The sequence below is a fragment of the Lissotriton vulgaris genome, chromosome 4_1 (assembly GCF_964263255.1).
Source record: "Lissotriton vulgaris chromosome 4_1, aLisVul1.2, whole genome shotgun sequence".
Classification (NCBI taxonomy): domain Eukaryota; kingdom Metazoa; phylum Chordata; class Amphibia; order Caudata; family Salamandridae; genus Lissotriton; species Lissotriton vulgaris.
The window spans coordinates 887,972,098-888,044,186 of NC_141691.1; positions in this window are offsets into that span (position 1 = coordinate 887,972,098).

Below are 72,089 nucleotides of genomic sequence, written 5' to 3' on the forward strand. Positions count from 1 at the left end.
ACTTTCAGTACGGAGTTGTGGTACAGACTACACGCGGTTAAAATGCCGATGTTTAGCCTTCCCGATACGCTTGGAAATTATACCGGTGGTGAACATGCTTGTATCAGAAATTTGCTTTACAAAGCGATAGTTTTCAAAATCAGGGTTGTTTGACTCTTCTTATAACTAACTTACAGAGAAAAATTAGCATGTTTTACGTGGTGGCTAGTCAGTTATAGTCACACCAAAAAAGACGGACCATTAAAGGGTGCGGGGAAGAATGCCTTACCAGTGGCTTTTGCTCCCATTCACATCTGCAACCATCTGGAACAGCTCTGCCAGAGATGGTGCCATTGCCTGCAAGACTTTTTTTATGGCCGACTATCGCAAGAGTTTAAAAGATATGACCGCGTTAGTTTGCCTTGCGAGCAAAGACCTCCTTGCCTAAGTGGGCGCCATCTTGGATAGAGTGCTCACTATTTTATGATGTACAATGATATATCTATACACATTAAAAAACTGCCCTAATGGTGCGTCAATGGTAGAATTAGAAAAACGAGTCCTTATCAGACACAACTAGTTTCGAAAAAGTGTAGGATATTCCCAAATAAAGTTTATTTTCATCTTTTGGATTATACGAACAATATAGTCCAAAGAGCATCCAATATCGAGAGAGTTTAGGGGTAGGACCGCAATATTTTGCCTAATAGACAAAATCTCCTTACTTCGATAGACGCCATCTTTGAGAAGGAGCGCCTTGATACACTGACATCATATATCGATACACATTAGAGAAGCTACCTTATGAAGTAGCAAAGATAGATTTGAGAAAAAAAACAGATTCTTAGGCAACAATGTTGGTTTCAAACAAAATATAATTTATAATTGGATAGAGATTATTTTATCTCATTCGTGAATACAGATAGAATAGTCCAAAAAGCATCCACTATTAGTTCCTCTATCCTAACTTATTAAGGAGTACAGACGAATAAAATAAAAATAAGATGTTTTCGCTAATAAGAATTGTAATGCTTCATATGCGTCTGTTATTATGCACCTAAGGTGTCTGGGAATCATATGTGAGGGCCTCTAAATGTAGTTCTTTGGTTCCGAAATTACCCCACATTAGTTGCCTGCAGGCTATGTGGAGATATACAAATGTGATACAATTACCCTATAGCATAGTCTCAGATCAAAACCAAGTTCGATAAGTGACGCAAAGTGGAACTCACAGTGCTTTAAGATATCTGTGACTTATCACTGGGTCCTTCATAGTTTAATAGTCTGTACAGAAAGATATGAGTGGAGGAAAAGATACGTTTTATAAAACAAAATTGCAATGTGGAAGTGATCTGGGTATTAAGCAGTTATTGTAGCCAGATCAATGATGTTTATACTGACTGATAGTATATCTAGGCTTGGTGCTGGCCATCCAGATACACGATAGGACTTGAAGTTTTCAACTTAAACTTCCTGTATGAATCAGGACTACAATTCAGGTAGACTCAGGAATATTTTGCTGTGCCTTTTCATAATCTGTGTTGTAAGGCAAGAGTGACATTGACAGGGACATGGGTAGAGACATGGTTACTTGTTCTCCAAAACAAAAGAGTAACAAATGTTGCATAAAAATCTGGTTGTAACCACCCAGACTATTTCCTCATTCAGAACCGCGTCTGAGGAAAAAATCCAGTAGGTTTCTCTTTGTTTTCATGTTTTGACTGGATCTTTGCCTGAGGGTATTTTCACACGTTCTACGATAAGCCACTTCATATAATTTTCTGTGTGTTGTTGACAGCGAAAGTGGCTAACTAGTGGTGCCTGCTGTTTGTTGGTTTTAATTGCAGACTTATGTTCCGAGAATCTAATACGGAACTCTCTTGAGGTTTCCCTGATATAACCTAGTCCGCATGGACATAATATCATGTAAACAACATTCAAGCTTCTGCAATTTGCCATGTGTTTGATAGTGCCTGATTTGTCTCCATATGGCCATGTCTGAATGATAATGGATGAGTCACAGGCGTGGCTATTTCCACATCTGTGATTGCCCGACGGAGGTGGTAAGCCATCTATGGTGGTTTGTCTAGAGTTTTCCTGGGGCTTAAATCTGCTATGCACCAGTTTATCCCGAAGGTTGGGATTTCTTCTATATGCTACAATAGGTTTCTGCATTGTGTCTTCTCCTTCATTTACACTAAGTATCTTCCAGTTTTTATCCAGTACCTGCTTGATTTTATAGTTAATAATGGAATGATCCACTACGCTTACCACTTTTTCTGAGGTTTCCTTAGGATTGTTGTTAATAAGAGCATCCCTGTTATAGTACTTTGCTCGTTTTAGAGACTGGCGAACCAGTCTTCTAGGATATCATCGCAATAGGAGACGTTTTTTGGCAACTGTTCTGCATGAAACATAAAATCCTTCATTTTGGTGCAATTTCTTCTGATTCTTAAGAATTCTCCAAAGGGGATAGAATCTTTTTGGCATGATGGATGGAAGCTACTATGTTCCAAAATCGTACTTTTGGCAGTAGGTTTTCTAAAAAGACTAACTTTCAATTGTCCTTCTCTGCCCTTGATCCATATATCTAGAAATTCCACTTGAGCTGCTGAAAAGTTACAAGTGAATTTCAAATTGTTGTCAGCCATGTTTAGCCAGGATATATAATCCAAGAGATGTAATTCTGGGCCTGTCCAAATGAAGAAAATATCATCTATGAATCTGTGCCATTGTGCTACATTTCCATAGAAAGGAGCTACCTCATTATAAGTATGTTTTCGTTCAAACTCACCCATAGGGATGTTCGCTACACTGGGGGCACAAGATGCCCCCATGCTGGAACCCTTGATATGGTGGTAAAGGCTCTGCTTGAACTCAAAATAATTGTGTTGTAACACAATCTTGAGACACTCAAAAATAAAAGTGTCAGGCCTATACCCAGGGACGCTGGCAGAGAGCGCTGCCACCGACTCAATGGTCTAACTTGGTGTAGGTACCTTCTATCACATCTTATTTTCTATTCTCTTCACCAGTGGGTTGTGTTTGTATGGTTGTTATTCGCCCAGCATTGGGGTGTTCTTTTAACACCCTCTATACTAAACCCCATCACATTCTTTCTAGTTTCTCAACATGGGACACTGGTGGTTTTGGAGTGATGAGTGTTTGTGTAATTTTACCACACACCTTGGGAGGCATAATAGTGAATGTTTTATAATAAAATTACTGTGTTTCTAACTGTATAGCATAGAACCTTGCCCTTATACAAAATATTGTATTATTACAGATAAACCCCCAGACACCCCAAAGATGGAATATGTATTTATTTTGTCCTGAAGAAGGTGATATTAATGTGGTTTCACCGAAACGTACGTAGGCCAGTGACACACATCTGAGAGCCCCACCCAAGAATCAAGTCAAAAGAAGAATTATCTAAAATCCAATTGATGAGTTTTTTGTTTGAACTGAGGAATGTACTGACAAACGACAAACAAAACTAGCAAGTAGGGCTCTTGCTCAGATGTGTTTTTATTGTAAATTTGTTTGTGTGGTATGATAGTTGGTATTTATTAGTGCTTAATTTATGCCGGTGCTTTACGGTGCTTAGCACTAGCACTTAATTACCAGGGCCGGGTCTACAAGCATTGCTGCACATCACTGATTTTTATTTTTTATTTTAGTTATTTACCTCACAAGTGGATGTGGAGAGTGTTGTGCAACTTCCGCAACTTCTCGTCCGCAGTAGTACTGTCTGTCTGCTCGTCCCATCTGTCTCACTCCCAGCGAAGCTGAGATGGCATCATGAGCCTGGCCTGCAATCTTCTTGATGGCAAGGTGGTGGCTGCTGCGGCCCTTAGTTTACCTTCTTTCCAGCAGGGGCCCGGAGGGTCGCACTCCACCACCGAGTCCCCAACGGCTGTTAAGGTCTGAGTGTGTGTGTGCCAGCCAGCGCAACCTCACCCGACCGTCTGACGATGGTGTGAGGACTGGGCCTGGCCCTGGCACAGTAGCAGTAGCCACCAGCCCCCGCCAGTACTGGCAACAGCACTAGGTGAGCTAATCAGTCAATAGTTAAACCAGCAAGTTGCTCTTAGTCTTAACAAAATTAAGCAAGCAAGCAGAGCAGAGCTGCAGTACTGAAGAAGATGTTTAGTTAAGTAACTAGTAGTAGCGTAGCCCGCCCCATGATGCCAATAATATGCAGTGGGTGGGTGGCAGAGGCTGTTGTGAAGTTGTTGTGTACCTCACCTCTTTATTCTGTGCTTGCAATTAAGTGCGTACCTGGGCCATGCATTCTGCACATGTGACGTCACAGCCACCGCAGGGACTGATAATGTATGATAGTGAAGCGAGGAATGCGCTTCGCCGGCTCTGCTTTGTGGTGGTTTATATTGGCGTGGTGGGTCAGGTCTGGGGTGCAGTCGTGGCCCGGCTCTGAACTCGCAGCTTCAGGCTGTGTATGAGAAGACCAAGCTGTCTGTGCTTCGAGGGACTGCCGGGGGAGGCAACCACCCAGGTGGGGGCCTCGCCCTCACGCTGCAGCCATCAATCCGCGGTGCCGTCTTTCACACACTGACTGGGCAAGCTGCATAATGGCGGGGGCAGACATTCATCTCTCATCTGTCTCACTAAATTACGAGATGGCAAGAGTAGCTGCCCACCGCCATTCACCATCCAATACTTGAACGCTTTTGCCACTCTCTGTGGTGGTGGAAGGGTATTTCCGTGAGTGCCCTCAGTTTGTGTCTGAAGCCCACACCCTGTGATAAAGTTAACGGACAGCGGCACTCATTAAAGCCTATAAAAATGCCACTGAGCTGGCATCGACTCTCCTGGCGCCCGGAGCCAGCCACGCCTCGACCGGGTCTGGCGCTGGCACTGCTGCCGATCGGGCAACGACACCCCAGGTACCCAGGAGGCCATAGCAAGAAGGTGCAGTAGCCAGTAGCACAGACCCATTCCTGACTGGCAGGCTACTAATGTTTCCCTATGCATTTGCAGCCAGGCATAGCCCCCAACTGATATTTTGTGCCCAGGGCTAGTTGCCAGAGAAGATAAGGAGCTGTCACTGATAATGAACCATGTGGTGCACTCCTCCTGATAGGCCTTCAGCACTAGTGTAAATATTCTTTCTTACCTCAGCGTGTGCTTCTTTATTAACCAGGATGCAGTTTGTGCACAATCTCAAACAATTTATAGATCCACCCCCAAACGAAGACCTGAGGCTCTGCTGGCACTCCAAACCATTCACAACTGGACAGTCACCCATTGTTCTAGTTTGTGATGCTTCGTGTGAGGCCTGTAGTCCGCTTTCTCTGTATAATTACTTAACTTTCATGTTAACTTGCAATGACTAGGCCTCCGTGAAGCCCCCGGGAATCGGAGGGGGTGGAAGCTGCTGATTTTATGAACAAATGAACAGCAGTGGTAATATACTCCCTCTGTGACCGAGTGGGCAGCAGGCTCTTCTCACAAGGTACTTAAAGGACAAAACCATGACAGAAAGTACATAAAAATGTAAATACATTTAAAACATATGTAAATTTATGGTGGTTTGGTTTATTAGGTTGAAGAAAACAATCTTGTTTTTCACCTCTAGTCTTAAACGCCACACTTTGGGAATTTCTAAGTGCTATAAAAATATCAGATCTTACTGTCTCTCAATTTGCCCCATTCAATGTACCCACTTTGGAAGGATGAACAGGCAATGAACAAAATTAATTATGCATTCTGAGATTAAGTCAGAACATTCTAGGGATCATTCTGCTTGAATCACATGATCTCTGTGTTTGAGGATGGGTTGTAGGCCAGGGTGAGTGCTGTGTGTCTGTATGAGTGAAGGGTGAGTGCTGTGTCCTGTATGGTGTGAGTGCTGTGTCCTGTTTGGTGTGAGTGCTGTGTCCTGTATGGGTGAGAGTGCTGTGTCCTGTATGGGTGTAGGGTGAGGGCTGTGTGCTTGTATGAGTGTAGGGTGAATAGTGTGCCTGTATGAGTGTAGGCTGAGTAGTGTGCCTGTATGAGTGCAGGGTGGGTGGTGTGGGTCTATATGCTTGCAGAATGAGGGATCTGACTGTATGAGTGCTGGTTGAGTGGTGTGCCTGTATGGTGGAGGCAGAGTGGTGTGCCTATGTGAGTGCAGGGTGAGTGGTCCAAACAGAAACCTGCACAGGTGGACATTTCTGACCATTTCTGTCCAGTTTGCAGACCTCCATTCCATGCGCTGTAATGCTTAAGTCATCTGCACATCTGAAAAGTGTAATTTTCAGATACCACAGCATTACATACTGTGCATATATGAAGGGTCTGTATTGCATACAATAGACATATCTGTGACACAACATTTTTATGAGCCTTTGATATGTGCACATTTTGGAGATCAGATATATGTGTATAATCAGATGTTTTAGCTGTCCATATTGGCATAATACAGGGCTGAGTGATATGCATAAATCAGTTACAGGTTCTGCATAGCCATAGAGGTGCATATTGTGCATCTAGCAGAGAACAAAATAATCTTCATCTAATAGATGCCTTCATAGTGGGCTAGTGCCTCTGCGCTCTATAATGTCCTATATCCTTTGGGAACAAAATAAACATATATCAGTGGCTAATTTCCCAAATTTTAAGAGTAAAATAATTGCAAAGTGTGTAAGATGTGGCATTCTCTTTTACTAAAGGACAGGTCCAGAGAAGTGTGTACGGTGTTATTTGAAAACCAATTGTGGGAAGACACAAAATACAACAGAAGTAGATAGTCTTTGCAGCATTACTTTAGAGTCTTTATCTTCATTTCCAGAAGTCATGACATCCAGTTTCTTTTGCGGTTTTGCCTTGATTTGATTAAAATATCCTTCCCAAGAAGCTTGAAAACCAAAACGTGTTTCAAGTCAACCATCATATTTCCAAGGTAGGAATTCAGATTCGGTATTACATCTAGCTTTCGGCAGTGCCAGTTGAGGATGTGGGTGAAGCCAATAGACTGGGGGTGGAGCCAATGAAGGAAGTGGTTGGTGTCAGGGAAGTGGGTGTGGACTCCAACAAAAATTTGAGCACCTGGACTTAACATTTTACAAATTAAGCACTGCCGTGGATCATGAGATCTTTATCTGCTAACTGTGAACATGCAAGAGAAAGTACACAACTCTTTCATCTAGTTTACAATAAGCAGAAATTGACAGGTAACTGGCATAATTTCTCTCCACTTCTGCTCAGTGCTTTTTGGCTTTACTCGAGGAAGAGCATGGATGTCAAAAAGGATGCCTCCATTCAGATGAACATTCAGGGTTCTGTAAGGCTCTAGCAATTTGAGAAATCGCAATTCATTGCGATTTCTTTAATTGCGATTACATTTAAGGAATCACAAATTGCGATTTCTTAAATGCAATGCATGATGAAATCGCATATAGTGATTTTGCTAATAGTGGTCGTAAATTACCATCATTTTGAACTTGATGGTAATTTGCAAAATGTTTGAAAAATGCACTAAACTGAATTTTTCAAAGTTGTAGGTTACACAGGCACATGCCCTTGTGGCATGTGTCTGCGCAACATGTATGCACAAAGCAATATCAGGGGCGCGACAGAGTGTCCTTTTGACACCCTTGCACCCTTGAAATTGCATGCGCAATTTGCGAGTACCTATTGGGTACTCGCAAATTGCGCGTGCAATTTCCCATTCACTCCCATGGTTCTGCAGGCCCGTTGGAATGAATCGGAAGGCATTCCTTAATTGTGACTCGCAAATTGCATGTCACAATTAACGAATGTTTGTGGACTGGATAATTTTATAGCAATTCCCACATGCATTTGCATTCCTTAATTGGGATTCCTTAATAATCGCAATTAAAGAATCGCAAAAGCCTACATTGATGTGTGTGCCCGTATGTGCATTATTCAAAGAAAGCGGTAGATCGGCAGAACCTTTCCCATTAAACCCCCTCATATCAGGAATCAGTTTCTTCATAAATTGCAAACTATACATACGTATTGCAAAACGTTATTAGAATCGTTTTAATGGAAGTCAGGTTAAATAATGCTGTGGCTAGATTGTGTAGAAACTCAAGATTGTATCATTTTTGTTCAGTTTTTTCAATCTAATACAGTAAATCAAACAGCATAGAGAGAATTCGTCAGAGTACAAAAGATGCACAGAGACACAACCACTCCCACACTAGTCGCTCCAAAGGTCACGTATTATTACCTGAAATCATTACCCACCAGTGAACAACATCTCACCCTGAGAAATCATCAGCGCGGCATATCTAGCATCCAAATTATCATCACTATAGGTATTCGCACTAAAAGAATCAATTACTTTCAGTATGAGTGTGGGTGGCAATAGATTTACACTAGCAATCTTTCTTCAATAACTACAGGGTGTTCCTCATCTTACTGTTGTAGAATGTATGGTCTATACGGGCTCCAAATCTTTTTAAGCGTAGCTTTGATTGTCATCTGTCCACAGAAGAGATCTAGTTATTCCTGAGAGCGTGCCAGAAAATGATAGCTAATTAATTCAAATTTACAAAGGCCCCTAGATCTTGATTGCTTCCTTAGATGCTTCCTGACATTCATTTCAAAGTATGTATTAATACCTAGACTAGAAAATCAAAGCTAATTAATTAAAATTTACAGAGACCCCTAGGACCTGCTTGTTAGATTATATTACATTAGTCTTGAGCTCATGCTTTAGATCCCTGTTGCATTTAACACCCTGGCTGATATTGATGCTTGTGCACTGACCTGTGTTGCCTCTGCACCTCTGTGTTTTAATTTTGGTATTGGCACTAAACTGTACAACAATGGTCACTCCTTCTAGCCCTCAATGTAGAGGTAAATACATGTTTCCATGTCACTCTTATGTGCATACGTTATTGATTTGGTCATCAGAACTTACATCTTTACACAACATATACTGATACCTCTACCAAGATCATCGAGATCCAGCAAGCAATATAAATCGACTAGTCCTCTTTCCCTTACTAAGAAGTTATGTTCAAAGCCGGCTTGATTCTATGCCCTGCTCTTCATTCATGAAATAGACACAGACATGGCTCATACCATCTACAATGAAAGCTGATTCAGACTGTATGTAGTACTGCTGCTCTCTGGAAGGCAATGCCAATATATAAAAGTACTTATCTCAGTCATTTGGGTAAACATATAGCTAAGTAATACTCATTCTTGTACTTGTGGCTGTCCCATAGACTGCTGTATCTTATCAAACTCATTTAATCTTTCTCACTTCAGGACTGGATTGGACTCTGCTCTTCGAAGCATTACCTCAGGAGTAACTCCCATCTTCCTTGGTGGTTGGTAGCAATAAGTTCCTGAGCCCAGAATGATGTACTAAAAGTTGCCAAGTGTCCCGAGAGACCCTGGGCGAGAAGTCTAACACTAGTACCTAGATGAGGGCCACTTCCTGGACAGTTAACTGAGATCCAACTGGTGCTCTAGCTCACACATTGGATTTTGCAACCTTAACCTGCGACAACCCATAGAGCATCTCCCCACTTAACATTGCCGGAAGTGGTTTAATCCAGGCTCTCTCTAACTTCTCTTTGCCTTCCCATAACTGTGTGCCTGGTAGAGACAGCTGCAGGACTATTGTGGCTTTGGTGATTCAGCCCACTAGTATCTAACTGTGTGTTGGGCCTTACTTCCTTTGCGTGCTTCAGAATCCTGTCCGTTATTCATGAGCAACCTCTCCACTATGTGTGGAGGAGGTCAGTATAATAGCCCTATGGTAACCTATATATACACCTATATATACTTGCTGTCAGGATAATCTGGTAGTTAGTATTTCCTTTGATATTTTTGCATGTTAGCACAGCATGTCAGAATATTGAGTACCATAATACAATGAGATAAATTGAACTTATGACTGAAGTTAACTTTGGAGCAATCGGTTTCTTCTGTCTGGTTGATTAGATGATATACACATTCCTCTGTATAACGTAACTTGAATGCAACCTTCGGATATTGTGAATGTTAATCGCGCTCTAACTCTTGTAAACTGTTTTGAAGTAAGTTCATGCCATATATAGTATGAAGGTGGAGAGATGAAAGCCTTATTGGAGAATGTAACCTGGCGTCGATCTACTTTGAGAACGCGAAGCAAACTGTCACCTCTTAGAATATCGCATGCCTAACAAGCTAGAATGCTTGACCTCAGACATAACACTTCCCCTTCTCTTTCCAAATTACCCAAAATTCAACTCAAATTATAATAAAAATCTACAAACCCCACAACAAACATTAATAGAACAAAACAGTAAACCCACTACCCACCAAAACAATTACGAATGGTAATACACATTGCAAAAGTAAGGCAACCCCCAAATAGTGTACTAAAAGAACTTAAAAGTAAAACATAACCCCTTCACTGGCGGCGGCGGCCAACAGCCGTCGAGCGCACTACCTTCGTAGTTCTACGCACGTCCGCTGGCCGACACTGCTCTGCCCACTGCGCTAAATCACCTCACCACGGCAGAATTGCCGCTGCGGTTAAGCGGATAAACTGAGCCTACACATGTCTTGACTGGATTTATGATATCACATATTCCTGAAATTACTTAGGCAATTTATGAACTCTTGCCTCTCTGATATACCTTGGATCTCTGACAAGCCCTTACCAAAAGAGACATCATTGCCACTCTCCCTACATGTCCTTTCTCCAACCCTACTCTCTTCACCACACATGAACATCATACCTGAACATCCCTCTTCCTCCTTTCGCACCCATTCACCACCTCTCTGGTAGAATGCTAACCTTCTGAAATTTCATCTATCTTCTCTTTTCACCACCACAAAAAATCTACCTACTTTCACCACCCGAAAAGGCCCTCTGACTTTAGAGAGACCACCTTTCACTCTTCTTGACTTTGGGCCTCAACCCGCCACCGTAACGGTATGCGGGACCAGCCGCCAGGGGAGCGACAGTCCAGCACCTGCAATTAAGATGCTTGGCATGCACAAGGTGACAGGCACCACGGGGTGCCTGCCACCTTGTCCATGCCAATGTAGGGGGGTCCATAGGTACCCCTCAAGTGCACCTCCCACCCCTTCCCCACTCTGGGGGCCCGCAATGGGCCCCCGCAAGCAGAAACCACATGCCTTTCCATGGCGGCAACGCCGCCATGGAAAGGCACATCTCAGCAAACATCAGAATATGGATGGCGGTGTCTTGCAGACACTGCCACCATAGTAGTCACGTTTTCCGCCTGGTCGATCAGCAGAAAAGCTACAGACCTTTCTGTCCACAGCAGACCGCCCAGCCATCCTAATATGGCGGGGGTCTTTTCGGTATGGATGGCAGGCGGATCGCCCCATCGGGCCGGCGGCAGGGGCGATCCGCCCACCATCCTAATGGGCCCCTATATCTTGACCCAATCGCCAACTTTAATTTTGGTCATACTATTTTCCACAGGTCTTATCACACTCTTCCCTCATGAAACAATCCATTCTTTCAACCAGGACGCAACTAATTTGGCCCATGGTAAGTGCTCCTGCATCTGTTGAAAGGGAGAACTCTGTGAACCCTTATGTGTGGTGATACGATATGCCCATATCATATCCCTCACCAACTGTTGTACATTAAAATGACTAGCCACCACTAACTGAATAGTCCCTTTCAAAAGTCTATTAGTTCTTCCTGCCATTGACTTGGGGATTATATAATGATGTACGAGAATATTTTATCCCACATTGCTCCACATTGTAATAAGAATAGAAGGTATCCCCTCATACTCAAAAATCTCCTTCAACACAACAATAGTTCTCCTGCTATTTGGACGCCACATCCACCAACACAGCTGCAGATCTCAGCTCATTCGACAACTTAGAAAAAGGACTAATAAAATCTAAGCACACCGTGTGCCAAGGATTACAAGGATCCTCAATGTGATCCCCTCACTCCTGCGTCCCATTAATAACCTCTTCTCACACTCCTTGCAAATACTATAATCTTCCACCCGTAACTTGACCTGATCATCAAGACCAGGCCCCCAAAATTCACTCTTAATCTGTTTTATAGTCATGCCTTGGCCTATGTGACTTTGGTGCGCCAAATTGAAAAATTTAAATCTCAAACCACATGGAGGAACATAACGATTATCGCTTATGACAAAACTTGTGCAATACACCGACAACACACCTAACACTTTAACACATGGCCATACTGAGATTGATACAGCACTCGCATCAGATCTGATTTATTCCTCCCATTCCACCCTAGTAAACACCCACATTACACTGTGAATACCTCTTACACAGATGCAACCGCTCTGTCTGCATCAAAATTCTCCACTGCTGAACCATCCACAACCTCCCAATCCAAAGATGTCCTCAACAAACAACCAGATTGCACATTCTCCCTCCCCTGTACAAACTCCACAGTATACAGGTATTTTTGTAATCTGGCAGCTAATCTATCCAATCCCGCAGACCCTTTCCCCACACCTCCTGAGGACAAGATTTTTATTAGCGGTTTATGATCAGTTTGCATAACAAATCACATACCGCATGAATACTCATGAAAATACTATGGACCCCAAGCAGCTACCGATGCTTCATGTTAGAATGCGGAATAGTTCCTTTCTGCAGGCTTGAGCATGCATGAAGCAAATTCCATGGTCCTTTTCTTCTTCTCATGTATTTGAGATACCACAGCTTCTAATCCAGTTGCACTGGCATACACAGTTACCCCATAGCAGGGTGGACACCTGGGCAGCATTTTTTTTTTAATTTCCAGGAGGTGCGGGAATGGCGTGTTCTCCAGTGCATATAGAAACCGGGTCAGCGCCATCATTTTAAACAGCAGCGCTTTTCCCAACAACGTCACTGGCAGTGATTCCCAGTGTACAACATCTCTCTTCAGACGCTCCAGTGGGGGCGCCAGATTTCTGGAGAAAAAATCATCTGGATTAGCTATAACGTAAATGCCTAAATACCTAAAAGAGTTGTTCGTGATCTGAAGCGGGCATCCATCAGGGAGTTGCGGTGGGAGGCCGTGTAATATGTACATAACAGATTTGGCAAAACAAAAGGGGATGATGGACGGAGCGCTTGAGCAAATCAAACACTCACCCCCAGTCAACTGATCTGGGTTTAATCCATCACCATTCTTTAGCTCACTCAGCCACCCCAGTTCAGACATGGCCATATGCAAATCAGTCTGACCCTGTGCCTCATGGGAACAGTCCAGCCCGAACTGCCAAGCCATGTCTTCCCTGGACCGGAAACAAGCATCCTGGGACCGGTTTCGGATTCATAATCCTCATCAGCCAGGCTATCTTGAATCCAGTGGCCAAGTGAGCAAGGGACTCACGTCTGAGCATAGCCTGCCAACTTAGGGCGAACAAAGCGAAACAAAAGGGGATGATGGACGGAGCGCTTGAGCAAATCAAGCACTCACCCCAGTCAACTGATCTGGGTTTAATCTATCACCATTCTTTAGCTCACTCAGACACCCCAGTTCAGACATGACCATATGCAAATCAGTCTGACCCTGTGCCTCATGGGAACAGTCCAGCCCGAACTGCCAAACCATGTCTTCCCTGATCCGGAAACAAGCATCCTGGGACCGGTTTCGGATTCATAATCCTCATCAGCCAGGCTATCTTGAATCCAGTGGCCAAGTGAGCAAGGGACTCACGTCTGAGCATACCCTGCCAATTTACGGCGAACAAAGCGAAACAAAAGGGGATGATGGACGGAGCGTTTGAGCAAATCAAACACCCCCCCCCCCTATTCAACTGATCTGGGTTTAATCCATCACCATTCTTTTGCTCACTCAGCCACCCCAGTTCAGAAATGGCCATAGGCAAATCAGTTTGACCCTGTGCCTCATGGGAACAGTCCAGCCCGAACTGCCAAGCCATATCTTCCCTGGACCGGAAACAAGCATCTTGGGACCGGTTTCGGATTCATAATCCTCATCAGCCAGGCTATCTTGAATCCAGTGGCCAAGTGAGCAAGGGACTCACGTCTGAGTGTACCCTGCCAACATAGGGTGAACTAAGCGAAACAAAAGGGGATGATGGACGGAGCGCTTGAGCAAATCAAACACTCACCCCCAGTCAACTGATCTGGGTTTAATCCATCACCATTCTTTAGCTCACTCAGCCACCCCAGTTCAGACATGGCCATATGCAAATCAGTCTGACCCTGTGCCTCATGGGAACAGTCCAGCCCGAACTGCCAAGCCATGTCTTCCCTGGACCGGAAACAAGCATACTGGGGCCGGTTTCGGATTCATAATCCTCATCAGCCAGGCTATCTTAAATCCAGTGGCCAAGTGAGCAAGGGACTCACGTCTGAGCATACCCTGCCAAATTAGCGCAAACAAAGCGAAACAAAAGGGGATGATGGACCGAGAGCTTGAGCAAATCAAACACTCACCCCCAGTCAACTGATCTGGGTTTAATCCATCACCATTCTTTAGCTCACTCAGCCACCCCAGCTCAGACATTGGCATATGCAAATCAGTCTGACCCTGTGCCTCATGGGAACAGTCTAGCCCTAACTGCCAAGCCATGTCTTCCCTGGACTGAAAACAAGCATCCTGGGACCAGTTTCGGATTCATAATCCTCATCAGCCAGGCTTTCTTGAATCCAGTGGCCAAGTGAGCAAGGGACTCACGTCTGACCATTCCCTGCCAACTTAGGGCGAACAAAGCGAAACAAAAGGGGATGATAGACGGAGCGCTTGAGCAAATCAAACACTCACCCCCAGTCAACTGATCTGGGTTTAATCCATCACCATTATTTTGCTCACTCACCCACACCAGTTCAGACATGGCCATATGCAAATCAGTCTGACCCTGTGCCTCATGGGAACAGTCCATCCCGAACTGCCAAGCCATGTCTTCCCTGGACCGGAAACAAGTATCTTGGGACCGGTTTCGGATTCATAATCCTCATCAGCCAGGCTATCTTGAATCCAGTGGCCAAGTGAGCAAGGGACTCACGTCTGAGCATACCCTGCCAACTTAGGGCGAACAAAGCTAAACAAAAGTTGATGATGGACGGAGCGCTTGAGCAAATCAAACACTCACCCCAGTCAACTGATCTGGGTTTAATCCATCAACATTCTTTAGCTCACTCAGCCACCCCAGTTCAGACATGGCCATATGCAAATCAGTCTGACCCTGTGCCTCATGGGAACAGTCCAGCCCGAACTGCCAAGCCATGTCTTCCCTGGACCGGAAACAAGCATCCTGGGACCGGTTTCGGATTCATAATCCTCATCAGCCAGGCTATCTTGAATCCAGTGGCCAAGTGAGCAAGGGACTCACGTCTGAGCATATCCTGCCAACTTAGAGCGAACAAAGCGAAACAAAAGGGGATGATGGACGGAGCGCTTGAGCAAATCAAACACTCACCCCCAGTCATAACAGATTTGGACCAGTTGATGGTGTACCCCGATGCCCTTCTAAAATTCTCACAGATAATAAGGAGAACCAGTATTGAGCGCCTAGGGGAGGCCAAGTACACTAATACATCATCCGCATACAGGGAGATGCAGTCCTCACACCGTTCTGTCCACCTGAGGCCCCTCATCATTGGCTCCCATCTAATCCATGCCCCCAATGGCTCCAGTGCCAGAGCGAAGAGCAGTGGAGACAGGGGACAACCCTGGCATGTCCCCCTTGCAAGTGGAAAGTCGTCAGAAATGTGTCCGTTGGCTGTAACGTGTGCCAAAGGTTTAGTGTAAAGGAGGCGATTCAATGCACAAAACTTGGGGCCGAAGCCCAGATGGTGAAGCACTGCGAACAAGAAGGTCCACTCCACCATATCGAAAGCCATCCGCACATCTAAGGATAGCACAACAGCTGGCTCTTGTAGGTAGGGAGCTTGAGCCATTACCCCATGTAAGCGCCTAAGATTCAGTGCAGTATTTCTACCTGGCATAAACCCGGGCTGATCCGGATGTATTAGATTCGTAAGATGCAGTGCTAGTCTAGTCACCAATACTTTCGTGAGGATTTTAGCTTCCGCGTTTATCATCGATATCGGGTGGTATGAGGTACATTCTACCGTAGGTTTCCCTGGTTTAGGAATTGCCACTATAGTAGGTAATCTTTGATCGAGCGGTAATTCACCCTTCTCCAGGCTTTCAGTGTACATACAAAGTAAGTGTGAGGCAATAGTTCCCGTTGTTTTCTTGTACAGTTCCTATTCAGTCCTACCGCTTTGCCGGACTGTAATGACCGGATCGTGATTTGTAGTTTTTCCACTGTGAGGTCCGCCTTTAACTCTAGGGCCTCCTCTGAGGTAACCCTGGGTTTTGCTAAGTCTTTAATGGAGGCCAATGCCTCTTCCATTGTCATAGTGGATGATGAGGTATATATATACCTTCTGGAAGTGTTGTGCTAGTGCTTGCTCCATTAGATACTTGCTAATTAGTCACCTGGGTCCTGAAGAATTGCTAGTCAAACTTCACAGTAGCGAGAAACATGTTGACCGGACTACAATAAATTCTAGATGATAGCTAGAAACATTACATTCCATCCCGCTCCTCTAGAAAAATCGTTTTTAACTAAAGCAGTGGCCCTCCTGAATAAAGTATTCCCGGTACCACTAGCTTTATTTTAACTCACTACATCAGTCTACCCTTTAGTTCTGGCCCCATACCCGCACTTCATCCATACGGCTGTTGGAAAAAGATCTCCGCTAAAGAGCCCCTCTAAGCGGTGTTGCACGTTGGGTATTGCACCGCCGACCCAACGAGGAGCAGGCCCAAATGATGAAGCATGACACCTGAAAGGGTGTGTGAGGGCATTAAATCCAACAAAATGGATTCCCAGGGTTACCTTCTGGTTACCCTGCTTTAAATCATCTGCATCACAGACTGTATCATTTCCTTTCCACCTTTAGGAACAGCACAACAATTTTTTGTATAGAAAACTTCAATGAAGACGGCAACGGTGTGCCGTTGGTTCAGAGGCACGATGGCAGGAACTGTTTAGTCCTGATGATAATTAGCTTGCTTTATTGAATGACTAGTACAAACTACCATAGCTCCAGTTTTGCCTGTAACTTGTTCTGTTTGTTTGTTATTGTTTGTTCTTTTTGTTCTTTGTCCTCTGTATCGGGTGCAGGATTGCGTCCCGCTGTATTGGCCTTTGATATAAGCCTGTGGCCCAGACAGAGCACAATATGCAAAATGCAGTCTGAATCCTACACAAAAGATAAGCCAAAGCAGTGTAGGCCCTACTGTTGCACAAGTGTATTGTACTAAATATCATCAGTTATCCCACGCTCAACTTTTCATGGCCCCACTGCCTAGAAGCCACAACTATTCAATTTACACCACAACAATTGGAAAAGGAGCGCCCACTACATTGTTTTGTTTCCTTCCCAAATTCAGGCAATCCAATATTAACAAATATAACAATGATGAATAAGAAGTAAGAGTCAATTGCCAAGTGTCTCATGAATGCCTCCAGTATCTAACTTTTATTGATTTTTAAAAACAAGAAATCTTCCAGTCAGTCCACTCAACGTGTTTCATTCTCTATGGACTTCATCAGGGTTGTAAATCAAATTAAAAGATATATACGTCACTCATATATAATGCCTATTTGACATTATTAAAAAAACATTTATACATATAAAATCACCCATAGTGCCTTCCGCACCCCAAGACTCCACACATATTAATGGCATTTATCTTTTTAACAGAAAAACATATTTTCATTTTCCGCTGTTGTCATCATTAATCGAATATGTACATAGCCCTACACACCACAGTTCCTTGCCTATTTATAAACTTTTTTTTAAATGGTATTAAACCTTCCAAGGATTTTCTTTGCCTTTTTTCACATTTTAATTTATATTACAGAAATACCCTACCTAAATTTGTCAAATCTAAATATCAGAGTGTTATCAAAAGCTTCCCATTAAAACCTTTTCCCCAAGAAAAAACTATTGTACATAAGTATTATTGAGTTTTATCTCCCTTGTGCTTTCCTCCTGTTTCAGTGTTTTCATAGGCAATAAATCCCTTTTTGGGTCTTGTAGTACCTCCTAAATCATCTTTAATTAAAACATGGCAATAATCGCATAATATAAATTACTTTCCTCCCAAAATCACATTTAAACGTTGGTATCTCAGTGAAAAGTAGGTTTTAGTCCCCCTAAGTTTTCGCTATCCAGGCCTTTAATCAACTAATTGCTCATGTGCCATTCCAGTCCTCAAATTCCATGGGAATATGTATATTTAAACACTATCAATCAAGGTGTAGAATCGACATTCAATTGTTACCCACTTCACCACTGAGATTAACTATTCTGTAAATCACCTAATAGTCTGCCTCAATCCAGTGTATCTATGTGCTTGACCTCCCATTTCCCCTCTCACCTTCCTCCTTCGTGCATTAGGGCTCAAGGGTAACGGAAAAATGCCTCTAACCCTTACTACCAGGCATACCTGATTTAAAGAATATTGCCAACCAATTCGCTCTCAATATGCCTCAGTGTCCTACCACTCTACCAATCACTGTGCTTCCTGACTAGACCAATGCAAAGCATATCCTACGACAGACAGAGTTTGATCTCTGGTCCACTCTGGTTCCACCAATCAGCAGCCTTACTTCTGCAGAGAAGGCCCAAACATCTTCTCTCAATATGCCTCAGTGTCCTAGCACTCCACCAATCACAGTGTTTCCTAACCAGACAGATGCTAAACATTTCATTTGACATACAGAGTTCCCTCTATGATCCACTATACTTCCACCAATCAGTGAGAGCACTTCTGTAGAGAGGTGTGAAGAAAGATTTCCCTACCACCTCCCCGTATTGAGCTGCCACATTGGCCGACAGAGTTTCCACTCTTGTCCACTCTGGTTGCACCAATCAGAAGGCTAAAAAAACAACAACAAAAAAACACAGCTAATTAAAACAGACTCTTTGTACAGAGCAACCTCCAATTATACATCCGATGATTTGAATCATATTATACGCAATTTCAATAGCTAGTTAACTTTTGGATATTTACTGCAAAATATTATCCGAGAATTTCCTCTATTGGCGGTAAGATAAAACAGCCAAACCCATGGCTTCTTGTCAAAACACACTGTTAATATAGCAAGGTTCCCAATTAAACCTCCAACGTTCTGATTTAAAAAATAAACTGGGTGTACAGCCATTTATGACATAAACTTTAAAACTCCAGAAACCTGTGAGTCGTTGTAAATAAATCAAGTACATATTTTGTGCATTTACTGCGTATATCTAGTTACTGATGAAATAGCTTATCTCCAGTAGTCATAAATGATGCTATATCTGGATGTACAGCCATAAAAGAACTATAGACCAATGATGCATTCATCAGGGCTGTGAGTATCATGTATTTTAACAATCCATACACAGTACTGCATCTTAAAATAAGCACATGATGCAATCAAATCAACGGTCTAGTCAAATATCACACCCTATCATTCACTTAGCCTTGCACAAATCAAACACACTACTGATTCCAAACCAAAATATTTTCATACAAATCATACTTCAATATCTGGTGTTTGCCCTAGTAACACTAATATTCAGAATAAGGAAATTGCTCTGATTCATTTTTCTGATAAGACCAGACATCAACCCCCATGGTCACACCTTCATTCTCAATCAATTGGTCCCCCATGCATATGGCCTACGATTACCAACACCACTCCTAGTCTGATTCCAAGAACAACTCTATTTATAGAAAATAATCAAGCTCATTTTCCATATTAAGACCAACCTGTGCAGTTCTCAATTTACTTATCCACTTAGATTATTCCTGTCTGAGCTTCAATTCTTGAGACTCCTGACAATTGAAACTAACTTCTTATTCATCATTGTTATAGTTGTTAATATTGGATTCCCCGAATTTGGGCTGAAAAAAAAACCAATATAGTGGACGCTCCTTTTCAAATTGTTGTTCTCTCAGAATCACTTGATAATATGGTTAACCCCAAATTCAGAGATGTACAAATAACCATTAAACCTAAACTCTGTATCTTGGTTCCATTTAAAGTGCATAGATTTTCTTCTTACCCATTTTCTTTCATTGAATTTTACCATATGAATTGCTGTTTGTTCAGTACACAATGAAATATCATTTTAAATTTTAACTCTGATGTTAGATCAGGGTATTGCCTGCTTTAAGGCCATCAACAAACTACATATCCCTGCAGCAAAAAAGGTCTGGTGAATGTATATAATGTTTAGGATTTTTCCTATTAAAAAAATAATTGATGAAAACGTTGTCACTATTTCTATGGTTTCTTAATCTTTAAATTTCTTTTGATGCAACAATTAGTTTTTTTGAGAGGCCTTGAGCTATCTGAAAAAATGACCACTTGCTGAACCCCATATTTTGCTTACTGTTCAATAAATGTATAGCTTTCTGGGTTCACCCAGAGGTTACACACCTGTTTCCACCACAAACTGTAAGCAGGTATAAAATAAAAAAAAGGCTAAAACGGACTACCACTTAGTAAAAGGCAAAAGCTGTGGGTAAAAATGTGTTTTCCATTATCTCTGCCTGTTTCTGAAAACATGGAAGATGGCAAGTTTAGCTCAGCAAACCTTTAGTTGATGTCATTTTAGAAATAAAGCACATGCTTTCTTGCACATACCTTTTTCCCATTTTTTTTAAATGCTACATTTTGGATATTTTCTCTCAAACCTGAATCCCTCACATATGCAAAAAAAAAATGCACATTTTGCATGGATAACTTTTGTAGAAAGAAATGTATGAAGGCTTAAGTGTGAAGTGCACAAACATCAAAAAGAGTTCAGCAGTGGGGATGGAAAAGCCTCTGCAAATAAGGGAAATCAGGGCATAAACATTTTGCTTGGATACCTAGTTTCCCTTTTCTTGCCTAACACTTGGCACAAATACATGTATGCTCCTTTTCGGGTCAATGCTAAATCTAAATCTTGACGATGAGTTTCTGGGAGTTTACACAAATATTAACATAACACAAACTTCTATTTGTATTAAGAGGGTATGTTGAATCCTCTCAAATGCGGTTACTTGATTGGTTCTCAGTGGTGGGAGCTAGAAATGAATGTTCTAGAAACTGTTGATTGCTTGCTTAATTGGTGTTTCATAGTTAGTAAGACAGATTTCATCCTGACTTTGAGAGCGTGCATATCTCTCTCTGCTAGGCTTCTCTGAGTGTGGAGCTTCAAACCGACCACTGTTTTTATCCCTCAGATCTTTTACTGAAGTTCGACCTTTTGCTAACACCTCTTAGAATACCTCTTTAAAGAATCTTGGTCCCAAATTATGTTTAGATTAGAAAGGGAAAGTTTCTTTATGGAACACCTATTGCGACAATTTTTTTCCTTTGTACTGTGCCTGCTACTAGTTTGTATTTAATTCTTTTACACCGTAATGTACTGGCACACTTTGGTCTCCAGACCTTATTGTTATAACTTCTAAATGTATTCCTACTTTGAATTTATACTGATTGGATTCACATTTTGAAATAAATCTTTATTGTTGAATTTAATGATTCTTGGTCTTTATTGTGGAGTCACATTGGCTTCACAGAATTGGAAATACATTCCTGATTTTAGCCCCTATATATTGCTTAAAAATGACTAACAAAGGTCTATACTGCAGTGTAGTTCCGATATTCCCAATAGGCTCTGCGCATTGGAATAGTATATCCTATAGATTTGACGTATGACTGAGGTCTACTAGGTCTCTATCGAATATACTAGACTTAATTGTGAGTGCCAGCTAGCTCAGAGATCACTAGAAACTTTCTCGAATATACAAGAAGGGATTAGTTTCTGATAACCGCATAAACATGACAACTTTGTTTCCCAAGAATAAGAAATCTATGTCTAGAGTCGCAGAAACAATAGATAGTTATTTCACTCAGTCAATCATGCATGCTTCATTTCACCAGGGGTGCAGAGAAATAGATAGATGGGCGTTCTCATGCAAACAAAATGAACTGCTACAATCGTAATACTGGTTGCAAAGTACAATCCGTGCAGTACGAAGAGTGTTATAAAATAATACTGTAAAAGCATGATATGGTTTCTAAGCCATAAAATATAACATACAATACATACATTAATAAATAATGACCAAAAGTACTCAACTGGTGCTTCTAAAATACACCCGCCCCGGTGTACCTAACCTAGGTCTAGTACAAGGGAAGAAGTAAGCGAGGTGTAGCTTAAGTTTAGTATTCTTTGCCAAGAATCTCTCCAAGAATTCTCTAAGAGTCCAATCAGCTCCATAGCTTGGTTTTAGAATGAAGGAGGTCTTGTATCTCTCGCTCAGAACTCGATTTTCCAGCAACCCGCAAGGGTAGCATGGAAACACTGGAGCTGGATTTCTCGGCAAGAGAAAAGACAGCGTCTCTCTCAGTGCGTTTGCTGGAGGGTCGGCTTCCTTTGGGACTTGCTTCGGTGAGCTGTGTCCGGCAAGTAGATAGTCGAACTGCTCCAAACCACTGTGTGTTTGCCTGGGCAAGTGTGAGCATATTCATACCTTAAAGGTGCCGAGATTGACGTAAGGTTGGACATAATAACGTCTTCAAAGACTTGAGTTCTTGGATAAATCAATATTCAAGCAAGATGAAGTCCCTGACTGCTGAAAGCAGCTTTTTCCAAGAAATCGTTGCGGATTCTCAGAACTAGTGGAAGTAGCCATGCCGTAAGTCTAAATATGGTTATGATTTCTATGCCTATATAAGGATAGGGTGATTTATATCTATATATGGGCATGAATCGGGAAAATTACACTAGGGTTACACTAGGGTCCTAGATTTGTATACAACAATACCACCAATGGGGAAATATATTTAATGATTTTGCTAAGAGCTTTATGTTCAGATATCTGCACTCCATCAGTACTCATCTGCCAGCACAAGCCACCAAATAGTAGGGCAGAGTAAGACTCACTGCCCTGCAAAGGGAAATCATTCTGGACTGCACACATGACCCATGTATGCACCTCGCAGAGAAACTGCATTGTGGGAGTTTTTATCAAATTATTTTAGACATTGTGCTAAAAAGAAGTACTACTTTACTCCATCTTAAAAAAAAGATTCATAGCAGGAGAGTTCCCTTGAGTCTCTCTTATAACAATCATGGCTAATCACTGCATTTGCTTACAGAATATAGTTTAGGACTTGGTCTTATGGCCCAATGCTTTCAAAATCCACCAGCCACCACAGAATTTTTGTTGATCATTTTTAATCCCGCTTTCACACTTTCTTACTGTTTTCATATTTTTGATTTGCTCCTGTCGGCTCCCTTTTCTGCCTCTCACTTGCTCTCGCGCAAACACTGCAACTATCTTCATGATGACCTTCCTTGTAAGCTGGGCCTATTCTCTGCCGCATCAATGTCTGACATGCATGGGTCCTCCTGGGAAGACCTATTTCAACCTTCCCTTGGCATAGGGAATCTGGACATCTTCTCCTGGAGGCTGTTGCAGTGAGTTCTAGGGGCACTTTTACCCTCCAGCAGAGCTCCTGAGCAGGGAGGAGATGGTACAAGATCTGTTGCAACCAAGGAGTGGGGCATTTCCTTCCCCCTCCACATGAGCAGATTGTAACCCCAAGACCCCATGGCTACAGTCTGTTTGCTCTTCCTTCTGACTCACTTGGGGAGACTGCAAGCCCAATTATTTTCCCCATCTGAGGGAGTGACTTTGGACTACGTCCCTGGGACTTACAAAACAGCTCCTTCATCTGGCCTACTGTCCCTCAGACCTCAGATTTCAACATTTCCCCCTTCCACTGGCCGCTTGGGGAACCGAAAGGGGTCCTGGGCGGCGCCCTCTCGACTGCTGATAGTCATTCTAGAGCCATATTTTGTAACTGTATTTTTTAATTTGGAGGGCCGTTCCAGGAGGACAAATCTCAGCTTGGTCGGGCTATGAGGACAATAGAAGGAGCGAACCCAGTGGAATTCATTGAGCAATTGATCAAGTCCTTTACACCTTCGCAGCATATGACTTCGTTTATTTCTGGGGTGCAAGCCCATTGAGTCCCGGATAGGTTCCCACCAACGATCGCTCCTCCCTGTGACTGCATACTTGTTGTCACAAAATGCATCATTTTCTTTGTCATAAAAGGTTCCATATTTTCTTCCTGCTAAAAACCCATATGGCCTTTACTGAGGGTTCCTGTCTTCTAATGAGATTGAATGGGCAGATTTATTTAACAGCCTACATGTCCTACACTAAGGATGTAATGATCTGAATCTGGGCAGGAGTCCCTTTCTCCTAGTACTCCAATGTTGTTGAACTAGAAGGTAGACTTGAACCAGTGGAATGATCGCTAGATGGAATGTTACTAGTACTAGGTGCTATATGTGCCCGAGCACTGATCAACTTGCGTTCCTATAGCACCTCTCAAGTTTGTTGGCTTCCTCGGACCAGCTGCCATGGATTCTGCATTGCGACTGCAATGCAGATCTGCCTACTAACATTTGGCCTCATACATGAGGCCCAGCAGCACTTTTTGAGCACTAGAGTGTCACTCTTAGATGCTCCGTTGGGACAAGGTGCTGCCGCATATTAACAAGGCAACACAAATCTACTCTACATAACTTTTCATTGCCTTGTAAATATATCTCCCTTTCATGCAGAACTCTGCCATGCGGCACCGTGCTGTGCCATTCTAGTGTAAATCAGCCCACATATGTACCAATACTCGTTCCCTAGCTGCCTGGTTGGGTCACTGGACCCTGGACCCTGGAAGTCATCTGGGGGCATTACAAACTAGAACTCCAACTGTATTCCTATTATCCACCCCCACGACCACTACGTTTCATTGGACCCCATTCTATTTTTCCCTCAACTCTGGACTGCATATTGTCAGCTCGACTACCTGAGTAGATAGATTTCTGAACATAGTTCACTGATCACCATACTGGTGTCTGGAAGGAGCATTTGTTGAGCATGATGCCTTTAATATTCCTTAGAGACCTGTACTCATTATTATTTTGATGTTAATGTAAACACTTTCTTCTCCCGTTCCATTGAGTGGGATACTACCAAAGTTATCATAAGAGATCATAGCATTCTGTGAAGCTTCAGTCACCCACAAAAGAATTGAGAATAATCTTTCTAAAGCTGATGACAAAACTAAAGCGCTTGGTCGTCAATGTCTTACTGACCCATCTTGCGCTGAATCCCCCACCCTATCTCAGTCTTTAATGGCCCCTTTGTGGAAATAACCCCATCAATTGATTATAGGCAATATACTACCCACACACAAGCTGAAAGAGATAAAGCAGGCAGGCTCCTCACCTCGCTTATGACTATTTCTCCCAAATCCATTAAGATGGTCATCCGAGATCGCCACGCTGGTAATATGAAGAGTACAGATGGATCTTCACATGGACTTCTACCAGTCATATGCAGGGCTCCTAAACTGGCTGAGTTGTAAACGGTCTCTGTGGAGGAAACCAGCCTCCCACTATCCCAGAGACAAGCTCTCTTGTTTTCTGGTGAGCCAAAACACCCTTGAAATAACCTTTCCTCTTATAGGCCCACAGCCTGACTGAAATGATAATTTTTGAATAAAGTTCTTGCCTCTCGTATACTTCCTCCCCTTCCTTGATTATTCCACATACACCAGAATGGGTTTTTTCCATGAATAAATTCCACAATAAACCTTAGAGGGCTTTATATAATCTGAGAAGCAGCCTCACTTTCTTTCCTGAGATCCGTGGACCTCAGTCTCATTCTCGAAAAAGTGTTCAACACATTCTATTGGGAATACCTTTATGAAGTTCTCAGATGTTTTACGTTTGGTCCCCATTCCCTCAGACTCATTCAGACGTAATATTTCTACCCCTTTGCTTGAGTATGTATGTGGATACCCAACTCTCTTGCCTTCAGTTTTAGCAGAGGAACTCAACAGGGCTGAGGCATATTCTCTCAACTTTTTGTCCTAACTATGGAGCCCTAAATGATTTGACTCTGTACAACCAGATTGAACTAGGGTACTCCCCTCCCTGATAGACATCACGCAGTGTTACTGTATCCGGATGGCCTATTCCTTTTCCTAAAAGACAATGTTCTCGCACCTGAGCTATCACAATTCTTTACTGATATTGCAACTGCTTCTGGATTCTGTGTCAATTGGTTGAACTCCTATGCATTCCCATTGTCCGCGACTATCCCATCCACCTTATTATACTAGGGCAGGGGCCCTTTACGATAGGAGGGCACAATCATTTGGTATCTTAGCATAAGAGATCATCATTGTACACAGGTCTCTACGACAGTAACCTAACCAGAACAGTCATCTTTTCATCCCAAGTGGCAATATGAAATTCCTGCCCCGGCACCAATTGGTTGCAAAAATTAAAGACTTAGCTCTTCCGACAATCTGCATAGGTCTCACCTGTAGGTGCTGGTATGTGTCTTTAGCACCAGGACACTCTTTGAAGTAGCTGTGCACTGTATACATCTATTTAACATAACATAAGATAACATAACATAATATTACTCTATCTAAAAAGGTGGTCTTCCACTGCCTACTCTATTGCTGTTTTAATCTGCCATTTGATCTTCCTCCCTCATTTTTTGGAGGCTTAAATTAAATTCTGGAATGTGGACCAGAGAGTGGACAAGAGAGGAGCACTTCTGAAACTATATCTTTCTACTGACGGGGAAGGTCTGGCAGTCCCTCGTTTAGAGTTATACTATGTTGCTGCCCAACTTCAATGGCTGAGCAGATGTCTTTCTGGTCCCTACCTGGAGGAGGCTGTATTGCAGACACCACCGTTGAAAGTGAAGAATTTGAATACATTACTTTTCATGACCTCTTGCTACTCTCACTTTCACCCCCTACTCCTTGGAATGGTGCTGCAGTATTATATATAAGTCCTGCGTCTCATGAGAAAGGCCATCCCTTACACCCAGGCAATCCCTCTCTTGGGCCTTCCTACCCCTTCTGGCCCCATTAAGGTATTATCCATCGCACATTGGAACGAATCCTACATAAAAAACTCAGTGAGCGACATCTTTGATGACAACCATTTAATCTGCAAGGGCAGGCCTTCTAAATACTAAAGACCTTAGCCTTAGCAAGATATGATACAGTAGAAGTATTGCTTCCTTATTTTTTCTGACCTTCTTGTCCTTTCACATGAGCACCAATCTCTTCTCTTCTCTTCAAACTACCTGGTAGTAACCCCCTCTCTCTTCAATTTATGTTCAGTTGTATGTTGTGAACTAAATATGAATAATTGCCAAATCATTAAATGTGCTTTTGGCATAATTATATCAGTGGGTACTGGTTTATTGTGAATGTATTTGGCTTTTGTTTCACTTTTTTTCAGGATTTAATCGCATAGGAATACGTAATACGTTTATCAATCATTGTAGTATTCAATAATAGTGTCTAGGACCATTTTGTTTTCTGTACCAATTGATACCCAAGTCCTTTGACTTTTTCTGGGTCACCCCATTTATTTTTATGAAAAGAATATGGACAGGCACGACCTCGACAAGGGCCAATATCTGTTCTATTGTCATTATCCAGAGCAGCCTGCCCACACTCTGACCCAATAAGAACCCTCTCCGGGAACCTCAACCCTTGGTTTAAACTCTATACAAAATAGGATTTTGGGTGCAGACACATATCATGATTTTACAGGGCTTTCATTTCCCATGCATCCCTTGATCCCACTCAGTTACAAGATAGGCGGGCGGAAGAGGCCACCAGAGCTTTTCACAATAAGGAATGGTCCCAAGCATCGAGATACCCTATTCAATATCCTGTAATGTTAAATTTAAGCAGGTACAATATTTTATTCTACACAGGGCTTATCTGTTATCATAATTTTGCACTGCCACTTTTTGCTCTCCCATTTTTATCTGTTATTGTTAATAGAATTGTGTGGTTTTTCTATAAATTTGTACACGTGGAGTTTCTAACCATTGTGCTATGTACATGTTATTTGTATTAAATTATTTTTTGTCAAATAGTGATTTTGAGTATTGTTTGACATAATTGACTGCTGGGGTCCCACTTGGTCGTTTGCTTGGTTACAATTGGTAACTTCTTGTGTGCTGTGTATGAATGCAAATAAGAGAGTGAGATTTTCGTTAGAGTAAAGTCTAAGAGTGTCACTGACGTCAGCTTGGTTAACAATTCCCAGGAGAATCTCGTCTTTTACGTATCTATTATCTGCCACCATTAATAGATGTTTTTCACAAACAACTGCCTTCTGTCCCTGATGCTTGGCCCCAGTGGCAGATTTTACACACATGCTTTGAAATTGCCCCCTCATTTGACTGTTTTCAACATATATAGTTAACTTAATGTCCTCCATCACAGGCCAAGCCATCCCTCATTAGCATTTGGCATATACCAAAGGTCCAAGAAAGACGATGCAGCCACAAGAATGGCGAACATGGCCCTCAAACTGCAATACTGCAAATCATTTGATTACTTCCCAATGGAAGTCAAAACGACCTCCCTTTGTAGCAAACTGGTTCCAAACTATGTATAATGGGTCAATGCACAGGGGAGGCTAGGAGTCTGTGTAAATGCCTCTCTCGGTCCTACATATCCACTAATAATCTACCTCTAGCAATTTGAACATGTATTCCATTTCTTTGCTCGATCCATAGATTGCCACAACAACCACACAACAGTACCAGGGCCAGGCGCCTCTTGTTTCCAAGTCAATCGGCTCGCTCAATAGCTCTCCTAACCCCACCATACACCCTCCTCTCCATTCATCTCCTCACACCACATTTGCTTCTCATTATTCTGTATAGATATAGTAAATCTTTTAAAATGAACCAGACTGTTGTACAGTAATCTATCACGCAGAGTACTTATAAAATGAAGGTTTATTCCAATGGAGCAAACAGGTACAACTACGACAGCTTGCCACTGATCCAGTCTCTGTCTCCCAACAACTTGCAGCCCCATTCCATGCCCCATTCATACATTCTCGCCTACCTCGTGCTGCATTCAACATTCCACCTATCTACAGTACAACATATTCTAAACACGCCATAACATAAGCTGAGGCTACTTAACCAAATGTGTTTCACATGTCACACATTAACGTGTTAGGAGTTAGTATTGTTTGAAATGCCATTTATGAAATGGTTTCACTTATGGTTGCAGGAAGCTGGCTCTGAATATACTATAACAAAATGAGGCATAGTGTGCACAGAGTCCAGTGGAACCCTAAAGGTAGGCTGAGGTAATATTAGATAGCAGAGTACTCTCTATTTGGGGCAGTGTGGGTGAGCAGTAAGGTTTTATCAGAGGACAGTGTTAAGCATTTGTTGTACACACTCAATCAGCAAATGATGTCACACACTCAAAGACTGACCTCAGACCAATTTTGTATCAAAAATAGTATTGTTATTTTATTTCTAGATCCAAGCCGAGCCTGGCACAGGGAAGTGTAATACCTGTTTTGTAAAATATTATGCAGTGTTTCAAATGAATGCAAGTTCAAAATGCATTTGTTTGAAATACAGGTAAGTCAAGGTATTGAAATACTGTACAGATTACTTTTTAGATTACTTTTTCTATTCAGTGTGGTATGCCTAGATATTGTAGAAAAGTGCACGCTAAGAATGCATGTGCATCCCTGTGTTAGAGGCACACCCTTGGGTTTGAAGAAAAAATCCAAAGTTTCCTATAGGTTCTTTTATTATTCTTTTTGAGTGTTTTTTCATAATTTTATGATATTCATCACATATCATACAGTTTCATTTCTTTAATCACTGAACAAGATCAATTCCAAAAGGTAAAGCTCCAAACTCCGATGCATTTCGGCCAATGCTCGCCCTTTGTCAAGGAGTACTGAAAATGAAGGAAGATACGACAAACTGTGAACTGGACGAGAGAGGCGGTTTAAATTGATGGAAATTGTGCTTGTGCTGGATAGAAAATAGGTAGGAGACTTCGCATGTCATCACCCTTAACGTGGGGGAAAACGAGTGTCTGGTGTATTATAATGTGAAAAAACGACTGTGCGATGGAGGTTCATCTAGTGCTCAAAGGTGAGGTGAGGGTGTGATAAAAAACGAAACTTACGAGTCGCCGGCCTCCTCAGAGGGCATAGCGATCTAGAAAAAATGGGAAGGAAGGTGAAGGAATGCGTTAGTGCTGGACTGGTAACCGGTCGTGCTGTAAACCGCCGGCTAAAGTTTTTAAGAACCTGCATTATGAACAAATCTTACTTGGAAGCGTAAACGCTGTTGGCGTGGGGTTCTGCCGGGTGGTCCGTTAGAATGAAGGGACGTATTTGGAAATATGGGTCATGTGATACCAATTAGTATGTCGTGTAGGTGGAAGGAACTAAAACTGAATGACGGACTCACTTTGAAGTGTAGACAGGGGGTGTGGGTTAGTAACGGCGTGGGTCGTTGGAGGGAACTAGTGTAAAAATAGGTGAAGGACTAAACGACGTTAGTCGGTTGAGGGAGACATGATAAAAATATGTGTGGGACTAAATGAAAAAGGTAAACTAAACAGTACAATACAGTATGTACAGGGACACCTTTACAGAGCAATATAAGTAACATATTTACAATATTTACAGATAACAGCTAAATTCTATACGATCAATTAGTCCAAGAGGTTTCAGTGTTTGAAGGCGATAAATCCATTCTGTTTCTCGTTGTAAAAGGAATTTGTGATTGTCTCTACCTTCAATTTTTGTGACTGTTTCCAGAATGATGAACTTTAGTTGTGCAACAGTGTGATTGAATTCCAAAAAGTGAGCAGCTACGTTAGATTTTTCATTTTTGGTGCAAATGCTTGATTTGTGTTCGTTGATGCGCACTTTAATTCTTCTTTCCGTCTTGCCTACGTAGAGTTTCCCACAGGGACATTTGATGGTGTAGATAAGATTAGAGGAATCGCAGGTGGTGTTCACATTAAGTTTGATGGCATCACCTCCCATGGGGTGTGTGATGTTGTTTCCTCTAATGATGCAGTTGCAATTGCTGCAGTTCATGCATGGGAGGGTTCCTTTGGAGTCTTTACCAGTGGTGTTTTTTTTACCCAGGATTTCTTTGATGTTATTGCTACTTGTTTAGGCGAATAAAGGTTGAGCTCTAAAGATGTCATTAAAGTCTGGTTCCATCTGTAGGATGGGCCAATGTCTGAGAATGATTTTTTTGAATTTTACGTTAGCGGTTGAGAATTTAGAGACAAGTACAGTGCGGGGCTCACTGGGAGTGTAGACTTTTTTTAGTGCATCTTGTCTGCTGATGGTTTCTGTGCGTTTGATAGCTTCTTTAAGCACTCTGTCAGGGTACCATCTTTCTGCAAATCGGTCATGCATTTCAATGATTCTTTTATTGAAGGTGTCTTCATCAGATACTATACGTTTGACTCGGAGCATTTGTGAATATGGGAGATGTTTTTTTAAAGAATGATGAATATCATAAACTTATGAAAAAACACTCAAAAAGAATAATAAAAGAACCTATAAGAAACTTTGGATTTTTTCTTCAAACCCAAGGGTGTGCCTCTTACACAAGGATGCACATGCATTCTTAGCGTGCACTTTTCTACAGTAATACTCAAGCGCCCACCGGACGGAGGCACTACCTGAGAGAGCACCCAACCAGATAAAAATACGCTTACTATTCAACACAACATATGAAGGAATTATTAGCTGTGCACCCTCTACCCTACCTTATTAGTATGCCTAGATATCACACTGGGACATTTCCTAGAGAAAAGGTAAGTAAATACAGTTTTGCACAGTTATACTTTTTCAGGTTACCATACAAATCAAATCCACACTTTTTTCAGAGAAAAACAGTCACTAGGTTCCTATGGAGAGAAATAAAGTTAACGGTTACCAGGTAGGTACTCGTTCCTTTGGGGTTGAGTTTCTGGGGTAAAAACAAGGGTTCCCCCAGGGTCAAGGATGCACTCTTGTTACACCTTCAGCAGCACTAGGGTGGCCAGGGGCAGAGTGCTACAGCCATATGTTATCCAACTGGGATAGGGGGACTCCAGTTGGTGGCTGCTTGTGAGAAGGCCACTGGGTTGTGGAAGCAAATCTCCTGGTTTTAGGCTCAGGGCAAAGGGTAATCTTGCTAAGCACAAAAAGTGCATGTCCAGCCGCGCAGGGGCAGCTGGATGCAGGGTGCTGGTTTGGTGTTGGGTGCCCTGTTGATTTCAATGGGAATTCTCCGGTTTCAACAAAGACAGCAGGAACGGGGACGAAGATCATCTGGCGGTGACCACTCGTTGGAGAGGTAAGTTTGGATGCCTGAGGATGCTGGGACACCATCAGTTGGGCCATCCAAGGCCGTGGGTCTTCGGGTGCAGGGGTGTCTTTAGGCTTTGGGTTTCTCTTACCAGCTCCGGTCGCAGTCAGGAAGAGTCTCCAGAAAAAGGCTGAAGGCTTCGCTGGAATATTCGAAGCAGGTCAGAGATCACCAGATCTCAGGTCAGAGTCACTGGGTAGACCTCCTTGTGGTGTTCGACCACTCAAACTCCGGCCGTGGGCGACAGGTGCAGACTAGTGCATTTTGCAGGAGCTGGAGTCTGTGGGTGATCAAATCCGGTGTTCACTGGAGACAAACTTTTTTCTTTGGAAGGCAGGGTAGGTCCTCGGGGTTCCTGAAGTTGCTGGCTGCAGGAGACACCTGAGTTTCACGTCTGCAGCTTTGAGGTGGGGACAGGCCGCTAGGTCTGGGACCCAGTCAGTGGGTGTCCTCCTCTTCTTAGCTTCGGTACGGCTGTTCAGTCCTTCTTCTTCTTTTATTCTTGGTCGTTGCTTGCCTGAGGAGGCAATGTTCAGAGGTACCCCTAAATACTAGTTTTAGGGGTTGGGACCAATAGGTCACTTCCTTGGGGTGGGTACACCCCCTATTAGGCCACCCTCCAGAGGGAGGGGGGCATATGCCTAACTCCGGTTGGCTGTGTCCGTTCATCTGCAAGATGGTGGGGACTGAGAGTTGTGCTTCATCTCACCTCCTCCACCTGAGGAGTGGGGTTGGCAAAGGTGGGCATACCTCCCTTCCTTACTTGATTTTCCCGCCAGTTCTCCCGCCCAAAGTGGGGGTCGGAACCGGTGGGGATCAGTTGCTGGAAGCAGCAAAATACCAGGGGAAGCTCACAAAGGTGGCAATCCTTTGAAGCTTCCCCTTCAGGGACCCTGCCCATCCTGGGAAGGAGGCTTGGCACCTAGCCCCAGGATGTGTATTGTTTCAGACCCCCGAGAGCAGCAGACTCTCGACCCAGGGGTTCAGAAACATGTCTGGTGTGGCAGCTGGGGAGCAGCTACTCAGCCTGGACACTAGTGTTAGGTCCTTTTTCAGGAGGCATCTCTAAGATGCCCTCTGTGTGTATTTTTCATTAAATCCCACACTGGTATCAGTGTGGGTTTAATGTGCTGAGAAGTTTGATACCAAACTTCTCAGTTTTCTGTAAACCCATTATGGTACTGTAGAGTTTGTAATGACAACTCCCAGCACCATATTCTCTTAATGGCATTACTGCACTTACAATGTCTAAGAATTGGCTTAGACACTGTAGGGGTACAGGGCTCGTGCACCTGTACCCTCACCACTGGTGCACCCAGCTAGAGGGGTGGCTGTTCTATACATGGGCTGTGGGTTGTAGGCATGTTGACTCTTCACTTTGTTCTGCACCAAAACATGCAGCCTGCAAAGGCAGTGTGTGTGTGTAAAGGTACATGGCCTCTAAGGGTGGCACAATAAGTGCTGCAGCCCTTAGAGGCTTTCTCTGGTCACAGAGCCCTGGGTAACTGTGGTACCATTTATCAGGGGCTGACCTGTGACCAGAGAGTGTCAATTGGGTTTTGTTTTTAATGCAGTTTTAGGTAAAGAACATAGGCCCTGGGTACCTGTTTGGCAGGAGCCCAGGGCACACTCAGTCAAAGTATATTAGCAATTCAGCAAAAAGTGGGGGCAACCATGTAAAAAGATGGTACTTTCTTACAATGGTCTATTCCATGTCTTACACATTTTTGTTTTGTTATGTTGACGTGCGAACCTGTAATACCTCACACAATGGAACGTAGAATTGTGTCAATGTGCTAGATTTAAAGTAATGTTTAAACGGAGTAAAACCTAATAAATTTAACTTGGAAAAAACACATTCCATGTACATTAGTGTCGCTGTTCAGCTTTGATGCCTTTGGACCTGGTTTACCTTATATAACACTGCAAATAAAAAATACAGAAGGCTTCGGCATCCGCAATCCAACTCAATAGTCACGAAATGGGGCGCTGAAGCCCTGCTTTAAGCTGCTCTGTCCCTACTTAGCATATCATCAACGCCATAGGTGTGGCAACCATACAAGCAATAGGAGCCATTATCCCAGAATAGGCCTTCGACCTTCCTTCCGTCACTGAGCCTCCAGATTAAACCAGACAGTGTGGCAAATGCTTTTGAAAAGAAGCCCTTCTGTGGGATTTACAAGTAAATGATCTTGTGGAAAAAAGTATTCTGGAACATATCGTGTTTGAGTGACTAATACTGTAGTACTTTACTCGGTCACTGATAAATTAGATACCTCATCAGTCTATTGTCTGGACTCACAAGAGCCTTCATACACAAGGAGAGCTGATCAGAGGATGAGGACCAAGTCCAACACAAGACAGATTGCCAGATTGAGTAAAGTTGGTGCAAATTCCACCTTTGTGTGCAAAGACAGACCACTATTCTTGGTATGGTTGTGAGTTAGTAGTAAATAGTGGTGTCATTAGTTGGGGATTGCTCTTGGAATGACACATTAAAATCAGGTCTACTCCATTAAGTGACAGATATCCTGCAGAGCATAACCATCATTTACGTGACTAATCAATAATCCCACGGTATCCTTTGCATTTTATTGTGATTTGCCTGTCCTTTTTGACTGTGGTGAGAGTGTGTCCTGCAGAGTGGTGGAAACTCTTCCATTGTTTCCAAATGGTTTTGTGGTTGAGTCCTGTGTAGCTCGCCAGGGCTAGTGCCACCATATTAAAAAGCTGATATTCAATTACACAGTGTGCCCAGCTTCATATCTTACAGGGTGCCTTTAGTATGTTGCTTCGATACAAGTGTGAAGTGTGGCAAGGCCCTCATTGATAATAAGACATTCTATGACTGCCCTTTGACATTACACACAGATGCTCTAGGAATGGTGAGAATCACAAGGGTATGAGCGTGAAAGACTGGTCTAAGGACATGACATTTAAGAATAGGTTTATCATATAGTCATGGAATGCAACGCAGCTTGACAACTTCCTGCACTGGGCTGCATGATGGAGTGAGAAGGAATGAACCATATCTACAAGATGTGACGCACTCCTGAATTCTCCCTGTGGCGGCGCACTGAATGCTCCCTAGTGCCAATGCAGGCACCCTCGGACCATTGTGCAAGTTTGCATGTGTTACAGGATTGATTGTTTTTGTGCAGGAAGATACACCTTCCTATACAAAAATAATCTTTTGAGGCATCACTCAATCAGTCAGGGGTTTATATAGCGTGCTACTCACCCGTGAGGGTCTCAAGGCCCTGTGGGGTGGGGGGAGGAGCGGCTCTGGATCAGGCAAAAAGCCAGGTCTTGAGGGCATTTCCCTCTCTTCTATGTGAGTTGCAGAATGCTGCACACGGATAAAGAGGTAATAGAGAGGAGAAATGAAGTAATTCCTATTTGGTACGCCTCTGTTGGGAAAGCATAACATTTTGATGCATTTCCAGGTCTTTGTAAATCTGATGGGAATGCGCCAAAATCCATAAGTGGATACATGGTAACACCCATGCTCCACTTATGGAACACCTTCCCAAAACAGATTAACTCAAGGCAGTGAATTGCACTACCTTCCATTACTCTGGATTTATTAAGCCACACAGAGCCACACAAGGTGGCTTTGTGTGGCTTAGTAAATCTCACTTAAGCCCTTGCGTTGCCTAGTGTCATCTTAATTTTCGAAGGGGAAGCGCACAGGCTTTGAAAATCTGGACTTTAGTATTGCTCTCTATACACCACCACTTTACTTTCTTCTCTCTTCTAGAGAGGGCTTCTGTTTAACTCCTTGCATAAGAATGTTGACAGCAGCCATCCTCATTCAACCCAGTGTATTTAAAGAGGCTTTTCCTTTGGATTACAAAATTATTTCTGGTTCAGATTTAAACTAATCCTTTTATTATTTGCAAAACCTCTCAGAACAAGAAAAATCCTCCCACATTGAGATACCTGAAGGGTGGTTCGAAGCTCCTTCTGACTAGTCAATGAGGAACATCATATTGTCCTGAACCAAAGGTACAGAATGATCAGAAATGGCCCAGAGTCAGGAAGGATTCTGCATAAACTCCTCTGCTGAATTAATGCAGCATTTGGGGTTCTGTGCCTGCTCTCCATGCACACCTATTCTCAGTAGAAAGGGAAAGCTTTTACTATGCACTGAGTTTCCCATCCTACACAGCCAGATTCTTATAGGACTCTTGACTTTATCTCTTGCTCCTTCATCTGCAAATCACAAAACGTAATGAGAGGCTGGACTGATCGTTCTTTGTCACAAGATATGCAACATGTAGGACACAGTAGGTCGTGACACAGATGGTACTTATGCTACTCACTTGGCATTAATTATGGTCTTGGGTAAATGTACATGTATAACACTGACAATGTTCTGTCACTGAGTTACAAAATTGTGGCCCTCATTCTCCTCCACATATCAACCACTTCCTAACAGATGGTATCAAACATTGCAAATGTAAATAGGCATGTGTCCCGGTACTATGAACTATCCCTTGAAATGAAATGAAATGAAATTTGATTTATAAAGTGCATGGCTGCCCGAGAGCGTCCCAGCGCTGCAGGACAAAGAGAAAACTGAAGAGGGTACTGTTAATTAGGGCTCATTGGGAAAGAGAAATATTTTAAGGAGCTTCCGAAACTTCAGATAGCTGGGTTCGGTTCGAATCATGACAGGCAGGGCATTCCAAAGCGTTGCCGCATTAACCGAGAATCGACGTCCCCCAGCGCGAGCCTTCCTCACTCTGGGGACAGTGGCCAAGTTTCCGAGGTCAGAACGGAGAGTCCGAGAGGACTTGTAGGGGCGGATCAGATTCCTAAGGATAGGGGTCCCCTCCTCTGAAGTGACTTGTGGGTTATGCAAAGAGATTTAAATGTTATTCTTTCACGAATCGGCAACCAGTGAAGAGATCTCAGTGCCGGCTTGGCCAAGGATCTTATTGAGGAGCCGGTAAGCAGCCTGGCTGCTGCATTCTGAACACGTTGGAGTGTGTTGATGGTAGCTTCAGGTGCCGCCAGAAACAAGGCATTGCTGTAATCCAGTCTAGATAATATTAGCCCCTGGATTAGCAGCTTCCTGGACTGAAATGGCAAGAGTGGGAGAACCTGCCGCACAGACTGGATTAGGCCATAGCATATGCCTGCTGTTTTCTTTGCTTGAGTCCTGAAGGTCAGTCCCGCTCGAACCATACCCCTAAGCTTTTAATTTCATCTTTCGGGCGGGAACATCACCCAGGCAGGGAGGCCAGATGGACTTAGGTAAGGATGTTAGTTGGTAGCCCAGGAGCATAAGCTCTGTTTTGGCTCCATTCAGTTTGAGCCGAGAGCTGGTCATCCAGGAATGTATTCCCAAAAGGCAGGCAAATAGATTTTCCGAGCACCTCTCTTGATGGGATAGCGAGACGACTAGTTGGGTGTCGTCCTCGTAGGTAACTATTTTAATCCCAAAAGGATTAACCACATCCTCCAGTGGGGCCATATAAACGTTGAAAAGGGTAGGGCTCAGTGAAGAGCCCTGAGGCACTCCACACTGGAGGGGGATAGATTTAGAAAGTGCGCTGCCTTCCCAGATCTGAAAAGATCGATTGCTCAAAAAATATGAGAGCCATTGCAAGGCCATGTCTGATACTCCCAATCTAGCGAGGCGCTGAATTAAAATTCCATGGTCCACCGTGTCGAAAGCTGCACTTAGATCCAGGAGGATCGCGACAGCAGATCCCCCTGAATCCAAGATCCATCTTGCCTCTTCCGCCACCGCTATCAGGGCAGAATCGGTACCTTGACCCGGGTGAAAGCCCGTTTGGGAATTACGCAGCAGTTTGTTGTTTTCCAGAAAGGAGGAGAGCTGCTGGTTGACCATTTTCTCTGCGATTTTGCTGAGGCCTGGTAACAACGATATTGGGCGGAAGTTGGCCAGGCCAGAAGGATCGAGACCAGGCATTTTTAGAAGGGCCTCCACCCTGGCCTGCTTCCAGCTAGGGGGAATAACACCACGGGTAAGGGAGGCATTTACAAGATCAGTTGCTAAGGGGGCAATGGCATCTAAAATCCGCTTGAGAATATACAGAGGCGCGGGAGCCACTTTTCATAGAGGACAGGACTTTACAGAAATCTTCCCTGGATATATGGGTGAAGGAATCCAGGAAAGGGCAAGGGATAGGGGCAGAGTGGTCATCAGAAACAGGAATTGGCACACTATATGTTAGACTGTCTAAACTTTTTTGAATTTTAGTGTAAAAAATGCCAGCTAATTGGTTACATCTTGCTTCTGAGCTCTCCTGCCTAATTGGGGGGAGGGTACCTTAAGGAGTTCTTTTACAATTTTGAAGGTTTCCCCGGATGAGTTCGAAGAAGTTTTAATTCTCTCTTCGAAGAAAGCCGCCTGGGCCTTTTTCAGGGCGGCTTTATAAAGCCTCATAGCGGATCGATATGCCGCTTTATTGTTGGACGCCTAGTCTTTTTGCCATATGCGTTCTAGTTTTTTGCATGTTTTTTTAAGATTTCTGAGTTGCATCGTGTACCATGGTGATTTAAAGACACTACTCTTCTTTGCTAGACTTTTTCTGGGTAGTACCATATCTAGGGAATTATTCAGCCAACTTCATATCCGACACTAATGGATCTGGCTCCAGCAGGGGAGCTGTTTGTTCAAGTGTCTGGGTCAGGCTCTCCAAGGAAAGTTTAGACCAAGCCCTCTCTAAGGTGTGAGGTAATGTGACACATCGTGGGTCCGTACAAGTTTTCCATGCAAACGGGACTAAAAGATGATCGGACCATGGGAGAGGGAGAGGGGGGCTGGAATCCAACTGAAAAATATTAGAAAATATTGGGTCAAGTAGGTGTCCTTTGGAGTGAGTGGCCTCTTTATTTATCAGATTCAGCTCGAAAGATTTAAAATCGAGCCTGAGATCTGCTGCCACCTTGTCATCGGGGTCATCAAAGTGTAAATTAAGATCTCCTAATATAATAAAAGTAGGTGAAGACGCAGCTGCGGCTATAGTAGTATCTACAAGTGATCCTATGAATTGTTTTATACAGCCCGGAGGACGATAAATGAGGAGACCTGTCAGAGAGTTATTAGGGGTGATTTGAATGATGAAATGACTACTTTCTGAGTCAGCTATGCAGCTATCTTCAATCCTACAGGTGAACCTGTCTTTATAGACTATGGCAAGCCCACCTCCCTTCCCATGTGACCTATGTTGGCATTGAATAAGGAAACCATCCGGAAGAGCGCTGGCTATATCGAATTCTGAGTTGGGCGATAGCCATGTCTCTGTTAGAAACAGTATATCAAGAATCTCATCCTGGTTCATAAGGTTAAGTTCTACCGTGTGCTTAGGTAGTGACCTGCAATTAAGAAGTGCCATGCTAAAGTGACTCAAAGCCTGTTCACCAGTTTTCTTTACCCGGGGGATTTTAGGGCACAACTTACATTGCCTGAATTGGCTATCAGACCTCTCAAGCTGACCGCACAGCGGGCCTACGTTTTGTCTTAGCTGTAAGAGCTCGTCCCTGGGGTATATCTTGCGGTGATTAAGGGGGACGGGCAGAGTTTTTGGCCCTAGGCCCGGTCGGGCGCGGACGGGCGCAAACAGGCTTGCCTCAGGCGCGCATGCTGCGCGGACAGGATGTGACGTTCATTTTATAGTGTCTGGGCCATCAATCGCCCGAGCACTAGTGCGCTAAACGTCTGCCTCTTCTAAGATGGCGCCCGAAGTCTGCGCCCATGGGGTAGCTGCCTGAGACCGAGCAGAGCCCTAAATCGGCCCCCGGTTCCCAAGTAAGCAAAGAGGAGGTACCCACAAATTCGGAGGACAAACTAGTCTAAGCACAATACATGATTTTTAAAATAAAGTAAAAGCACCAAAATGCGTGATTTAAAATAATAAGCAGCCAAGGAGCTGGAGCAAGGTGTGTACGCTTGTGTGTGCCCTGACTCCCGGCTTTTCGCCTCAGGAGCCCTAAGTTCTGCATCCTGTGATTTAAGGGTGCGGAAAATATAAGTGGATTTAGTCAAAAGGTATTTAAAACTAAACACTCCTCCTAAAGATATTGTCCTTTTGGCAGTACTGATGGCTCTTGACACATCAATGGACCTTTGCCACCCTGTTTAAATGGAGCTGGAACAAAAACATAAATCATGCATATATCATCAACTGCCAGATATTTAATGTTCAGTCAATGATGAGAGGTTGAGGACGTTTTCAAAACCTTTATTTATCTTAGAGATTATTTATTCAGATTAGTTCACCTTAAAGAAATATCAAATTAAAGATTGATTAGTGACTGCATAAATCAATACAAAGTATTCCATAAGGAAAAGGGTCATTAAACTAGCTAATACACCGAATCTACCCTAAAAAGAACCCATGAAGAGTATCCTTTTCGGAAAAGAGCAAGATCGATCTTCCCATAAAGAGCCCTTCTGGAAACTCAGCCAAGTTCCCCACAGTTGCAATGGCAACTGTCAAACTTTCAGTAAGAAGGAATGATTGCTGCAGTAGTATTGATCAGAAAATGGTTTGGATAAAGTAAAGAATGTTGGGGCATATTATCAAGCCTGGGCGATAAGATTATCGCGGCTTTATTGGCAGGAAACTGCTGATAAAGTGGCGATAATGGGCTTGATAATATGCTCTACCGAATTCCAATCGAAGCTCATGTTAGATGTCCTTCACATTTAACGTGAGCTTCGATTGGCATTCCATAGAGCATATTATCAAGCCCATTATCGCCACTTTATCGGCAGTTTCCTGCCGATAAAGCGGCGATAATGTTATCGCCCAGGCTTGATAATATGCCCCAAAGTTACCTTTAGCAATACCTGTTGGTAACATAGAGCAAGAATAGGAAGTGATTATCCTCCAGAGGAGTCATACGGGATCTCCTTCCCACTCACTTGGAATATATCATATAAAATCATACAATAAGGTAACACAAATTAGTAGGTGTCCCGATCTCTCCTTCAGTGAAAAATGCTCATCCGATGGTGCCGTCAACTTCTGTTGCTTCTTTTACCGATTCCCATGGTAAACATCCACGCCGGTATGTAGTAATACAATGTTGTATATGCTAGTAACATGGAAGAAGGTTCTCGTGAGAACCTTCCTACCTAAGCTCTATGTCCATTGTGAATAGAAAAAAAATAGCAATAATGTTCTGGTGAGGCATACAAAAGATATATCTAAACCATTATTTATTCTAACAGTCACAGCAAGGTTCATTGTTTAGAATAAATGAGTTAATGTGGAAGGATGAGGCTAAGAAAACATAAACTTGAAGTCAGCACATTCTTAAGCGAGATGCTGTTGCTAGGCAAATGTTTCTAAATAGACACCTAGCAAGCTAAGTGCAAGAGTGGAAAAATATGGCTTTTGGGCCTAACTAAAGGGGTACATTTCAGAATGATAGCCTGGTACAAAAAGTTTTTTTCTTCATGGTATTTTCATATATATTTATGCAAACTCATTTTCCCTTCGTTTGATCTACTTACACATTATTTGCAATATTAAAATGCACTTCAAAATGATTCTTTCATGTTATAAAGCAGGCACATTTTCCTACATGTCATTTCCTATGTGAACACATTTCTGCAGCAGTTTCAACACATTCTAAGGTGTAATTCTAATATGGTTTGCAAGATGAAATTTGATTTTAAAAGTAATTTCTCACAATTCGAAGGAGCAGAAAATAGCAGTCATCAGCCAAACATTATCAGAAGTATACTTCATTTGAGCCTGTTTCTGCTTGTGTAAGAGCTCTTCTGCAAGCTCCTATGACTGGGCTGGGGCAGGTTCTGGTGCCCAGTTTCAGTTACTGATAGAAGCCCGAAGGAGTATTCTCCTAAACACAACTGGGCCAATTCAGAAAGCCATTTACAAGTATGTGTAGTTATTCTGCCACAGTACTACTATGTGTAGTGCTAGATAATGTAGGTAGACATCTCCACCTATGCTATGCAAAATTAATTTTAGGGATTTATGCCTAAAATACACCCGTAAATTGACAAGCAGCAAATTTACACTTGTATTCTGAATCGTACATGCACCCACACCACACTTAGGGGGATGGTGACACATACTGCTACTGCTAAATGTAAATCTTCACTAAAGGGTTGCTTATTTGCATTCAGGTGGAGATTTATGGCTAGGTGCAGCCATAAATATCCATCTGTCCAGCTTGCCAACCTATCACTGACACAATAACAAAGACATAAATATTGTGCTGCCAAAATAGTGTGTCATAAGTATTGATCACAAAAAGTAGTTTTTCTATACATATAATGGTAAGCACAAAAATATTGAAAAAAAATATCGTTTCAAACTAACATTGAAACAGATATTAAAAAATATCATTTTCAACTATATGTGTAATTTAAATAAGTTAAACTTAAATATTTTAACATATAACACTAAAATAATGTAAATTAAATATGTTTAAATAATATTTATAGATATATATAATATTTAATAAATCAAACAAACACACACATATATCAAAAGTGTGTGTTTATATACACTTATATAATCTCAAACTGTTAAAAAATATATACATTTGACCTTATATTACATTTTATAATGATTTGTTAAATTTAACAATATAACAATCTTATGTATATCTCATGCAATCTGCAATCTGTGAGCGCCTATAGATATAAATGTGTTTTTGAAGTTAATTTTCGTAAAAACCACTGAAGCAATTTTCACCAAACATAGCAAAGGCACATCTGCGTACCAGTCCCTACAATTTTGCCAAGTTTGACGTAATTCCGTTCAGCGGTTCGGGCTGTAGATTTGTCAGACCGTCCTTTGGAAATGAACATGGGGAAAACACGTTTTGGGACACCCCTTTTTTCTCAGCCCCCACTTCACGAATCCCCCCGAAACTTTCAGGGAAGGAGCGCAGCGGAGCTGGCCAAAAGTTTGGAAAATTACACACAAATTCCTCAACCAGCGCCAGAGTTATTCCCAATAGAATGTTGTGGATTTCCTATGGTAGCCAATCCTAACTATAACTACCTACTGGCAACCGCCAGTAGGTAATATATATATATATATATATTACCTACTGGCTATCGCCAGTAGGTATATATAGTTAGGATTTTTTCCCTATGGGATTTTTGAAAATTCTATGTCTAATAACTTTGGCGTTTGTGGACGGAATCGGCTGAAATTTTCAGGAAAATGGCACATTTTGTTTCTGAGCAGCCCCTGAAAATTTGGTGGGGTTTCGTCATGGGGGGGCTGAGAAAAAAGGGGGGTCCCAAAACGCGTTTTTTACATTGAGTTTTCCATAGGGCAGTTGGACTCACTTTTAGCTCGAACGGCTGAATGGATTTGCACGAAACTTGGCAAAATTGTAGGGACTGTTAGCCCGATGTGCCTTTGCTAGGTCTCAATATATGTGCTTCAGTGGATTTTGAGAAATTAACGTTTAAATCAAGATATATATCTGTAACAGCGCTCCGGGCAGCGATCCGGTCCGCTTACTTTTCGCGTTTCGGAACTTTGCGCGCAGAAAGCTGATTGGCTCTCCGGTGTCTGTCAACATTCTAAACAGTCCGGAGCGGCCGCCATCTTGTCTCTCGGTAGGATCGAGAGAGAAGAAGAGGTGAAAAACGAAGGGGGAATTTAATGAAAGGGGGCAAGGTATCCCCCTCTTGACCCCCTAGGAATGTTGTTGGGGTTATTAAAGGGTCCCGTGGGGAAAAGAAAAAAAAATGATTTTTCACGGTAGAAGCGCTTCACGGGCCGCGAACTGGGCCGCAAACTGGTAGCGAAACGGGAATTCGCCATTTTGTGCTTCGTTAATTAAATTACTAGGTATAAGGGGGTGCGGGAGACGTATCCTAATCCCCTATGTTTCCTGAGGGTGGCTGAGGAGGCTGATATATGTTGATACATCTCTTCCAGCGGCTGTGCGTGAGCTTTTTTTTTTTTTGCTGCGTGACAGTCCGGAGCGGCCGCCATCTTGTCTCTCGGTAGGATCGAGAGAGAAGAAGAGGTGAAAAACGAAGGGGGAATTTAATGAAAGGGGGCAAGGTATCCCCCTCTTGACCCCCTAGGAATGTTGTTGTGGTTATTAAAGGGTCCCGTGGGGAAAAGAAAAAAAAAATGATTTTTCACGGTAGAAGCGCTTCACGGGCCGCGAACTGGGCCGCAAACTGGTAGCGAAACGGGAATTCGCCATTTTGTGCTTCGTTAATTAAATTACTAGGTATAAGGGGGTGCGGGAGACGTATCCTAATCCCCTATGTTTCCTGAGGGTGGCTGAGGAGGCTGATATATATTGATACATCTCTTCCAGCGGCTGCGCCATCTTGCCTTTTTTCCAATGCCACAATTTTGTCGTGCACGGCAGCCATTTTAGATGCCAGGCTGGTCCCAGGCTATCACCTACCCCTGCGGATGTAGTTTATGGCCCCAGCTGTAGAGAATTCAGACATGCCAACCCTCCCGATTCAGGCGTGTGACTACTGATTTCAGTGCTAGTCTCCCGCCTCCCGATTTCTGCAAGCAAAAACCCGGGGGCATTTTACGAACAACTAGCGATAATTTTTGTCTCTAACTTGTTTAGAGACAAAAATTATCGCCGCACATCGGCGATTTTTATCGCAGATAAACCTTGCTATTATCGCAGAAAAGTCAGCGATATTCATGTATTATCGAGCAAATGCTCTTAGCCATGTTATCCACCTCCCATTGGATAACATGGCTAAGAACTGCTCAGGGCAGGTGTTAGATTTTGGAGATATTCGCGCTTAGCGCGAATATCTCCAAAAGTTGGTAATAGGAGAAAGCGATGTTAGGGACTGTTTCCAGTCGCTAACATCTTGGCACGCCACTTTGCATGTTATTAGTGATCAGTATCACTGACATGCAAAGCGGGGCCCAAGATGGTCGCTATCTCCTTTTAGCTGTCACTAACTGGTGTTAGCGACAGCTTGGTAATAGGGAGATAATTTTATCTCCGCTTTCATGGCTTTTAAAGCCAAAAAAGCGGAGATAAACCCCCTTGATAATATGCCCCACGATTCCTTGGGGGTTTCAGCTGACAGGGCTTGGTATTGTGTTACATGGTAATTTTTCCAGGAAACGTCAGAGGGTCGATGCAGGAGTTCTAGAAGAGGTGATAAACCATTTAAGCCTCATGAACAAGCGCATGGTCTTTTAAAGATTTGTGAAGTACTCGGGGCGGCGGTGTGTGTGTGCCCTCTTTCAGGAGCGGGCGGGGGGCACTGCCAGCAACTTGCCAGGTCAGGTAGTGTTCAACACGTGCATCACCCTTTCTCTGCCTGCTATTGCGCTCCATGCTTCGGAAAGGTAAGAAAAAGAACGTGCATTTGAGTTTGAAATGTCCGATCCTGCAGCAGCACACTTCCAAAGCCCACACATGACAGTAACCTGATTCAAGGCCCTATTCACCCGTTTTTAAAAAAATAGATAACACTCCAACAAAGTAAGATTATAAAACTTTATTAACTTTTAAATATAACGAACGGAACAAAAACTAAAAACATTTAAACATTTTTCAACTCAAAAAGCAACAATGGTTAGAAGCTGTCTTTTGTGCGAATAGTCCCAAGGCAGCACAACGTGCAGAGTTCTGGACGGCACCCAGGTGATGTCGCCTGGGTGCCGCACTGGTTTTGGGATCCTACAATGCAGCACAGAAAAACAGCGTGGGGCGTCCCGGGTGGTGCGGGGGGAGGCCTCGTCAGTAGCGGTCTGTTGTGCGAATAGTCCCAAGGCAGCAGAACGCGTTGAGATGTTGATGGGACTGTGTCCAGTGTCCCATGGCTGACACAACATGTACGACAGGCACCCAGGTGATGTCCAGTAAACTGCCGCACTGGTTTTGGTATCCTACAATGCTGCTCCGAAAATTGGCGTGCGGCGGCCTGGGGGGGGGGGGGCGTGGGGGAGGCGGCGTGAACGGGCCTCCCCAGGTGGCGGCCATCTAGCTGAGTTGCGCCCGCTCTTGCGGCTACAGCGTCTCGCTCACCATGTTGTTGAGTTGCGCCCACTCTTGCAGTGCAGTGCAGCGATAGGCGGCTGCCACATGGCTCTTAAAATGGCGGACGGCTCCTCGGTTTTGGGCCTGGTCCACTGAAATGGCCCTGGGACACCTTGGAACTCGGACGCTTGCCTGCTAGGGCTTGGGCTCCATTCTCGAAAAGCGTCCCCTCAGCCGTGAAGATTCTACAAAAGTCTTGGGGGCCCCGACTCCCGCAGGCTTCCGGTGGGGAGCGGCTGCCATGATTGCTCGCGGAATGACCACGACGGAGCCACGAGATGGTGGTGCTCTCATGCTGACGCCAGCTTCAGTCTGAATGATCCAGAAACAAGGTGGGGCTTTCATCGTTCTAAACCAATGAAAAGTGTTATTTTTAGGTCATATGACCAAGACTTCCATCTTTAGGAAACCAAAAGTAAAATGAACCAATGAAAAGTTTTATAAACAAGTCACATGACCTGTTATGCGGCATAGGGCTACAAAAAGCGTAGAAAATCCGTTGGCACGTGAGGCAGCGTCAGTAGCGGACCGATGTGCGAATAGGCCGAAGGCAGCACAACGCGCCGAGATCCGGATGGCACCGAGGTGGTGTCCAGCAAATTGCCGCACTGGTGTGGCCATCCTACAATGCTGCGCCGAAAGACGGCGTGTCCAGCTGAGTTGCGGTCACTGTTGCGGTACAGTGACTCGAACGCGCCGAGATCCGGATGGCACCGAGGTGGTGTCCAGCAAATTGCCGCACTGGTGTGGCCATCCTACAATGCTGCGCCGAAAGACGGCGTGTCCAGCTGAGTTGCGGTCACTGTTGCGGTACAGTGACTCGAACGCGCCGAGATCCGGATGGCACCGAGGTGGTGTCCAGCAAATTGCCGCACTGGTGTGGCCATCCTACAATGCTGCGCCGAAAGATGGCGTGTCCAGCTGAGTTGCGGTCACTCTTGCGGTACAGTGAGTCGAACGCGCCGAGATCTGGATGGCCCCGATGTTGTGTCCAGCAAGTTGCCGCACTGGTGTGGCCATCCTACAATGCTGCGCCGAAAGTCGGCGTGGGGTGCCCCGTTGGCTTATGAGGTGATGTCAGTAGTGGACCGATGTGTGAATAGGTCGGAACCAGCACAAGGCGCCAAGATCCGAATGGCAAGTCCTGGATGTTGAGTGCCTCAGTTGAGAGTTCTGAGCAGTGCTTGTAAGACTGTCTGAAGCTTATTTGCACCTGCTGCAGCTTCACTATTGCCCTGGTGTGGCCAAAGGTCGCACATGACATAGGCGGCCGGCTCCCGAGGTCCGGCGGAACTTTTTGCCTTTTCCTTTCTGCTTCTTTTCCTACAATCCGTTTCATCTGAAGACACGACCAGGTCCCTGAATGTGTGCAGGGGGACGCTATTGATTAAATGAAAATGGCGGATTGACACAAAGCTGACTCAAGCGTTACTGTTGATGCTATACAGACAAAAAATGGTTTTCAGTTTGTACATTCTTCAGGTTTTTTTTTTCCATCCAAGTCTGATTGAGAGTTTGTAGAAAAATGGCTTCAGATTTTCCACATACTACTCTTCAACATTCTTCCTAAATGTAACAATGTGAAACTCACTAGGAGAACGGCTGTTTCTGTTTCCTTTCAAAATGCTGCCAACAATATTTTCTGAATGGAAGACACCATCTTGTAGCATAAAGGGCCGAAAGGGGTTCTGGTCTGGCCGATGGTTGGTGGAGACATTTTGACTATATCTTGGACCTGCCCGGCCTCGCCCAAAATGGCGCCGGTATAAATGGGACTCGTAACTCCTTGCCCGCAAATGTATATCTAGAAAATTTTATTGTAAGTGGCCCTGTCGTATTTTAATTACAAAATGTACGTCCACCGATTCCGCAACTGTTAGACACCTTTGTTCTTGCAACCTAATGGCCCGCTCGTTACGTTCTTCTACAGTGTAAATGTCTCCTCATCATATACGATTTCAGTTTGCTCCGTGGCCGGCCCACGTGGTTATAGGCCCGTATTTGTATACTGACATTTTCACAATAAAGGTTTTTAAAACAAAACACGGTAGTAGTATTTACATTGGTAAAGTTTTTACTTTTAGTCACTGTTTTCGAATCAGTAAAAGGCAAGTGAAATAAAGCAGTCCAATTACATGACGGATAAAAGGTATAATATGTAGGAACGCAGTAAAGATAAATGGTCAAGGGCAGTTGTGTTTTTCATGTCTGCAACATAAAGTGATCGATAAGAATCTGATAATCAGGCGTATCGGCGACTAAGACAGCAGGCCGAATCTCTTTTACTCAACGGCTCCGTCATGGAAGGAAGAAACGCCCTTTTTCTCGAAAAAGGAATATATTTTACTTGCAAGACAGTTGTAAATTTTCCGGGAAAGTACATTAGCCTGGAATATTATAACATATGTTTGAAAAAAAAATATTGTTTGAAAACAATAAAAAGCGTAATTTTTAGGTCATATGATCAAGCTTTTCATCATTAAATTAACAAAAGTAAAATGAACCAATGAAAAGTTTTATTAACAAGTCACATGACCTGTTATGCTTACGTTACGCGCTGCGCGCCGCGCGCCGCGCCTCGGATCACTTCCGGGTGCGCTAACGCGGCGTGTCATAAAACGCATTACGCGACAACGTAGGTCAAGAATATAGTCAAAATGTCTCCACCAACCAGCGTTCGGAACACAACCCCTTTCAGCAGTCCAAAAAGTTCTGTTAAATGACAACAGAGGGGACAGGCAACAAGAACCATCAGTCAAAGAGGAGAGGGCAAGTTCTTCTCTTCCGGGTCATGTTGGGGCGCTACCGGAACTGATCGAATTGGTAGTCTACAGTGTTTCTGGATGTTTCAGACTAAAGCTGGCGTCAGCATGAGACCACTACCATCTCGTAGCTCTGTCGTGGCCATTCCACGAGCAATCATGGCAGCCGCTCCCCACCAGAAGCCTGCGGGAGTCGGAGGCCCCCAAGACTTTTGTAGAATCTTCACGGCTGAGGGGACGCTTTTCGAGAATGGGACCCAAGCCCTATCAGGGAAGCGTCCGAGTTCAAAGGTGTCCCAGGGCCATTTTAGTGGACCACGCCCAAATCTGAAGAGCCGGCCGCCATTTTGAGAGTCCTGTGGCAGCCGCCTATCGCTGCATCGCAAGAGCGGGAGCAACTCAACTACATGGTGAGCGAGACGCTATAGTCGCAAGAGCGGGCGGTAAACAGCTGAATGGCGGAAGAGGCACAGTGTAGCAAAAGTGGGCGGAATGGCAACTGAAACGGTAAAGGGGCGCCCCACTACAGCGTGTCTTCAGGTCAAACGGATTGTGGGACAAGGTCCAGAATGGAAGAGTCATCAAAAGGCAAAAAGTTCCGCCGGACCCCGGGAGCCGGCCGCCTATGTCGGGGGCGATCTCAGGCTACACCAGTGCTATAAGACTTGGGGAGGGTGTCGGAGCCAAGCGTCTTCTCCGAGTCCATGGCCATCACACCGCCCCTCAGGGGCCTCCGTCAAGCTGTTTAGGAAGGTAACATATCACATTGTTTTCTAATGCAGTCAGGTCCACAAACGACACTCACTTACTTTGAGAATAGTGAAGCTGCAGTAGGTGGAAATAAGCTTCAGACAGTGTTACAAGCACTGCTCAGAACTCTTAACTATGGCACCCAACATCCAGAACTTATGCCATTTGAGAATGGCAGTGACATCGAAGCAACTCAGGGACCAAAACCATTAACGTACTTTCACGTATGAAAATCTTACTTGGGGAGGGGGCAGGAGCGAAGCGCCCCCTCCCAGTCAGCGCCACCACACCGTATGTTGAAAATTTGAAGCCATCGTTCTACAAAGTCAACCAAACTTGGATTGAAAAATCTAGAAAAATGTACAAACTGAAAACCAGTTTTGGTCTGCATAGCATCAGTAGCAACGCTTGAGTCAGCTTTGTGTCAAGCCGCCATTTTGATTCAACAAAGCACAGGCATTGAAAAAGGCTCAAACTCAGAACTCTGAACTATGGCACCCAACATCCAGGAGGTTGCCATCCGGATCTTGGAGCCTTGTGCTGCTTTCGACCTATTCACACATTGGTCCACTACTGACATCATCTTATAAACCAACGTTATGTAAATAGTTTTTTAATAAAATGTTTTACCCTGTTTCTTTGCTGGTGTGTTGTCTATATTTTTAATATTTGCATAGGGTTTGTCGTTATTTTGTGCGGGATGGGTGATGGAGCCGAGCTGTCTTGCAGCCCTCATGGTGTGGAGCTCAGTTCATCTCACTATTTTCGTATTTCTCATGAAGGGTTGTTCCTAATATTTCTATTTTAGCGAGGTCAAAAAGAGATCCAATTAGTGGCCTACTGATTTTGCTCGATTACTTTTATTTTTTTACACGATTTTTCACTATCTGCAAAGACTAAACAGAGTATTGCGACTTTGTGCTTGTTTGTAAATAGAGAATGATCCAAAGAGAACCAATTCTAAAACAGTAAATGCTTGGACAACAATCAATCAAATGGAGAGACAAGCAGGCACGACGGATTACAACGGGGGTAAAGGCCTGCGTTAACTACCCTTCAGTATCTGCAAAGAGAGAGTACTACTAAGACAAAAGAGGGGAGGGGGGGGGTGCAGCGTTCAAAGCACATCAGCGTGCATAAATACGAAAATGTTTTTATCTATCACGTACTTGACATTTTAAAGCTTTTCATATTTGCTATTAAAAAACCAATGAAATTCACAGAAAAAACCATAGGTTATAGTGGATATATAGTTAGGAATTTGCATTTACAAAACCTTGAAAATTCAATGAAAAAACCATTGGTTTTAGGCCATATATAGTTAGGGATTTGCATTTACAAAACCTTATTTTACTCGCATAAAACCATTGAAATTCCATATATAGTTATAAGCGCTAACTATATATCGCGCACCCGCAATCCACTGCTGATGATGTCACATATTACATCATTCATGACATGGTTAGTGACATCACTGATGACATCACTGATGACATCTCAAATGACATCACTGATGACATCACTGAAAACATCTCATTTAACATGACTGATAACATCACTGATGATATCATTCATGTGATAATACGATGAACCTCTTCAGACTCTAATATAACCTTAGATACAATCAGTGTAAACAGACACTCACAGACTGTCACTCATCCATGGAGTTACTCACACACCTAGTCAGTCATGCAAAGAATCAATCACACCTCCATTTCCTCAACTATACAGTTATACAAACTTTACTTATTCAAACATATACTAACACATATTTACTCTATTATACAATCCCTGATACAAGTTCACAATGATCCATACAGCCACTCACACATTCACTGGCTCTTATGCACAGTTATTTATATATGTCAACTCTCACATGTACTGTGTTTTACATATGTACTTACTTTGACATGTAGCACTGAGATATCCATTCACTCACCAATACACTCATGCACACAGTCAACCGCCCATACAGCTGTTTCCACATGCACTTTTGAAACCATACATCTAGTGAATCAACTGCTCACACATCTATGCACAGAGTCACACACCTCCCAGCCACCCACACACACACTCAGTATCCCATACAAATACTTGGGCAACCAATCAATAACCCATATAGTTACTCATATAGCTACTTATCAACACATGCAACAGTTTACAGAACAACAGACATAATGATGCACAAATTAAGACAGTTTAGTCACTAACCCATGCACTCAGTGAGACACATTTAATCACTCACTCATACAGTCAGTCATGCACCTACTAAATCCTTCATCCAGACACTTATATATCCACTCATTCTTCAATATGTAAGAGATATTTTAACTTTACAGAAACATACAGTCACTGGATGTTGTCATCAGTGATGTCATCAGTGATGTCATTTGAGATGTCATCAGTGATGTCATCAGTGATGTCACTAACCATGTCATGAATGATGTAATATGTGACATCATCAGCAGTGGATTGCGGGTGCGCGATATATAGTTAGCGCTTATAACTATATATGGAATTTCAATGATTTTATGCGAGTAAAATAAGGTTTTGTAAATGCAAATCCCTAACTATATATGGCCTAAAACCAATGGTTTTTTCATTGAATATATATATATATATATATATATATATATATATATATATATATATATATATATATATATATATATATATATATATATCAATACAAAAAATTTAAAGTATAACAAATAAACTGAAAAATAATTCAAATATTTCCAATTTAATTATACATAAAAAGTAAACAGTATATAAAAATATGATATCTTAAAAATATCTTAAACATTATGTAGCCATATATATACAAAATGTAAATTCAAATACATGGGGGCATGTTTTTCCCCTAGCTACACCTATTTGCACATTGGGTTCTGGGAAAAACAGGTCCTTGGGGTGATGTTCGCTGATACTGTGTCTAATCATTATGTGCGCTGGTACCGCTACATCGACGATCTGCTCATAATTTGGAAGGGCACTGATGAGAGTGCCCTCCACTTTATAGAGCAGATCAATATCAATAGCCTGAATTTGCAATTAACCGGCCAAGTTAGCAGGGATTCCATTTCCTTTTTGGATGTTGAAATAATTGTTGTCAGCAGCTGATCCAGGGTCACTATAGAAATTCTGTCTCTCTATAAGCACCAATCTCTACCTAATACTCACCATACTAATCAAATCTTAAGGCCCATACACCCGAGACAGAAAAGTGAGCAACTGAATCATGTGGCCTAATTAATCACACTATCCAAACAAATTATGTACATTATATACAACTGCAGTATAACAATTTATTCATAGGTATTCAAGAAAATCATTTAATTAGACCACTTTGGTCAATGGATTAACTGATGGTAACGACTAAATTATTCAAGACCAGCTTGATGTTTTAAGTCTTTTATTTTTAAGGTTTCAAAGTTTCGGTTTCAAACTCTTTATTAGCTCATTTATTAATTGCAAGAATTTTTATTAAATCAGTATTATCCATTAGTTTATTGGCACAAAAGTCTGGCACTTAAAAATTGCACAAAATCAATGAATTAAAATAAACATCAACCCTATTTCCCTAAGTTAAGCTTTCTGACCTGTAAAGAAAATGACATTCAGAAATGCATAAGGTTTTCTTACGTGTCCAAGGAAAATCGGACAGCACTTCGCCCTCAGGAACAGTCAGCTCGGCTCCCCTCAATGGGCTAAGTTTTTATACCTTTCAAACTCACTAATCTAACTAAAAAGTAATATTTCAAGAGTCCTTAGGCAACCTGATTGGCTGCTGATCGTCAGGCCATCGAGAACCACCGCTTCAGAATACCATAACGTCACTTGTCATTGTTCTTTAACGTGAAGCGACACCAGCTTCCGAAGATTTGAAACATTATACTAAAAAGTTCACCGTTTCCTCCAGAGCTAGGCCAAACTGCCTCTGGTCACTTCCTTAGCCTTGGAATAATATCTTTTCAGAGCACATCACACACAAATGTCTTTGTTTGAGCTTCAGTTTATTCAGAGAAATATTTTTGTGAAAAAGCTTCAACATGGCTGTGCTTGGCTCCTCTCAGTCAGGCTAAGCAACGCTCTCCAAAATTTCACAGGCCTCAAGCCTTTCACACGGGCTAGTATTTAAACAAACACAAAAGAGTAATTAATTCAAGTAATGAAAATCATTCTGTTACCCACCCTCCATTGCTAATGTTAACCCATTAATATAAGTCACCTAGCAGAAGCACATAGAAAAGCAGCACATTTATAATCTACCATTCTTCATAATGTCCAACAGGATTCTTCATAAATCTGAAAAGATAAAAAGATAAACAAACACAACATAGACAACAACATAACATAGACAATAGCACATATAAACTAAGCACATGCCATTAATTAATCAGCCGCATTAATGTTGACAAAGACAATAGGACAGACAAAACAACATTAGTTATGTATTATAAAACGGACTCGCAAATGCAACATGAGCACATTATCATTAGTCCCATGTGTAATGCAATGATGAATTTTTAATCTAGATTGATTTAGTACAACAAACGTGCAATAACACATTAATATATTAGTTCATGTTACAAGAGATTAACTTCACGAGCCAGAATAAAATTATTTCTGAAGCTCGCTCCATGAACAGCAATCTGGAAACTAGATTGTTTAGGAAACCAACAGCCGGCAACACATGATTACATGCCGGAGTCACCATCCTGCAAATTTGGTCCGCAGCATCCCTTATGGCGAGATGCTGCAAATTCGTAGAATTTGCAGTACTGACTCTGAATGTGAAAAAGCCCAACAAGATAGCTGTAGGAGATTCTTGGCTAGAGGCTACACTATAGACAAAATTAATCAATCCATAGAGAAAACTAGGAAGATGGAAAGATCACAGGCTCTGGTGTGCAAAGCTCAAAAAAGTACAGAGCAACCCTCATTAGCTGAACAACCATCAAGGCTCATTCTGACCTACAATAACCAGCATAAGATAGTTAATGAAAACTGGACACTGGTAAAAAACGATCCTATACTGGGTGTTAATCTCACAAAGTCACCCAATATAACATTCAGGAAGGCAAGGTCCATGAGTAATTCTCTAGTTAAGAGCAGCCCAGAGTTAAGATCAAGTAGTGCCTGGTTGGATGCGAGCAAGGGTTTCCGTAAATGAGCAACTTGCAAGGCCTGTAAATATAGTATTACCAAAACAGACTATAAAATACCATTTATCCTCATAGATGCTATTAAACATTCCTCCCCAGTGCTGCGCTGTCCATTGGAACTAGTACTGAATGGACGTCCAATGGTCATGCGCAGCACTGGGGAGGTAGTGCTGCCGTCGGCCAATGCACCGAGGCAGCACTTAAGGGGTTAAGGATGAGCCCATATGCATTGATAAAAAAGCAACATGCAAAACTGAGTTTGCAGTTTATGTGATTGAGTGTCCCTTTGGCTTACGCTACATGGGCAGTACGAGGCTGCAGGTCCACAAGAGGACACTCTAGCACATAAGGGCAATCAATAATGGTGACCATGCTTATCCCGTTGCCAGGCATTTTGGAGAGTTTCATGAGAAGGATGTTAGTGTCCTTAAATATTTTGTGGCAGACCCAGTCCCCCCATTGAGACGAGGGGGTGACAGTGAAGCTCTCCTCAGACAACTTGAGACTAGATATATACTGGAGTTGGACTGTAAAACACCTTAGGGTCTCAACTCCTGTGAGGACTTTTATACTTTTTTTTTTTAAACCTTTATTAGAGCAATAAACCATGCAGTGGCGCATACACAGATTGGTCACAGGAGAAGCAAGCACAATGTCAGGTACATAAAAAAGACAAAAGAAATATTGGAATGTGGGCAGTCTCCAAGCTACACAATACACATTGCACATGGTGGCACAGGTCAGCATGAAATATAAGTAGCATTGCACAGTAGGAGCATGTCATACTGAAGGGGGAGAACAGCACAACCAGTGGGCTCCCCACATAATACAGGGCATAAAGCAGAACATCAAAAGATATTAACAACCCTTAGCAGGTTGCAGGTGCCGCAGGCAAACATGGCAAAGTCGTGACATGGTGAGCAGGAGTAAACAGGGCTGTGTCAGAAACAGTGGGCAACAGCCGTTACATGTACATCTCAACCCACCGGTGCAGACAAAAGACTGATCGCTAACGGATGACCTGGAAGACCTGGAAGACCAGCGCTGTAGAGTCAGCAAGGAGGAAAACCCCTATGGCAATTCCCCCCGGCCAGCATCATCAGAGTCCTCACTGTGGGCGGGCCTGGTCAGCCAGTAAACTTGCAGTGGGCTCCAAAAATCTTTAGGCCTGCACCACACAGGCATCCAATCAGCATATACATTATATTGATCCTGACAATATACCATATCGTCTAGCCAATCCTTGAATTTCGGAGCCCTGCCCCTACCCCATCTACAGGCTATCCTAGGCTTTGCCAGTAATAAGGCCACATCTGCAAACCTGCGGTAGGGCAGAGGTACGTCCTTCGTGTACCCCAAAAGCAGAACTAGGGGATCGAACGGTACAGCCTTTTCAGTCATAATGTCCAATGCCTCATGGACCTGGATCCAGTAGTCATGGACCGCATCGCATTCCCAGGCCAAATGAAGGAAACCAGCCCCCTCTGCCCGACAATGAGCACATCTAATATCCTCCGCCAGGCGGAACCTGTATTTCCTAATCGGAGTATAGTAGAACATCTGTACAAATTTATAATGTATTATCTTCAATCTACAGCTAGATGAGATATTGGCAGTAACGCCACAACAATATGCCCAGTGTTCATCAGTGATATCAATACCCAACTCAAGAGCCCACTGCTCTCTCGCATGGCTAGGCGGAGTATCTCGCTGCTTCCTAATGGTGTTGTACAATTTAGAGACCAGATGTCGACCATCAGACACCAACAGGGCATGAAGTGGTAAGGCAACCCCAGGTTCATTCGGAAATTGCGGCAGTAGAGCACGTAGTCCCTGCCGAAGCCGTACATAATAGAAAACCTCCAGGGGGGAGGGTGGCTCCCCACGGAAGAATTGATCCTTCGTACAGAGAGTGCCCTCAAGAAAGAGGTCGCCCCAAGTGATCACCTTGTTTCGCTTGCACATAGCCTGAAACCCAGTCTCCCGCAGCAAGGACAGTTTCGGGTGGTACGCGAGAGGCAGTGCCGGGGAGTAAAGCAGCATGAGCCCCAAAGCGGTTGCAATACGAGCCCACGCATCCATAGTGCATTGCACCGTGGTGGATCGGGTATCTACATCACGAGGTCTTCCCAGTACCATGCCCTCCAGTGGGAAGGGATGCACTATCCATTCTTCAGCTGCTATCTGTGGCATAAAGGGGATGGGACGCATCCAATAATAGGCATAGTGTGCCTGAGCGCTAAGATAATAGATCTCAAAATCCGGGACATCAAACACCCCCTGTCATAAGGCAGCGTCAAGGTGGACCACTGCACTCTCGGTTGCTTGCCCCCCCCAAAACAATCTAAGGAGCTCCGACCGTAGGCATTTAAAAAAATAGGCACCGGGGTAGTATGGGATATTCTGAAACAGATAAAGGAAGCGTGGAAGCACCACCATTTTCACCAAGGAAGCTCTACTCGCCATAGAGAGTGGCAAAGACATCCACCGCGTAATGTTATCAGCCAGCTTAGAGATAGCAACTCCATAATTGAGCCTGATCATCTCTTCCTTATCCAGAGAGATCACTATGCCCAGGTAGCGAAGATCCGTATCGCACCATTCCAGGGGGTAGTCCAGTTGGAACGTCTCAACAGACGCAGTTAGCGGAAAGAATTGCGATTTCTTCCAATTCATATGAATAGAGGACTTTTATACTTGCCTTTAATTCTCAAGTTGTGATCAAATATGTATATATTTTTATCCGCTGCCTTTGCAATTGTTTTTAACATCATCTATTTATTGCATTTTTTACACATTTGTACTCTTTGGTGGCACTTTATGTTATTGGCACTTGCACTTTTATGATGAGTAGACTTTGAAGGTCAGGATGGCCCCCTTGGGCGTAATTGATTTAAAATCTAGCACAATCAACAGCTTAAGATGATCATGTACAGATGGGTTATTTCCACTGTTGAAATGGTTTTTATTTAAAGAACTTTTTATTGTGTATTTTACCATGCATTTTACCATTTTAGTTTTATTTTGCATTTAATGTTTTTTTTACAGATTTTGCAACTATTTAAATATTTATTTTTATGGATGCATGTTTATTGATATTAAATCGATGTATCTGTGAATGTATTTTACATCTATTAATTCACTGTTACATGCAGTCAATCGTGCTCATTTTTAAACAGACTTTTCTTTGTCTATCATTTATTTAGTCACAAGTTTGTTGCACTGTCACTTTAAAAGGAGGCAAAATATGATGAAGCGCGTCATGTGATCAAGGCCTCTGGAAGTCCAAAACTTGTAATGGCGGTTGGTGCAGGGCACACAGCAAAATAAAATCAGCACCAGTAAATTGGGTCCGCATCGTCTTTTTCCTGGGTCAAGGGACGCATGTGTGAAATGAGGAGTTTGAAAAAAATAGAAAAACAAATATATATATATATACACACACACACACACATATATATATATATATATATATATATATATATATATGATTCACTGAAAAAACCATAGGTTTCAAGCCTCATATAGTTAGGAATTAGCATTTTAAAAACCATTGAAATTGCTCCTATATAGTTAGTTGTACTAACTATATTTCACGCACCCGCAATCCACTGCTGATGATGTCACATATTACATCATTTATGACATGGTCAGTGACATCACTAATGACATCTCAAATGACATCAATGATGACATCATCCAGTGAATGTGGTTTGCTTCGTTATTTAAATATGCATTATATATATAGCAATTTGCATTGAAGTATGAGTGGATATATAAAAATAAATATTTGGATGGAGGACTTTAACAATTTATAGTGTCTCACTAAATATAGTGAATAGTGACTAAATTGTGTGAATATCTGTATCACTTTGTCAGTTGTTGTGTAAAATGGTTCTCCAGTTGGTTACTAGCTATTTGAAAGTCTATATTAGTTATTGATTAGTTAGCTGATTTGTATGGGAGAGGGAATGTGTGTGTGGTTCGGTGGAGGGTGTGTGACTGCCCAAACATGTGTGAATAGTTGATTCAGTAGATAAACTAGAAAAATAAAAAGCAGTGTATATGTCAATTGTATATGTCAATTGTTGTATATAACTAAGTATACATAAGACTCAATGATTGCGTGTGTGACTGTATGGATAACTGTATACTTGTAATAATGATTTTATTCTACACTAAATTTGACTTACTATCTAAATAAATAGATGAAGTGGTGTTTGTATAAGTGTGTAGCTAAGTAAGTATGTAAGTATGATCCATTGTTTGCATAAGTGAGTAGGATAACTTCATATGTGAATAGGTTGTATTGCGACTTATATAGCGCACGTATCACCCGAAGGCATCAAGGCGCTTGCCTTGGGAACCCGTCCTGGCTTTTTCCCTGAGAGATAACCCCTACTGGGCATCCCCAAGGTGAAAGCCAGGCATCCCGCAGCGGGTAGGCCGCCGTAGTAGAGATTAAGCAAGCTATTGCCCAGAGTTGCAGCGTGGGACCCCATGATTAGAGTAGGCACCGAGGCGAGAATTATCGAGTCCGTGGACATTTTTGGGCTCAGGACCCTGCCGCGTCGGGAATTGAACTCTGATCCCGGGCCAGACCTCTGCATCAGGGTCTGCCGGTCTAATCAGTGAGCCACACTCCTCCACTTAGGTTGTGTTTTGGTGTGTAATGTCGATATAGGTGTATAAGTATTTTTGATAGTGTTCTATTGATCATTGACAGCATGTATGAGTGAATCTACAGGTAAGTGATTAGATGTGTGTATACATCTAGGAATCAATGAGTGGGTTTTTAGATACTTGTATTGCTGTGTCAATGGATTCAAATATGATACTCTGTATTTTACAAAGAGTGATGAAAGATTTTACTAATGTATGAAAAGGTGTATGTGATTGTCACGTGGATGATGTCATCAGTGATGTCATAATTGATGTCATTTGAGATGTCATCAGTGATGTCACTGACCATGTCATGAATGATGTAATATGTGACATCATCAGCAGTGGATTGCGGGTGCGCGAAATATAGTTAGTACAACTAACTATATAGGAACAATTTCCTATGCTAATAAATGCTAATTCCTAATTATATAAGGCCTGAAACCTAGGGTTTTTTCAGTGAATTTCAAAGGTTTTTTAAATGCTAACTCCTAACTATATATGACCAGAAACCTATGGTGTTTTAAGTGAATTTGCAAGGTTTTTTAAATGCTAATTCCTAACTATATATGACCTGAAACCTATGGTTTTTTAAGTGAATTTGCAAGGTTTTTTAAATGCTAATTCCTAACTATATATGACCTGAAACCTATGGTTTCTTAAGTGAATTTGCAAGGTTTTTTAAATGCTAATTCTATTACCGGATAACGTTTAAATATGTAAATATCCTTCTGGGACCACCTGAGCAGCCCTAGGGGGTCAGGGTGTTTCTACCCTGCCCCCTTTTTGCGTTCTACACGTTTGTTTTTCTGCTTCTTTTGTGCCTCGGTCTACCTAGCACAAGATGAATGCCAACACTTCCTGGTTATAAGTGTTGACAGCCAATGAGCATGTTGCTTTCCTGTGAAAGGCATGCTGATTGGCTGCCACTGTCTGTCAACACTCCAAACCAGGAAGTGTTGGCAGCCATCTTGTGCCTCGGTAAAACCAAGGCACAGGAAAGCAGAAAAAAAAACGTGTAGAACTCAAAAAGGGGGCAGGGTAGAAGTACCCTGACCCCCTAGGCCTGCTTAGGGGGTCCCACAAGGACCCCCAAGGCCCCCCCAAATTTTTTTTGGGGGGGAAACATTGCGGGGTGCTCGCACCGTGCGCGGACCCCGCGATTTTTCAAAAGGCCTTGGGGGTCCTTGTGGGACCCCCTGAGCAGGCCTAGGAGGTCAGGGTACTTCTACCCTGCCCCCTTTTTGAGTTCTACACGTTTGTTTTTCTGCTTTCCTGTGCCTCAGTCTACCAAGGCACAAGATGGCTGCCAACAATTTCTGTTTTGGAGTGTTGACAGACATTGGCAGCCAATCAGCATGCAGCTTGCGCACGCTAAGGTCCGCGCACGTGCAAGGACAGTGCACCGTGTCCCGCCCATAGATATATAATTTGAAAAAAGTCGATTTTCTCAACAATTACTAAAGGGATTTTCACCAACTATACAAAAGGCACTTCTGCATACCAGGCTCCATCATTTTGCCAAGTTTGCAGTAATTCCATTCATCCGTTCTGGCTGTAGCTGTGTCTAAAGGTCCTATGGAAAATTGCATTGGACTCAATTTCACATTCAATTTTCTCATAAACTACTGGAGGGATTTACGCCAAACATACAAAAGGCACTGCTCCATACCAGTCCCTACTATTTTGCCAAATCTGGTGTAATTCCGTTCAGCCGTTCGAGCTGTAGCCTTGTCAGAATGTCCGTAAGGAAATTAACATGGGGAAAACACGCTTTGGGACCCCCCTTTTTTCTCGGCTCCCGCTTGACGAATCCCTCCGAAACTTTCAGGGAAGGAGCGGAGCGCAGCGAGGCAAATTTAGTGGAAAATTACAGGCAGATCCATCAATCGGCGCCAAAGTTATTCCCAATAGAATGTTTGGCATTTCCTATGGTAACTAGGTCCTAACTATATATACCTACTGGCTATCGCCAGTAGGTAATATATATATATTTATATATATACACATATATATATATGTATATACATATATATATATACCTATGCAAAAAATATAAAGTATATCAAATAAACTGAAAAATAATTAAAATATCTCCAATTTAATTATACATAAAAAGTAAACATTATACAAAAATATATCTTAAAAATATCTTAAACAATATGTAGCCATATATATAAAAAATATAAAATGAAATGCATAAACAAATAATAACAATATTTTTAATCAATATTAATTAAAAAAACATTCAATAAATATTAAACTATTCCACTCCAATTCATACAACAGTAGAGAAAGCATTAAACTCCGGAAGGGGAACATTTACTATTCCCACAACATTCCGTGCAACAATAGGAAAAGCGTTGGACCCAGAAGGAGTAAAAATTACTTTTCCCACTCCAGTCAATGCAACAGTAGGGAAAACGTTGGACTTAAGAGAGGTAAAATGTACTATTCCCACTCTAGTCTGTGGAACAGTAAGGAAAGCATTGGACTCAGGAGGGGTAGAATTTACTATTGCCAGTCCAGTCTATGCAACAGTAGGAAAAGCGTTGGACACAGGAGGGGTAAACATTACTATTCCCACTCCAGTTGGAGCAACAGTAGAGAGAGAGAGAGTATTTCACGTCAAGCAAATCACATCTTTTAACAACTCTATTAAATAATAAAAAAATGTCAATAATTAAAAAAAACGTAGGGCCTCATTACGATGTTGGCCGGAAATGCTTCCTATTGCATTCAGATTTTCCCAATCCCAGTTAGAATCCATGTTTCTGACCGAATCAGGAACATTTCCAACCGACTGCGTACGATGGTATGTAAAGGTTCAGTCTGTTCGAATCTGTTCTGACTGGCATTCGGAGACTCCGAGTCGGTCGGAGCCGAATCGTACAGGTCTACGGACTGCGTTTCCGACCAACCGATTACGATGTCGGATTCCAACAGCTATTCCGAATTGGTCTGTCTGTCACAAAATGGCTGTCAGAAACTGAATTTGGGGGCCCTTGGGCCCTACTTTTTCATTACAATGTTTAATAAATATTATAAATGAAAACAAACAATACTAATTTAATTTAAAATATCACTATTATGATAACGGGCGGTCAGACTATCACATCGGTCAGGAGACTGACCAACAAGCAGGCGGCGGTCCGATCGCCCAATCATGATACAACCGCCGGGCTAGTGGTCGGAAAAATACTCTTTTACACTGCAGCTTGTACTGCGGCTCTGGAAAAGGGCGGCAGCACACGCTGAAGTGTAAAAGAGCACTTTGTGCACATTCAAGCATTGTGTGCCATGCACCATGTGGGAACCAATGACCTGTCGGTCAGGCGGACCGCCACCGTCGGTCAGTCGGTAGCAATCCATCTCACGTCATAATCAGGCCCTATATTCTCACAATCATAACAACCAACAAATTATATGCAATTGGAAACAAAAATCATAACACAATTAATATATAACGTAGTAAATAACACAATTAATGAATGCATTTTTTAAAAACTATTACTAATTAAATAACTTCCCTTCCTGTACTTCTACAAACTAAACAATACACACCTAAAATATAACTTGCCAAATATGATAATTTCACAATTAACATTATTAGCAATTAAATAGTTAAAAATGAAATAATAAATTATTTCTTAATTAACTTCCCACCCTGTACCCCTAAAGACTCAACAACCCTCACCTAAAATATATCTTAACAATTACAATTACACAATTAACATTATCAATTGAATAAATAATAATTAGCTAATAATAAATTCTTTAATTAACTTCCTACCCTTTACCCCTACAAACTTAACAGCAATCACCTGATATATAACTTCAAAAATATCGTAATTACACAATTTATCTAATTAATTATAAATTAAGCAATTAACCATAATAACTCATAATTAGTTAATCATATTTAATGAACTTCCCACCCCTTACCCTTAAAAACCCAACAACCAGCATCTGTTATACAACTTAAAAAAAATCTTAATTAGACAATTTAAATAATTAATTCTCAGTTAAATAATTAATATTGATTAACATCAATTATTAATTATTATAATTAATTTCCTTCCCACCCTTTACCCCAACAAATCCCATAACCCGCACCAAAAATGTAGAATCATAATTGAATTAATTGCACAATTTACAATAATTATCAATTAAGTAATTTAATATTAATTACAAACATATTATTAATTAACTATAATTAAATTACTTCCCAATATTTACCCCTACAAATCTCACAACCCGCACCTAAAACCTAACTTAAAAAATAAATTAATGACAAATTAAATTCAAATTTATTTATTATGTTTTGGCTCTCAAAGAGGGCCACATAAACATATACAAGCAAAGCAACACAATCACCAAAAGTACAAGAATTATAAAAACATAATATTCGAACCGTAATAGCTACACTGCAAGCCATCAGTCCAACAAGGCCGGGCAGACACAGTTTTCCAGAGAAATTAATAAATAGCTAAAAATCCTTTAAAAAAGTTAAAAACATAAGCACAAAACATTTCATTTGGTGGGCAATAAAGTGCATGAAGAAAATCTTGTAAAGTGACAATGCTGAGGCGGAGACAGATTACTTTAAGCCATCGATTGCGCAAGTTACGTAACATAGGACAAATCAAAAGTACATGCATACAGTCCTGGTTATTCAATTTACATAAATTGCACAAAGGTGAAGTGCCATGCCATTTGGACAACAACACGTTAAGAGGGATTAAGTCATAACGTAATAAAAACCAAAACCTACGTATCCCATGTGGTAAGTTCCATAGGGCACAAGGTTGAGGCTGTTTCAACCTATAGGAGGAGATGAGCGGCTCCACATTCCTTTTATCTCCAACTGTTTTTTTGTCGGATAGAAAACAATACTCCCACGAAGCCTCCTTAAGGACCTGCTTTAACTGCGTGGGAGAGTAGGAGAAAAGAGCGCTTTCATCCAGTTTAAGGATTTTCACAGCCCCTCTGAAATTACTAACGAGATTAGAGAACTCCTTAAAATTGCCCAAAAGTTCATTTTTGAGTAAAACTCGCAGGGTTCCTTCTCTCGCTCTGGCCAAACTGGCTACCCACCTTATTAGGGCGCACAGCCCCTGAACCCAGGCACTCCTGAGTCCAAAATCCAGCCTGCAGGCGGCCAGTGGACAGGCATTGTTAAGAGTCGAGAGGGATCTTAGGAGTTTTCCCTCAGTCTTGTGGCAAAAGTCCCAATATTTTATCTCTATTATTTCTATACCGTACAAGATGGTTGCGGGGATTTTAGCTCTAAATACTTCTAGAAGGCTAGAAAAATGTCTTTTCCCCCGTTGCCAGGTATAGGGACTTTAACCCATTGCCATGGGCAAGAGCTTTGCGAGAGCAGTGCTCTATATGGAGATTCTCGCTCATATTGGCCGAGAATATTTTCCCTAAAAAGGTATAACAAGTTACGACCTCCAATCTATGCCCTCCAATAGCCCAACCAAAATTTGTCGAGCGGCATTTCTTCCTACCAGCAATACACATCACTTTACTTTTGTTAATATTGATCTTCATATGATGCTCCCCGGCAAAGTCCTTAAGGGCCTGAAGCCGGTTTGCCAGACCCGTGGGAGTTAAGTCGAGCAACAACACATCGTCGGCATACATCAGACAGGATATTGGCGCCCCTCCTATCAACGGCGCGATCCCCTCACTGTGAGACACAGCAGCAGGGAGGTCAGTTGTATATAGGGAAAACAAAAGGGGTGCCAATTAATGACACAATTTACATTATTATTTATCAATTAAATAATTAATAATATATCAAGTCAATTACAATGAATTTACTTCATACCCTGTATCCCTACAAACCCCTCAACCAGCTACAACACTAAAAATTACAATAAACAATTACATTAAAAACAACTAAAAATGTACTAACCATATTTAAAAACATTAGTAATAATTATACAAGCAATTTATAACATGTACAATTAAAATATATAGCACGATGCATAAAATAATTAAAAAACAATGGGCCAGATGTAGGTAATCCAGATATACCGATTCTAAAATACAGAATTTTACCGATTCGGTATTTTAGAATCGGTACATGGGATGTAGGTATCCATTCGGTATTTTTTACCGAATCAGTAGGATTCGGTAAATACCGATTCGGTAAAATGGGGAACACATTCAAGGGTGACAGGGTGTCACATTGACACCCTGCTGCACCCCTGCATAGTGCATGGGTGCACATGTGGCACACATACATGCCCTAAGGGCATGTATCTCTGCCAAATCGCACTGTCAAAAAAGCACAAAATTGCTTTTTTAACAGTTTTCGTTATTTACCACCAACTTGTAGTTGGTGGTAAATAACAAATCCTTAAAAGTGAAAAGCACTCACTTGAGTGCTTCCTACATTAAGGATTCAGTAATTTACTGATTCCTTAAATTACCGATTCGGTAAATTACAGAATCCTTAAATTAGGTCCCTACATCTCAAATGCCTAATTCCGGTCGGTAACGGCCGAAATTCGGTAATTTCGGCCGTTACCGAACGGTATCAGGTTTCCTACATCTGGCCCTTAGTTATTAACAATTATATATTTGCAAATTATATTAACAGCCTAGATATTTTAAGCATCGATATTAACGACATAGATATTGTTGTAAACGATTTAACAACATACATATTTTTGACATCAATATTATTTACCTTAGAAAATCAATATTCTTGTCAGCCATGCTCCTGCATCACGATATTTGTGTACACTATTTTAAAACTTGATATTTCTGCATCTCAATATTTTTTACTCAGTATTTTGTCTGAATACCCTCTCCACCTATAGATTTAACTTTTTGAATTGGGTCCAATATTTCCTATGGCATCTCATTAGAATTGTTCTCTTCTCCTTCAAGAGTGCCGAAATAGAAGAACTCACACATTCCGAATGGACAAAAGATGTTTATTGGTCTGGGTGATGCACCTCAATGTATTATCTGTCAACTAACTTATGGATATTAAGCAGGGCATCACCCCTTTTATGACTTTACATACAAATAACCTTTTGCCTTTGGATTAAAGAACAAACTGAAGTTTACTCATTGTTTTAATGAAGTTCTACCAAATCTGGCAGAATTAAGAGAATTATCACAAAATTAACTTGTATGGTATTGGTCTGTTGTCTTAACTTTGTTTTCTATCTACTCAAATCTCCTTTGTTATTTGTGATTTGTGGGATGGGGCAACACGGTGCAAAATATTTGCTATTAGAACAGATTGCAAACCCCTTCTGTTGTTACTTAACATTAATGGTACTGGGAAAGCTTCAGCTCATCTGGTTAGATTTCTACCAGGATTATGAGAGTACAACTTTACTGTTTTGTTTATTCCGAGTGACACAAATGTAAGGACAGGTTGTTTATCTAGATTGTCTAAACACAAACATGATTCCATATGCCAACATAATCTGTAGAAGAATGTGTGGTACCCATCACAAAAGATTATGTTTTTTTATGTCAATCAGGAAATTAGTGGGAAAGATTGATCAGAGGCTATGAAACAAGAAACTGTTTTGAACAAGTATAAGGAAATTACTCAGAATGGTTGACCTAGATAAAGATTATTAGTGCTAGAGTTGCAAGTTTTTAAAAAATGCAGTGAAGAAATCTCTCTAGAGGGTGATATTATTAGGGAATTGGTTTATTCAACCAGCTTTGATTCGTGGTCTAATCATCGATATAGCTCGTAGTGGACATAGTGATGGAACTGGCACCAGGGGTGTAGCTTCAGGGGGGTGTTTGGCATGTTACACCAGCCAAATAATTGTGATCTCTAATAAATACGTGGGAACATGTGCTTTCAGTTGCGTATGATGAGGTGTCTGTTGGATTTCACCTTGGATTTTTACATACTCACACAAAGACAAAAGCACATGCACAATCTCTCATTTCAGTTTTGATGGTCTTAAAACACGTTGGTTATTTTACTAAATGATGGGCTTTAAGTACCTCTACACATCCAAACGTTTTCCCTTTCAACTGCCCCTTAAGCCCCCTCATGCGTGTTTCTCATATAATATATTTTAATATGATGTGCCAGTGTAATTGCTGGAAAATTTGAAGCTCACACTCCCCAATGATACTTACCAGGCCACGCCCCTGAGTGGTACCAGGAACCACTTATGAATAACCAGGTAGTTTGTATTGTGCAAAAATGTCTGAATTATTTTTTTTAATTGTTGCAGGTCAATTTTCAAAATCCACCTTTCCAGGAGCTCCCTCTGCAGTGATTGCCATGGATTTAATATGTCTCTATGGCGAATAGAATCAATGGAAGGTGCATGCTACAGTTTTTATTGACTATATTTCAAAATGAGCCAGCAAAACTCAACTGGATTGATTATCTTAATAATGATGATGCTGTGTTTGAGTTTTTTGGGATATACATGGAACGTTGTTTACATCTAACAAATTGGCATTATCAAAAAGACACTGCTTTATATGCTCTAAACATGATTGGCTTAATGGAATAATTTAATAGGGTGATTGTAGAAGGTGTGGTGGTGGTGGAGCATAGGACCTTAATGAATATTTGGTTTATGGTTCAGGTTTTGTGTTTTCAGCATCCCTGCTCATACTGGGCCCCAAGGCTACAGATCTTTGTCGTAGGTAGGAATTAATAAGAAGCTGCAAATCAACTTTCAAATTACATACCAGAGTTAAGCGTCAATTAATGAGAGTCAATGATGAGATTTTAGTATGAGTTTAAAAGGTTTTATTAATCTCAAGTATTACTTCACATGAAGAGAAGTTCATATTTTCAGTAGTGTCTCAGGTAATTATTTCATAAATTATGGGAAGGGAGATTAATAAAGGTCTCCTCAGAGCACAAGGCTTCAGAGCACAGAGAGTCTGAGAAGATCTCTCGAGTGTGGAGGATGGGAAATCTGTCAAAGAAGCTCTCTCCCTAGTCCAGGATCATGCACTAATATACAATTTTCATATCTACACTAATACAATTGTTGCAGTAGTCTGCTTTCTTTGGTCAATGGAATTGCGATGTCTCAGTGGGAATGGAAAATATTCCATTGACTAAACTGTCTTGAAAGAAAGGCTTACAAATATTAAGGGGCTTAGTATGATGTAGGGCACAGAAAAGAACCTGAGGTGAGCCAGAGGTTGAGTTTGTAATTTTGTATTTGAATCAGGGTCAGTTGAACCTAGATGTAAAAAGAACAATAATCTAATCTAGCTGGTGGTAACCCATACTAATGATGGTCTGTTATCCTACTTTGTTCTTGTGTTTGTCTATGTGTTTGTGTTATGGTGACTTCGACATCTGGATTTCTTCTATCCAAACAGGAGGACTACCAGGAGTGAACAGGTGATATTTATCATTTGTGTGTTCACTGTATATTTTATCATTTCTGAGCAGTAGCAAAAAGTTAATGGGTCCTGAAGAAGCCGTAGACACCACCTTGGGTCTTTAAATCTCCGCAGAAACATGTCGACCAGTAAACCCAGTCAGAAGTTATTTGTTTGAACCATCTGACTTTTTGCACTCTTATGTTTTTATATCTTTGGAAGTGGACGGCTCCAGAATAAAGTTAGTATTGCGTACACTCTCCAATTTTAACACAAGCACATTCCCTTTTTTTCACAATTCACATATGCACTGCTTTCAGTTACAAACATATAACAGCTACTGATCATTCTGGGCATCAACATCACTGCAGTTAACCATCTCATTATAATACCTCTAGAGATGGTTACAACACTGATTGCCTACTATGTGAAGTAGTCCAGATGATGAATTGGGCGGCACAGGAAAAGTAACTGATGAATATTTTTCACACAGTGTAAATGTCCGGCTGTTTGCCCTAAGTTAGAGGCATACATATAGTCATCAACACACACATAGACATTTTTTCTTTCAAGACCCACAGTTACTTTTTATGTATTCTATATCTTGTTAGGGGGAATGTAACTGTGCTGAGGTCGTTAAATATTCCCTCGGACCCTCAACCCATCCTTTTGTTTTTGTAGTCCTAGTGCAGCTGAGGCTGCAGGTCCTCAATGATTTAAATGTGAAACTCTCTGTTCACAATCCGTATCTAAACACGATATGTTAAGTTAGTTGTGATTGTCTTTGCTGGATAGCTGTTCAGAGGCTGTGACTCAAAGGTATCAGATATAGGTTCCTCTTACTTTTCTATTATACCTTTTATTGGTCACTGTAGATATAGATTTAACTTGCTGACTCGTGACAAATAATGGCGTCTAATCTAGGTTTAGCCTATGATGAAGCGGAAATACAGTCAATTCTTGATGATAACCCGAGTATGTTAGACATTATGCCTAAACCTCAAGACACTGGGGAAGATGGGTGGCCTAAAATCTTGATATTAAAGAAAAGCCACTCTTGCATATGCATCCATGGGATTACCATGGCTTAATATCTCTGTGGTGATGGTGCCCCCACAGGATTGATTGTCACAAACTCCCCACTACTTTTTCTAGACGATGAAGAATTTATAAGAGATTGGTATCTCATTGCCTGGAAGTGTACGCGAGACTGGCTCGTGTTAATTATAAAAACTGCACAGAAAACTGTCGACAAGATCATGGTAGAGATCCAAACACTAGAGGGCCAAATAAAAACTACCATCTCAGGGAAACTCTTTACTAAACAACAAGAAGAGAATGATAAGACAAACAAAGAGTTTAAAGATACTATCTTGTTCTCCAAATTGGAGAAATGTAAAAAAGATCTGGCCAAGTTTTCCAAAGAGAAGATCTATCCATACACTAGCGCCACCTATGTCCCCACACCATTTAATCAAAATGGGAGAAGAGGGGGCTCCACCTATGGGATCTCCTCATTGGAAGATCTTTCAAGTGACTCGGACTCTTCCAACCAAAATAACCCAATAAATCCAAACAGGGGTAAGGGAAATCGGAGACAACGGAGAGGGCAGAATTATAATCAAGGCCAATTCAATCCATGGTGGGCTCCCAATCCATGGTTGCAAGGACAATTTCAGTTCCCACAACATATGGGCCCATATGGACCGGGACCTTTTCAATCAGGCCAAAATATGCCTCCTTTTTTAGGGTTTGGCCGGGGGAGATCACGCGGAAGACGGCGGGCTCCACAAGGCCAAGTGCAGTGGAACCTACCCCCACAACCAATGGATCTTCGGAGCGGCAAACGGATACCTCAGGACCAAGCCGGAACGAGCACAGGGACAGCCTTGTAATCAACCTGAGCTTGCAGACTCTCACACCAGTAGAAGAAAAGGTACTCAATCGAGGGCTGGGTTTTGTAGCAACAACCACTGGAGACCCTTTCCAAACCCAGATCGAAATCTCCAAGTTTATTTATTTATTTATTTATTTATGGGTTTATAACGCGCCGGAATCACACCCGAAGGTGTATCTCCGCGCAGTGCTGAGAGGAACAGGTCTGACCGGCACCAAAACTGAAATAGGGTTGTCTTAAGGCTTTTCCTGAAGGCTAGATGATTAGAGCACTGTCTAAGGGTGAGGGGGAGATTGTTCCACAGGCGCGGGCCCATAACCGAAAGAGCACGTCCTCCCTGTCTGGTCTTGTTATGTCGTGGAATCTGTAGTAGCAGCTGATTACTGGACCGTAAATCACGAAGGGGATGATGATGAACAAATTTTTCGGCCAGATAGAGCGGTCCTAGATTATGGAGACTTTTGTGAATCACACAGCAGGTCTTAAATTCCACCCGTCTCCGGATAGGAAGCCAGTGGAGTTCTTTGAGAAGGGGCAGAGATGGTGTTCTGGGGGGGGCATTTGTCACCAGCTGAGCCGCGGTGTTCTGAACCACTTGAAGTTTGTTGAGCACTCCTTCGTTGGCCGCTAAAAGAAGACCATTGCAATAGTCGAGGCGACTCAATACGAGGGCCTGGACCAAGGTCTTCCTTGTGCTGTCAGGGAGAAGGGGGAACACTTTCCGAAGGAGGCTGATGGTATGAAAACAAGACCCCACCGTGGTGTTGGCATGATGTGCAAGATTGAGGTCATGGTCCAGACGGACCCCCAGATTTTTCACCACCTGTTTGGGGGAAGGTGCCACTCCCAAACTCGTAGGCCACCAGTCAGGGGTCCACAGAATTTTTGCTTCCCCGAACAGCATGACTTCCGACTTCCCCACATTGCAATGGAGGAAGTTCCTGGCCATCCAGCCGGCGACCGCAGTCATGCCATTCGAGAAAGCATGTCTTACCTCCGGGGTAAAGGTCTTAAAGGTAAACAACAGCTGAGTATCATCAGCGTATGAGATGGGTGAAAACCCAAAAGACCTCATAGTATCTGCTAAGGAGGAGACATAAACGTTAAATAACGTGGGGCTGAGACAGGAGCCCTACGGGACTCCTCTGGTGATTTTGGTGGAAATGGAACTGAAGGACCCCATGTTGACCTGCTGGGTGCGATCTGCAAGGAAGCTGGTGAACCACGCCAGGGCAGATTGCTTTATGCCGATC